The following is a 72,089-nucleotide window of genomic DNA, read 5'->3' as shown; positions in this document are numbered from 1 at the left end:
GACTCACTCACCTATTTCATGCTATGTTGTTTTTCTCTGATCTCTCGTACATCCGGTCCTTTCGTCCTTTTGCCCTCACACCTCCTTCAGTACTTCAGCAAAGGGCTTGCCATTGGTGGTCAGGGGAAAACTAGTCAAGTGGAGAGGGGTTCACTACAAGAACAAAGTTTGCATGAACAAAAGCAAACCCGACACTCACAAAGTACATGCCCTCGGCAGCCAACGACACAAACATACACAAACCATCTCATCTATACGGGCTGCGTGCTCAGCACAGGAGGATCTCAGCAAACTTGAAATTGTGCGCTTAAAGAAAAGTATGCTGACTAAGGAGTCAAGGCATGGTTGCTCACACAGCCTAGCCATCATCGAGCTTGAGAAGCTCTAAGCATCATAGGCGAGCAGCAAGGTACCAAGGAGTGCCATTTGAGGGAGATTTGAGCTCTCAGCATCGTAAAAGCAGAGAGTTCTTTGCTGATAATTCGGAGCAAGTCAAGACAAGCGACCTCCTTGCACATGCCATCTTTTGCATCTTCAACACTAGCAGTGTGTGCGAGAGAGAGAGAGAGAGAGAGAGAGAGAGAGAGAGAGAGAGCATCAATGAGCAAAGAGCTCTAAGTTTAGTGGCTGGCTGCCAGTGTGAGGAGGAGAAGAGGCCAAAAAAAATTGAGTGGTAAAAAAAGAAAGGGGGGCGCCTATTCTTAGGGTTTTTTGAGTTCATTGAGAGAGAGAGAGAGAGAGAGAGAGAGAGAGAGAGAGATGAGTTCAATGGTTGGTTGCCTGCGTGAGGAGAAGAGGCCAACAAAAAATTGAGAGGTAAAAAAAAGAAAGGGGGGCGCGCTTTCTTCAATCTTTTCACACTTTGCTATTTTTAAAACCCAATTCACACCTTTCAATGCCTTTTCACGCCTTTTTTTTCCTTACCCTAAAGGTTTATACCTTCCACACTTTTCCAAACCCTCAGGGTTTTAACCTTTCCACTCTCTACACACCCTTCTATTATTGTTTGGACCACCCATACTCCTTGGACCATTGCTTTTGGGCATTTTTAGACTTTTTTTTAGTATTGTGAGAGTGGTTCACACACCTTATGTTTTCTTGGGGATGTTCACACATGGTGTGAGATCTTGGTGCATTGTGAGCTTTGTTTGCACGCCTTGAGCATTGGGGTTGTGTACACACGCGACCATGGGTTATTTGTATTATTTCTACCCTTCATTTGATCGCCATGGTGCAAGCTCTTGTCGTCATCGACATCACTTGGATACCATCTTAGATTCTAATCGTAGGAGATCCACTCATGCATTATCATCATGGCTATGTGCTTGCTACATCAACCTTCGATCAGATCATAGGTACAACCTAGACCCTATCCCATCTCTTGGATCTAGCTTGCCATCCTACCTTTGGTCTAATTGATATTCTTGGTTCATTACTCACACACCCAACTAAAGTAATGAAAAAAGTTCACACATGTACTCCACGGCATACATATCTTTTTTCAAAAATTGGCATTGAACTTAAAACTTTTATACATCAAAACGTACTAAAAAACATACATATTGAAATCATACTGAAACTTTGGCGTACCATCTAGCTATCAGATTAAACTATGTTACATATATTCAAAATATCTCCTCGCACCGCCAGTTGTCTCTTACTTGTGAGAATCATGAAGATACATGCACATGAAGAATTATATATATTTTTTGGTGTAAGGATTTTTTAAGAGATGTGAGACGCATGCTGTTAGTCGGACATGAGGCCATTGTGTATGACGCTCCCAAGTGGGACTCTCTAGGTGATAGGTGTAGATGTCATTACCATACTTTGGAAAGACGTATTTTATTGTATATAGGGAGTGGGGATCCTCACAGTTGGTATTCTAGGTTATTTTTCATGAGAGTAGAGTATAGATTTTGTCAGTATGATTGTTCTTAGTTGGCCAGATTAGAAAAAGGAATGAAAACTTACACAATTTCTTCTTTTTTCAGATGGCTCAATTGTGATGCATGCTGTTCATATTACTAGAGTTTCATAGATCATCGAGGAGTTGGATCGTATTGCTGACTCTCTTGAGCGCCTACTCTCCAGAGATCTTGAGTCGCCACCTATTTTGATCCGACATTGCACTGACCGGTTCTTCTCAACTCCGGAGGACCGATACTACTTACGGTATTATGGCGAGCGAGGGCGAGTCCACGTCCATTGCAGCTATGGATGGGGTCTAGGCTGTGGCTATGGATCTGGTCGAAGTAAGAAATGGATACACCACTAGAAAGCGGGTGGATCCGAATAAGCGGGTGCTTTCCAAACGGAACAAAAAAGAAAGTTTGAAAAACTTAGAAAAATAGGTAAACCAAAAAATTAGACTCTAGGAGACGATGGAGTCAGTCCAAAGGGATAGAGGCTGTCCGCTTCATGATTGAGGAGTAACAAGTTGGTGTGAGCTGTATGTAGCCACCAATTGTCTGAGGTCTCTTACTTGTGAATCATAAAGACACATGCACATGAGGAATTATATATATTTCTTGGTGCAAGGATTCTTCGATAGATGCGAGACGTGCTGTTAGTTAACTGGACATGAGGCCATTGCATATGATGCCTCCAATTGGGACTCTCTAGGTGATACGTGTAGACATCATTACCATACTTTGGAAATACGTATTTCATTGTATATATGAAAGTAGCAATCCTCACAGCTGTATCAGAGTCTAGGTTATTTTTCGAGAGATTAGAGTGCGGAGTAGAGCATAGATTTTGGTCTTTAGCTGGCCAGATTAGAAAAAGAAATGAAAACTTAAATGTTTCTTCTTTTTTAGATGGCTCAGTGGTGATGTGCTTGCCGTTCAAATTACTAGAGGATCCTAGATCATCGAGGAGTTGGATCGTATTGCGACTCTCTTGAGCACCTACTCTCTAGAGGTCTAGAGTCATGACGTACCTTAGCTGCAGGTCCACTTTGGAAAGTAGGCGAGGGGCGGTGGCCTCGGTCAGGGATGACGGAGCGGTTACATGGAGTCCTGTATGGGAAAAGGCCAGAGGAGCTGAACCTCGCCCCGAAAAAACAAAAGCCTGAGCGCTGGAACCTGTAGGAATAAAACAGCGAGTGGATGAGGAGGTGGGAGGAGGAAGCAGAAGGGTGGGCAGAAGACAGAACAAAAGGGGATGTAGAGGTTCTTGCGGGGATAGGCGATGGCTGGAAGGCAGGGGCTAAAGTGGGCTATGGGGGAAGGCAATGGGTTTGTGCAGGGGGGAAGCTCCAGCTTTCTAAATGATCAACAAAACCCAAAAAAAAACCCGCCCTATATAATTTATTCTTGTCTGGAACAGGACTTGCATTTGTAGTGTGCTATTGTTTGATATTTGATTGTAGTTCAAAGGATAGATGAGCTTTTGAGTTTCTATTTGTCTGTGTATACATTTGTGCAAAATACAAATCAATGTATCCTTGGGAGAGTTAAATCTCTCTGGTTCTGTGCAGCTCTATGTTGGTTTCTTATTTGTATTGCTTTGGACTGCAGATCTATCAAGAACGTGGTGTGAAAGACAAAGAGAGGTATAAAAGAGAGATGGATGAATATCGAGAGGGGCTCAAGTCACAAGCTTGTTGTGATGGCAGTGGAGAAGCTTATTGTGATGGCAGCGGAAGTGCTAGAGGAGATGTCATGCTACCTGTGAAGGATATTGTTGGAAGACCTGATAATGCCACGTCTAGTCTGTCTGAAGCAGAGTCGTACCTGATGGTTGAAAAAGAGAAGTTTAAAGGTGATGTAGTGGATGAGAAAGAGACAGTTGTTAATCTCAAAGTTGAGAAGCAGGTAGCTGCTGATGCATGATTAGGTTGCCAGTGGTGTTAGTATTGTGCTTAGCTCAGCAGTGACCCTCCTAAGCTTTTGTTGTTGAATGAAGCTACTGGGGAGAATGCTCCCCTGGTCTTTTCGAATGGTAATATCTCTAGGTTGCCAATGATACATTTTAGCCTCCACAAATTTGAATCCAAGTGTATATCATTTGCTTTCTTTTTGAACGGCACATGGTACTATTTGAATAGCTTTATCTGATTTTACAGAGATCCAGAAAGGCTCCACTGCCACTGCATGCTACTCCACCTAAAGCCTTTTTTTTCGTGGGGGAGGGGGGAGGGGGGGGGGGGGTCATTGAAAAGGCTTTTACAAGTGGAAGTTGTCTTTGGCTGATAATTATTACTCATTTTGTACCAGACTTCAATTTTGCCGTCCAAGGGATGTGGGTACTACAGTCACCTTGACTCCAAAGATTGCAGTCTCTTACAATGCATGCTGGGATTGAAGGTTTTTCTTGTTAAAGAGACACATGGTTATGCAGTGTAGGATATCAAATTTTTATAATTTGATCTGGAAGAGAGAACGGTGTACAAGGTCTTCTGGTTCTCTCATGCAAAAGCATTCAATAGGTCAAGGTTCAGATAAGAGATCACATGAGGTTAAAGAAAGAAGGGCCAAGTCAATCTTGGGGCAAAAAAGGAAGTAAGATACTAGTGGGTCCAGTTGGACCTTCATGTATAGCATTGTAGTAATGTAATTCAAATAAACAAGGGTGTCCACATTAAATTAACATGTCAGAGCATAGCATAAGAACGACATTAAATAATCTTGTTCTCATATGCATATAAAATAGCCTTGTGTACATACGCACATAAAATTTAACCATTGTTTAATTCACCATCCGTACGACACCTCAATCGATATTCTCATATAGTGACACTTCAATTGGTATTCTTGTGTATCTCGTCATCTATACTCTTAGACATAGTTTATGTTCGTTAAACAATCAATCCCAACGCTACGAGAAATAGATAACCATAATATCAGGTCACATGTACTTTCATTGGCAGGGTATATATGGGCGTTTTCCAAATAAAACAAGAAATAAAATTCTTAATTTATAACATTTTTATGCTTGTGATTATCTCTTGGATACTTAAGTCTTGAATTTCTTGGGTAAATTATGTAATTTTTTTTTTCATAAATTGGGCTTGGGAGGGGTCAGCAAATGGTGGTGACTAATTGTCCTTTGGAATCCAAAAAATAAATTTTTTTGGTGTGAGTTGAGTTTTTTTCACGGTCGTGATTTTCTTTTAGTTCACGCATTAGTTTCTTGTGAAAATCATGTCAAAAAAATTTCACATTTTTTAGTTTAGTGAAGACGACTATATTTTGGGTTGGTTGTTAGGTTTCGTTGGTAAAGAAATTGCACTCAAATCTAGATTTTTTTTGGAATAAAAAACTAAGTTTTTCATGGCCATCACGAGTTTCATGTACGACTCTAATTTATGCCGTATAAAAAGTAGCTTTATTTGTTGGTATGTATCTTTGAAACTGTGAGGCCAATGAATGTGTTCAAGGTCTTTCTGAGCTCTTTAAATCTTTCCTTGAGTGGACGAAGTTGATTTTTATCCTTTTGGTCTCTGACCTCTGACTAAGCGTCTCAGAAGTTGACACAAAAATCGAGACATGAAAAACTAAGTTTTTCATGGTTGTGACTATTTTGAGTTTCACGGGTAACTCTTATTCATGCGGTATAAAACGTAGCCTTGTTCGCGTGATTGTTATTCACGCTGTATAAAAAGTAGTCTTGTTCGTTGGCATGTAACTTCCAAACTTTGAGGCTAGTGAATGTGTTCTAGTGCTCATCTTCAAGGTCTTTTTGAGCTCTTTAAATCTTTTCTTCAATGGATGAAGCCATTTTGCATTCTTTTTGTCTCCGACCTTTAACGAAGCATCTCAAAAAATGACACAAAAATCATGACAAAAAAATGTGCTAAAATTAGCAGAAGTACGCTTATTGACCACTTTTGGATTATTGTTTGAGCTATTAGATGCAAGAATTTTGATAGGGCTAGGGGAGCGAAAATTATAGTACCCAAAAAAAAAAACTATAACCCTCTCTTAGAACTTGTTTCTATATCCTTTTTATATAGCACATCCAAAAAGGTCCTTTGGTTATTCAAAAGTAAAGGTATGGAAGTTAGTTAATTAGTGGCTTAAGGTCCTTTGGCAAGTTAAAAGTAAAGGTAGTGGTGTCCATAAAAAGAGTGTGAGTGAGGCAATTTTTCATTATGATGTCATCCAATAAAGGTATTATGTACATCATTGATAGATAAGGTAATCCCCCTCCATGGTAAGGAGAAAGAAGTAAGGGCGAAGGGAAATCCTTCTTGGATCACTTTTCTAAGTTAAAAAAGTCATTGAGTGCTTTGCTTTTGTATGAAGTTTGTGGTAAGAATCAATTCCACCACTCTAATCCTAAAATATCATTTGGCCTTAAGGTTTTAGAAATTGCATTTACAGATTATGATGTTTAAATGTTTTCAATAGAACCTACTCGTATAGAGAAGAGACCTAAGATGATTTCGAAAGTGCTTGTACACAAATTGAGTTGCTACTTTGAGAGTGACGACATGAACGTGGCACAATCTATCATGAACAAAGGACTTCAAGTCATAACAACCTTAGATGGAGGTGTTGGTGTCAACATCATCGCTAAGAAACACTAGGAGAAATGCGAAATCCACTAGATGAAACAAGTTAAGAGAAAGGGGGAAAGCCACTGGATGAAACAGGTTAAGAGAAAAGGGGAACACTACCCATGGATAAAACAAGCTTAGTAGTTAAGCTAGTTGATAGTTCAAATGCAAAACCTATGGGTCTTTTGTGAAACATAAGAATAAAGACATTCACCACCATGAGTTTTCATCACACTTTTGTTGTGATGAATTTCACTCAGCAGATTCGACCTCTTATGATATCATCCTAGGGTGCCTCTGCATCGCGAGATGAATTGGTCAATGATTGAGACATGGACAACATTTACATCCCAAAAAAGATTGAACCCAGCTCGTGGAGTGGAGAAATCCATTGGCAAGAGTCATGATTGCATCACCATAGTCAATTTGTGCCACACACTTTGAATTTGTACCAGTTCCAAAGCCAAAATACTTTGAGAATTAAATGCATATTTTAAGCACAATAGACATTCTTCCAAAGACTGGCATAAGATTTATCATGGGTTGATGTTAAGGAAAGACCTTCCATTAACATACTAAGTGTAAAACCATGGTGGAAGTGTCCATGAGTGATGAAGAGTCTTCTGATAAGAAAGGATTGAGGAGAAGTCTTCCTAAGCCATGGTGGAAATACCCATAAGCAACGAAGACTCTTTCGACGATAAGGAAGGATTTAGGAGAAAGCTTCCTAAGCCACAGGAGGAAGAACCTCTTTTAGATGGGTATAGCACTAGGTTTGATACATTGAGGCCAAAGACGCACACATCAACTTTTGTTGATCATGGAATGAGTTTGTAAAGATCCCTACTTTAGTTAGATTCATGGCCATTAACGGCGGGGAAGAACCACTAGGAACGTGAAGCTCACATGCTTTGCAAACTGTGCACTAAACAAAGCTATGCCAAAGCCAAGTGAGAAGCCAATTGCAGAGAGCATTAGGAGAAATATGGACTCTCCATTTTGCCCTTAAGGGGTTTCTCTCACTTCTCTCTCTCTAGAAAAAGATTCTAAAATAATGTTATAATATTAGCTCTTGTAGAATTAAGGAGATCTCTTTATATTGTTTTTAAAAGAGATTCACCTATTATTTTATTGTAGTATTGTCCCATGTCCAAAGTTAGGACCAACTGCCCTCAAAATTCTTAAATTTGAAATAATAATATTCTATTTGATCTAAAAACGTGAAGCATCTAAGATGTGACACTCTTAAATACCCACATAACTTTTTAGCTTCTAAATCCTTCCAAATAGATTGCATTTACGTATTTCAAAATGGGAGAAGTTAAAAAATGGAATAACTTGATGTAGACATCACATTTTCGAATTTCTTTTTACCCACGCCTACCTCTATGCTCTAAGAGTGTGACTATTAATTTTCGTCATTTTTCATTAAGTATACAAGGGTTTATGAAATTTTTCTTCATTTAGAGACTTTTCTAAATTTTTTAGAATAAGAAAAGCAGGGTTTTCAGTTTAGGGGTGATTTTAGTTTGCTTTTATGAGATATTGCTTTAGGTTTTTCACTTTCCCTCCTTTGTACAGAGAAAATTCAAATCTATGTTTGTTTTCTTTAGTAGCTATGCTCAAAAGCTTTCTTTCTCTCCTAAACCACATTAATGAGTTTAGATCTTCTCAATCATGGGGTTTCTTCTCTTCTGTAAACAGAGAAATTGAAGGGTATGTTGATTATTTGGTGCCATTTAGTTTTGGAACCACATATTCATCTTCCCCTTCAATCATCTTTCTATTCATTAATCTCTGCAAAAGAATCAAAGAACAAGAGAGAAATGGAGGTATGTCCATCTTGTTATCTGTTATGTTGTTTTGTTATGGTTTAATATTGTTTGAGTTATTTTCTTTTCTATTCTAGTTTAACCATCTTATTGTTCTAAATGTGATTTAGTCATGTGTAAAATAGAAGATAATAGTTGAGTTTAAGGATACTATTTTTGTGTTATTTAGATTGTTTATTAGTGATTTTCTGAGTGAAACAAGTGTGTGAAATATAATTATTGATTAATAGTTATGATTTAGTTTTAGAATATATTGAAGTCTATATATTATATTCAATAATGTTATTTCTCATTTATGATGTTATTTCTGTGTTATTTGGTTGAAACAAGTGTGTTATTTTGATTACAAGTTATGAGTTAGTTCTATATTATATTGAAGTTATATCTGGTTAAAGTTGTGTTCAATAATGTTATTTTTGGTTAAATTTTTGAGTTGTACAAATGTATAAAAGCTACTTTTTTGTTAATAGTTATATTTTGTCAAGAGCTAATTTTTGGTTAATAGCTGTGTTTTGTCCAAATGCTAATTTTAGGATGTAGGTTGGAATAAGAAGAGAGACATTCACTTCCAATTGGAGGCAGAGTATGCACCGCTAGACAAGAGAATGACAACAAGTAAAAAGTAACCAGAGATAATGCGACAAGACAGAAATGCAGGGAAAAAATATATCGATCTATGGGTTGAGGGGTGTATTTATCCACCCGATCCAATTACCCAAAGACCTCCACAATTTAGTGGGCTTAAATCTTTCATTAAGTATGTGTGTGAAGGTAATGTAGGGTTATTGGGATACACTAGGAGGCTAGCAATGCAAACTCATAGTGTTTACACATCTGTTCAGCGCACCATGATGGGCATCTCACAAAATCACTAAGTGAAAAGAAGAGAGAATATCAGAGTTTGCAAGATGTGATGCATGTTATGGAAAATGCGGTGTATGTTATGGAAAATGTGGTGCATGTTGTCGAGGTAGACAATGTAGAACTGCATTGCAAAATGCAGGGTTTGGAGAAGGACAACAAAAAGATGGCAGCAATGCTTGCAAAGATTGTTGTTGCTGGACCTTCAACGAAAACCAAACAAGCATGTGAGCGTGTGAGGTTGCTGAAACCACTTTATGAGTTGACCAGAGGGAGTGGGAAATATAATCGGCGGGTCTATGCATAATGTGCAAACATGAAGAATATGTTTTCCAACCCAAGTGAAGAGGTTGATGATGCAATTGCAAAGGTCTTAAGCAAAGGTATGGTGAAGTATGCATTGGAAAACCCCAAATTCAAAACCATTGGTGTGATGATGTTGCAAGAGTACGCTTGAAGGAGGTAAGCAATACCTTCACAGCTACAGATGCTCAAGGCATATGTGACAAGTTAGGGATTAGCTCCGAATCCTATGCTATGATTTATAAGCAATTGGATTTAGGGTTTAAGACTATTCTTAACAAGAGACAGGTGGTGCCCATCCCTAAACCGTTCCATGTAAAGCAGGCACGAAAAGATCTTAATGCAAAAGTCTTAGACACAATTGGTGAGCCAATGTATTTGGAACATACACAGATGCTTAAGAAGGAAGTGCCCTTCAAATTGCATGTAGACAATAACTTTGTATATTGAATGTATGCAAGCTACAAGCAGCAATGGTAAATTTCTACAACATGTCTGTCAAACGTAGGTGGAAATACGAAAAGACGGTGAACCTGCTCATACCGAAGCTCTCCTTCCAATGTGTGGTGCGAGAGATCATGTAGGATCTGCAAGACCGTCATGATAGGAGGTTCTGGGTTCACACAGCATCAAGCCCACTACCTACGTGGTGGACATGCAAAGATTTGGAGGCACTCCAGGAGGCTGCGGAGGTGTACCTAGTTGACATTTTTGGTGACACGGTGTTTGCATCTGTCCATGCAAAGAGGGTCACCATCAGTGAAAAGGACATGCAGTTGGTGCGACGCTGGAGAGATCCTCCGGGCCATGATCTTTAGTTTTATTTTTCTATATCCGTATGAATGGAAATTTGAGTTTATATAATTTGTTGATTTATATTCGTCTTCGAATGGATACAATTTCTATTTGAGTTACATGTGTAATTTGAATTCATTTACTTGAGTCAACTAATAAAGCAATGAAGTACTTATGAATAAAAACCATCAACAATCAACAGAAGTGCAATCTTACCTAAAGGTAACATCTGATATAGTAATTTTGCAGTCAATGATATCATCGTTTGGTGAGTTCTCTTGAGATGCCATGACTCACCCAGTAAATAACTGAGTCGTCCAATCCTCAGATAGGCACTTGCATTGATAAGTAATCTTAGTTTTCTTAACTACTTCACAGGATCCAAACAAATGTGCAAACAAATCAAATGGTACAAACCAACTTAGATGCACATCTCTAGAGCCTGTGGATGGTTTCATGGCAGCATGAACATCAATTTTTATCGTTACCCTACATGCTTTCTGACATGTCTAAGCTAGGATTATACCATTCTTGGGCTAGACAACGGTGGTAGTGGAATATACTCCAAACTATGTCTCTCCACATCATACTCCAAACTATGTCTCTCCACATCATACACTGAATCATAAAAGTAAACATTTTGAGATGCCAATTCGCTTGCACTCTTGTTGTCATAGATCAAGGCACCTATCTGTGCATGTAAAACATTTAGCTTTCCACTAAAACATTCTACATTCTGTCATTCATGCGCGCGCAGAGTGGATGGATATAAAGTTGCAAGCAACAAAATGCTTGTATCTATTAAAACTCTATCTAATAACCATGGACTCAAAGCACAAGAACATAAAGTACGGAGATATAAACTTACTGTTAGGCTTATATCTTTCACTGAAGTTATCATGATGCACTTGAATCTCTTTGTGCATATAAATATGTTGAATGAAAGCCTCTGTTATTGTACTCATACCATTTGTGCATCTCCTGAACTCTATGATTCTACCTTTCCATTGCTTGTTGGGGTATGTGACATCTTTGAGCTTGACCTTGAAATTGCCACAAGTACTTGGTCGCATTAAAATCCAATTTAACTTACTGTATTGATCAGGGATCCAGTTACCTTCATCATCTCTCTTGTTAAACACCTCCACTGTGTGAATATTACTGATATTCCTCCTCCTTGAAGACATCTAAATTAATAAAGCTAGACTGCATGATTAATAAATATATATGTTAGATTGTAAGCAATAAATAAAGATTAAAATGACAAGAAATAAATAGCAACTTACTGCTTTGATTTACACAACCTTGTTGCTTCTATGAAAATAAACATAAACACATCAAGACAAAACATTAACAAATCCTAAACCTATGATCATTACTCACATCAAGACAAACCCTAAACCTATGATCATTATTACTGTTGTATTTTATGCCACTTGAAATCATTACTGTGTGCAAAGAAGATTGTAATCAACAAATAAAGATTAAAACAACAAGAAATAAACAACAACTTACTGCTCACAACCTTGTTGCCCCTGTGAAAATAAACAGTAACACATTAAGACAAAACATAAACAAATCCTAAACCTATGATCATTACTGTGGTATTTTATGCCACTTCAAATCATTACTGTGCAAAGAAGATTGTAAGCAATAAATAAAGATTAAAGCAACAAGAAATAAACAGTAGCTTATTGCTTTGATTTACACAACCTTGCTCCTGTGAAAATAAACAGCAACACATCAAGACCAAACATAAACAAATCCTAAACCTATGATAATTACTCAAATCAAGACAAAACATAGACCAACCCTAAACATATGATAATTACTCATAAGAATTTGATGCCACTTCACATCAAGATAGCTATCTCTGGTGCAGAGAAGAGAAAGTTCATGTGAGAAAACAGGCATAACTCATAGACCTTTTGTCCAAATGAGATGAAATTTTAGGAGGAGAGAGCTATGGTGGAGAACAACATACTTGTAAATTTTTATAAAGAAATAACAAGAGTTGCAGAAGATATGGCGAAATTGAATTCTGCCAAAAAGGGGGAAAATGAAAAGGTAGTGAAATGCAAAAGGAGGGAAAGTAAAAAGTTAAACATAAAAAAATGGAAAAAAATGAAATTGGATTTTCAAACTTACATGTGCCTACCACAAGGTACATCTCACATGAAAGAATAGTTTATGACATGAAATCTAACATTTCTCTATTTTTTAACGATATGGGCTCTATTATTTTATTGTCTTAAGAGATTTGGGCAAAGATATGACAAAAAGATCCATGTTACATGGATCTAGAATCCCAGCTCTCTCATTGGTCAGGCTAATCTTTTTTTATTCATCCCTTAAGAGGCAAAATGGAGAGTCCATATTTCTCCTAATGTGTCCACAAGATAAGTCCCCAAACATTAAGGGAGAATAGGGGAAACTTCTTTTTGTACGAGTTTAAAAAATTAAATGAAGCCGTGATGGACAACAAGGAACATTGTTGTATGATTGGCCAACAAAAGTTTGATTTAGCACAAGATTTAAAACCAATAATCATTGTTAAGGACCTCACAAGGAGAACAATCTCATTACTTTGCTAAGAAAGTTCCAAGATTTCTTTGTGTAGATATAGACAAACATGCAGGGTGTACCCAAAGTGGTCAATCACACCATCCCTAGGGAGCAAAGGTTATGAATTATGGGATATGGTCAAAGTAGAGATAATCTCATAGATACATTGTTTGTCTATGAAATTGAGCATATATAATGGGTTTTACCCATAGTAATAGTCCCTAAAAAGAATAGGAAGAATGACATTGAGGTTTGGCATTGGATTCAGGGATAAAGTTGGGGTAGTTGGTAGGACGAGTTATGGTGCTAGAGTCCACTCTACTAGGTTTTCTTGGTACCAACAATGGGTTGTATTACGGTTCCCCGTGGTCCTAGCAATGAGCATAATATTGTTGTTGTTTAGGCTTAGCAAATGGACGCTTTGTGCTTGTATGGTTTGAGCGGCTATAAATTACACACCAAAGCATATCTCTTGCTGGAAATAATTATGGGTGTCCAACTCGAGGAATTGGTTGTGGCTAGCCTTATGGTTACCCTTGGGATTGTTGCATCCACAACTCATTGATGCTCATGCCTTTGACTAGATCTCTTTTTGGTGCTGGTTGGAATCCCTTAGTCATAGATAATTTGGATGATATATCCCCTATCTCTTCGTTTGGGTGGATCACTTCTACATCCCTATCTTGCAGATTGTTTACTAGGTCCATTACCTACCTTGTGGCAATGCTCATCAAAGATGTAGTGTCTAGAAATGTAGAGCTATTTGTGAAGCCACTTGCTCTTAAAACGAGGTAGGTGTACCAGCCTTTCAAAGGGACTACATCTCATATAGAGATATTTGGCTCTAGCAATATATTTCCACATGTTGTCTCTCCTTCCTCTTGCTTGAGTTTGTTTAAACTACATCTCTTTTATCCTCTTTATCTCTTCGACCTGGTCTCTCACTTACATATATACCTATACTCATCTATAGTGCTGTAACAATTTCAAACTTATTATTGTTTATGAACCTATTGCTCAAATTTTACCTTCTTCAATTTTTACTTTATGGAGGTTAGTCGTAAGTTGAATATTGTTGTCTTATGATTGTCATGTAAGTTTATTTTGTTTGTAGGCTTAAATATGTATACTTGTTTATCATCATAAACAAAAAGCAACATGCTAGATTAATTTTATAATTTTAAATATAAAGAATTGATTACAAAGTAGATCTCCCTCTCACACACACCCTACGTGCACACATGTGTGTACATACACATATCACATGAAAAAGATACAAGAGATGCATCTGAATATCATAGGATAAAAAATAGATACTTATCATCAACATAGGTTATCACAATGCCATATTACTAATAAAAGTAATAACAGGGACTTATTGTCAAGATAGGTTATCACAATGCCATATTACTAAAAATAGATCCTTATCGTCAAGATAGGTCATCACAATGCCATATTACTAAAAAATTATATATAAAAGTAATGACAGGGACTTAGTGACTATATCTATATGTATTCCATCCTCATCCTCATCCTCATCCTCATCCTTATTCGCATAATCATAAGACTCTGAGGAATGTTTAGACTTAATTTCAACCTCATATTATGTGGTTGTTCTTTTTATAATATTATGATTTGTAAACATAATATATAATAAGACATACTTATCTTTATATATAATAAGTCATACTTATTTTGTATATATAAGAGGCTCGAGTCTAGACATTGTTGACAAACAACTTTGTAAACGACGTCAATCTATGAACAATGGCCTCTCTAATCAAGTCTCTTATTTGGTTTTTGATGGAAAAATACACAAGTTAATGGCAATTGATAGGGGATTCAAAAGAGCATTATAATTACAAGATTATTCTACTTGAAAATCAAGCAATAGCCCAACCCTCCTTTCCCAAGGTGGTTGAGAAGCCCTCTCCTCATCCATGCAACCATAACCATCTTTTGATGTCCATGTCTTCTCTCCCTGCAATTCATCTATAAACTCATACCATGATCCACAGGTAGTAATAGCTACTAGCGGTGGTGGGGATGAATAACCTTTCAAATCCTTGAGATTTTCTTGCTTCATAACTAATGGATAGTTTGTTAGATTTACAACAAGTACAATTACTTAAAAATATCCAGCATTAAAAAATAAACCATCAAGATGGCAATGCTCAAACAATTCTTGCATTCAAATCAATATCAAGCATTAATTCAAAGATCTATACTCCTTGTTGTTACAATGTGTATAGTGTGTGTGTGTGTGTGTGTGTGTGTGTGTGAGAGAGAGAGAGAGAGAGAGAGAGAGAGAGAGAGAGAGAGAGAGAGAGAGAGTTTATTTACCAGCTAAATTGAAAATATAGCTTGATGACTGCAATTTGTTTGTGCACATGTCTCATCTACCTACTTTTCCCACAACACTATCATCTTCCAAATCCCATCATGGAGATTCATCACCTATGGCCTCCTCACCTGACTTAAAATGAACGGGGTATATTTTGAAAAAACAAGACATGGTGGTGTAGAGAATATTGTATTTATGCACAATACAAGAGCTTTAGAGGCTTAAGTGAGGGTGCTCCTATAGACCACACACTTTGATATGATCACATGGTATACATTTATTTTACTTATCTCACATTGATTTTCTTATTTAGTTCATAATTTTTATATTATACAAAGGTCACAACCCTTAGTTGACCACATGTACTACTTAGTACCAGTAGCTCCAAATCCCCTCACAATGATGAAAGACACCTTTAGTCAAAAGACATGTCACACGCCACTTGCATGCCATTCAAGAGATACATAACTGAGGTAATGTCTCAAGAGGGATGGCATATGATAGCTACGGTGACATGTTATAGAGATGGCTAGAGACTACATACGCTACCAACTCACTTAGCGGTGCTGGTGCAATTTTATGAGCATTAGGAGGAGTATCTTTCATTTAATTAGGAGGAGTTCAGGGGATGAATCTATGCTTCCACTATCAGGGATGCAAGTCATGGCCTTTAAATTTCTCAAAACATACATGTTCCTCAACGACACATAGTCACTATCAAGACCTCGCAATAGTGTCTATCTATGAAGTTGGGTCGACACATAGTCACTCTCAAGGCCTCGCAATAGTGTTGATCTATGAAGTCGGGTCTAGCTTGGGAACAAATTTTGAGTAGTAGGATGCACTACTTGATTAGGTGTATGCACCAACTCTCACAGTGCTTGCATAAATCCCTTCAAATGACTTTTGAAATTTTGATGGCTTGAAAATCAAGGTGCATGCACTACTTAATCTCAGGTGTATGCACCAACTCTCTGAGTGCTTTAGAGAGCGTCCCCAAGTTAAGTCCCCAAATATTAGGGGTACAACATGGGCGACCCCTTTTTTATACAATTCCAAAAAACTAAATGAAGCCTTGATGGTGGACAACAAGGAACATTGTTGTATGATTAGCTAATAAAATTTTGTTTTACCATAAGATTTAAAACCAATATTTAGTGTTAAGGACCCTCGGGGGGGTCACTTAGCAAAATTGCCTATATCACGTGCGTTCATGGCCTATTTTATAAATCCCTATGTAACCTACACTGGCCATTTTTTTTAACCCTTTCTGTAACTTTTGATAAAATATATAATTCCCTTTCTGTCAATAAAATTTTTTTAATAGAATAATTTTAAAATCCCTTGTGTAAGAGATATGTAATTCATTTTAAGTCACTCTAGAAGTATTGGGGGGTTTTGAAAGTGACAAATGCAACTGTTTTGAACTATGAAAGTCGCTACATTGTAAGCTCTTCATTTGTGATATTTTGAACAAGCTACTAAGAGTATAAGTCATAGCTCTAATGTCCACGAATGAGAGTACAACCCACAGTATCTAGCTCCATGATACCAAATTGCATAGCAAGAGAGTAGCTCTATGCATATCAATAGATCAACTAACCATGAGTTGTTTAGAACCACAAGTCAAATCCCATGACCTGTCTTGCATAAACTCTCAATGCATATTCTCAATCAACTAGCTCAATCTAGAGCTCTCCCAGTGGATCCAAAAGTATCCACCAAGTACTTTCCCAATGTCCAAAACAAAAGCTCAAGCAAGCTCTAGGCAAAACAAATGCTAAGAGTAAACAATGCATAAGCATAAACTACTATTACTCTTATGCATTGTTTATGCTTGGCAAACAAAAGTATCCACCAAGTACTTTCCCAATGTCCAAAACAAAAGCTCAAGCAAGCTCTAGGCAAAACAAATGCTAAGAGTAAACAATGCATAAGCATAAACTACTATTACTCTTATGCATTGTTTATGCTTGGCAAACAATGCCAAGCATAAACAATGCATAAGCTCAAGACAAAAACTTTTGACTATAGCTCCAATTGAAGTCTCAAAACTCCAAAAGATTACTCAATCCATGGAGCATACCATAACATACATGACCAACACGATCCTCAAAGCATTTGAATCCAAAATGTTACATGCAGATGACCAAAGAAGTATCACTCCTAATCAATAAGCACAGCTTGCCAAACATTTAGGAGTCATCAAGGGCCATAAGCATTTACAATACATAGCCCCAATGTCCACTACTCAATGAGACCATGCAAGTCCCATATAAGATGCAACCAAAAATACATTCACAATGCTCCAACACTCAGCATCAACACCTGCTCAAACACTAAGTATCAACACTGCTCAAACACTGGTCCAAGACAACAATGACTTGAGATTTCCAAGCTGAGATTATACCAATCTCCCACTCCAACATCAACCATTTACTAATAACAAATCACAGTGATTACAGAGCACATTGCGTCAACATGCATCAAACATAAATTGTGGACAACAAATTGGTTGAGAAACCATGATGTTCATGACCTGTAAATGGCTGAAAATTATCAAATGTACACTTTCATTCCAACTTCTCAAGACCAACACTAATGGCCACATCAAAATGACCCCAGCCCATGTCCAAATGCAGCCCAAAAGTGGCTTGAATGGCAACCACAAGCTAGAGATGAAATGACCCAGCTGTTGCCTTCGTAAAATGTGTCAGAAAGTGTGGGGCTGATTTGCTGCTCATTGCTGGCTGCAATGTCCCACATCAAGGCATGAAAATCCTTGGCCAGAAAGTGTGGGGCTGATTTGTTGCTCATTGGCTGGCTGCAATGTCCCACATCAAGGCATGAAAATCCTTGGCCACTAAAAAGCCCTTGTGCAAACTCAAAGCCTCTGATCAAGTATAGGGAGAGATCTCGAGACAAACAACTCATAAGCTTTCGAGATGCAAACAAAAGTGACTCCGTTAGCCTCATGCTAAATCCATTGAAACAACCACAATACTTTCTTAAATATTATCTGAAACATCCACTTGCAGCATGGTTATAACAAAATTACCATTTCTTGTCCTCTTTACCTTTTGGTCTCATGTGTAAGCGTTCACATAATTCTTGGGCACTTTGCAATCCTTTTTGCAAGGTAGCAATGACCTTCTCATCAGTTGAAACACAATCATAGTCACCTAAATTGGCTTCTTGCAAGTCCTCGTTAAGATTTAACTCTCTCCATATATGTTCCTGCTTCTTGTGAGCTCTTATGAATGCCACACCATCCTCCTTGCATTCAAAATGGGCAAGCCTATTCAAAATGCCTATGCTGTGAAGCATGTCCATCAAGTCATAAGTACGCTCTTGCCCAACCATACTTCCGACTTTGCTAAAGAAGATTTCAGCCGCATTTGTGCCGGTGAGATATAGAGGGCACTTCAAGCTTGGGTGAAAGTCTCTGAAATACTTTATTAGCAACACCACAAAATGGCAAGAGATTTGCACATCCAAGAATGTCTCCTTGCTAATGAAGTTTGCTGATAGTGTATATGTTGGATGTTGTAATATCCAAGATCTCCAAATCTGAAAGAAAAAGGTCACTTTGGCTGCTAAATGAATTCTCCCTGCCAAGCTCAAGTGTGGAGACAAGAAAATGTCAATATAGTCTCCACAAATTTCAAGGTAGGCTTGCGTCCCTACCATACTCTGCTCTTTTTTGTGCTGCCCATTGTTTGCCAACTCTCCCAAACACCATTGCACTTGTCTGCTACGTATCCTTTGAGTTGCTGCCCAATTTTGATGATCATCTCGCCTCATATCGCCTTCCCTGAGCATATGCTTGTCAACAACAAAGGAATCATATACAATGGTAACATGGTTCAAGGTAACCCATACATCACCAAGAGCCAACTGACGCTTTGGTTTATCAAGAACATTGACGAGCTTCTTTCCATTGTGTACAAAGTCCTGATCATGCATACCTAAAACATCTCCGTTTGACAATTTGGCGGAAAGAGGCCATCCATCCCATCCAATCTTGAATCTAGTAGCATGTTTATCAACATAATCAGCCAGCATCAACATTCTTTGGCGACTATCTCCATCTGAGGCGTGTCCAATAATCGGACCTACTTTAGACTTGAGCTTCTCATCCCATAAGCTCAAAATCTCAGCCCATTGTCTTCGAACAAAACATGCATCAAATCGATTACAAGTGCAATGAGCAACCAAGACTAAGCGTGGAAGTGCTTCATGAAGTGGGTTTGCCACAAAAACTCTTGCATAACCACCAATCACATGATTCTCAAATGCTTTAACAATTATGTCATAGCCTGTTTTTCCCGCTCCAACTTTGATTAAGCTTGACGTTCCACACTCATGGCTCTCCACCTTGTATCCATCAAATCCAACAAGCGTGTCATCTTTTGGGTTCCACCTACAATATTAAGATTGAAAACATAAAATATGTAAGAGCCACTACGATTCAACATGTCTCATCAGAACTACTTTTGCATTATACTATGTTTACCTTATCCGTTTCTTTATGGCGGTCTCATCCTCCACCAAGATGAAAGGAATTTGTGATTTGATTCCATGTTTTTCTTTCTCGTTTTGATATATTTCAGCAATGGCATCAAAGATATAGCCATGTATGCCCGGTAAAAATTGTGTGGCAAGTCTTTGGCCTCTTTTTGTCGTTGAGAGTGAAGGGCCATTGAGGTTGGCAGCAAGAAAATCATGCAACCTTGGTCCACCCCACATCCTTGCAACCTCAAACAAAGCCTTAGTATTTGCACTATATCTCTTGCCTGCCTTTGGCCTCGACATGTTTGTAGCCACATCCTGTAAGAAGTCCCATAGAGCAGGTTTTCCACCAAACTTACCTAGTCTATGGGCTTCTACTATATTGTTACAAAACCTCTTTACATCCTTGCGGTTTAGGGACTCCATGCTTGCTTCCCTTAAAGTTCGTAGTCGCACCGAAAGGACAGCAATATGAGCCTTTGCTGACCATAGTTTGAGGGTGAGATCTCTTGCATGCTTCTTAGCAATGAAAGTTGTTTGCCGAAGCTCTTGTTTAGTGAGAAAGTCTAATCTTCTTCCGCAATCCGTTCCTCTAGTGCCTCTCTTCTTCTCCGCCGTCTTCTCCCTATATAATCTCATCCTAAAATCATGAAGCTTAGGTATACCCTTGCAATTGTTGCATGAGAAAGCTTCAAATGGCTGCCCATTATTGGAAACACGTGGACAACTAATATGACGAAAGCAACCATCTATGTGAAAGGTTGAAGTTCCATCATTTATCGCCTTTGTGAAAGGCTCTGCAAACCAAAGCTTCCCACCACACTGATCATCTAGCAAAGGTTTCACACTAATATTCTTGTTGTTCACTTTGATTTCGTGAATCCATAAACCCCAACATAAAAAATTCAAACCTATTGAAAATTTCCCACTTTCTTCATTGTTATAGAGTGAAGGAGAATCACCATGAGCTGATCTTTCGAACTTTGTAGAAACCACAAACTTGCTGAGAGATGTTTGCATTGGATCATGCTCCTTCCCCTTTCGAGGACGTCCACGTAAGCCACTTAGAACTGGCTTGGATGTTTGCAACTCCTCCTTCATGACTGCCTTTGTGTGCAAGATTGACTTTGAGTGCTCTGTGAGAATGGTACACAGATCTGACCTTGGAGGACACAAACGCAGCCATGTGTCATCATACTTACACCTCACGCGAACAAAGCTTTTGTCTTTAAAATCATGTAGTGTGGCTGCAACGACTTCAAAGTCCCAACCTACATGCAAATACAACACATAACAAAGTCAAACAAGTTACAAAATCGACTTTCCAAAACCATTCTATCTTTCAAACATTTAAGTAACTTTATGAAGGTTGAACAATACCTTCATTGGTCTCCATCAAAAAGCGTAGAGTCTCTATTGAAGCCTCTATTTCTTTCCTATCATCTTGTTCTTCATCAGCCTGCACACGTTGCATCGACTCCTTTCCAAGCCCCCGAAATGCCATATAATTTTTTTCATGTCTTTTGCTCTCCAAGATGTGGGTTCTCATAAAGTTAGCAAGACAATTATATGCAGCATACTTCCCTTCTATTGAACCTACGCCATACAAAGAGTTGCACTCATGACACCATATTCGAACTAGAGCTTTCCCATTGACATCTTCACTATGTAATTCAAACCTATCATCCCTTTCAACCTTCATCTGTTTCAGCTTTAGTTTTGTTCTAATACATTCTTGTTCCCATTGCTCAAGAACACTTGCACTTAACAATTTGCTTGTAAGCTTGGAAGTGGAGCCACTCAAAGTGTCACCTTTCTTGTTATCAATCTGATTTGAGCATTGTCGCTTACTTGGAGAAGGAAGTTCATGCATGCTATTGGCACTCCTCTTAATGCGTACTTGAACCTTATTGTTGAGTGTCCATCGCTCTTCTTGTCGTTTCTTTATAATATAATTTTCCTCTATGAAGACGAAGGATCCAATCACAAGCTCATCGCCCTCTATCTGCTCACGAACCAAAGCAAAGGTGGGCTCGTCTTTATCATTCTTTAGCCTCACAAGGCCTAAATCATCCTCATTATCATCATTGATCACTTGAATCTTATAAAAAGATCTCATCTAGCCTGCGACACAAAGTATGTTTTTAAGCTATGATTGTGGCATGCAACATCAACCTCACATAAAAAATAGATTGTGGCATGCAATATCAACAAAGTATATCAGCAATACATTTTCAAAAAATAGAAAACATGAGCAGGGTTTTGATCTAAAGGTTGATGGCCCTGGAGCACATCTGTTAGGTGTTGTCCACAAATCAGGTACTGTGTGGGCAAATCGCGAGCAGCATCTATGCCAGGCAGCAACAAATTGACCAGCCACAATAAGGTCAGTGTTGGCAGATGCGGTGAGTAGTGTGTCCCTATTGTGCTGCCACGAAGTCCAAGCATCAGTTGCCGTCAACGCAGGAAAGCTGCCAAGTGTTGGAAGATTGATGCGCAGGGTCTCAATAGGCGATCAGCAGGGCAGAAGCATAGGGACTTGTGTTGCCGTGTGTGGGTCTGATTCGCCACCCTGCATAAGCGTCAAAAATTTCAGTGTCCTGTGTGTGTACAGGGTAGAGTCGCGAGGTGTGTTGAAAGCAGGCAAAAGATGTTGCAGGGCCTGAGGCGATTGGACCGGTTTGATATCTTCAGCCTTGGCAAGACACGTAGGGAGGTCAATGCAGTATTGGGCAAGAGCCATGTGGGCATTGTTGTTGGCAGGCAGGCAGAGCACTGTTAGGTGCAGTTTTTTGGCTGTGACAAAGTATGGGCAGGTCAACAGTTGCTGAATAGGCTGGGCAAAGCCAGCAACCTAGGACCTTTGTGTGTGTATGGCAAGATTCAAGCAATAGCTTCTTTGCAACGTGTGCAGGTGTGACCGGGATCTGTAACTAGTGAAAGGTGCTTGCACTTTGTATGCTGTGAGCTTCGACATCTTGTACAAAAGGTGTGAATCAAGCCAGTGACCATAAGGTCTTGTGTATAAGGTAGGTCATTTGCAAAATATGATGCTGGTTTTGCATCATTGAATGCCCTCTTGATAGAGGTGTTTGATCCTCATCTGATGCCCTTGTTTGGATACCTGCTTGGATGCCCGGTTTATGCTCATTGTAGAGGTACTTGATCCTCTTGTACGCCCTTGTCAGATAATCGTATGCCCAGTGTATGCCAGTTGTTGAAGCCTCATATAGCTCTTGTTGCGTGAGCTACGTTTACGAGTTGCTCGAAAAGGTCTCTGGGTACCGAGTGTGCCTCGGTGTGGACATCCACATGTGCTTGTGAGATGTCATTGATGCCCGTGCTTGGATGCCGGTTTTGAGACCTTGTACCGATTCGTTTATGCTCCTCGTGTACGTCGAGTGTGAGCGGCAGTTGATGCCTCATGTATGCACTTTGGAGCTGATTTGAGTCCATAAGTTTACGCCCGTTTGAAGCATTGTGTGTGCTTGTGTGAGCACTTGTATGCTTCTTGGAGATGCCATATTGATTAGCTGGATGCTCAGTTAATCTTTGGTTAGTGGTTGAGAGATTCCGGTCGAGAGTTCTCCCGGATTCTACCACTTGTATGCATGTTGGTGTGGATGATGGTTTGAGAGGTGTGCGATCCTCTTGTTGATATCCACACTTGTATGCCCGTTTTGGATGCGTGTTGTACGCCCAGTGGATGACATGATAGGTTTGTTGATGCACTTTTGTATCCTCATTTGAGGCAAGTTTGTGACGTGGTTAGCTCGTGCTTGAGCTTGGTCACTGTGTGAGCATTGGTCGGATGCCGTGTACGCCTCTTGCATATGTAAACAAAGTGTGACATCCTGTACATGTAAACAAAGTGATATCTTTGTTTGGTAGCCATTTGAGGCTTGTTAGATGCGTGTTTGCATCTTGTTCGTCGTGTAGACGATTTGGGGTTTCTTCTACATACAGGGGAGACTCTGCCAGATTTTTGGCAAAATCCGTGCTTGTGTGTTTGATGCTTAGTTGCTAGCGTGTAACTGAGCATCTTGCAGTGTTGGATTGCGTATTATGCATCCAGTTTCTCTCAGACTTGGACGATCTTGTTCGAGTGGGAGAATTTTTGACAGCCACACTCCTCTCAGATAGGAGAGTGTTTTGTACTGTACCTTCGAGCAGTGTTGCAGTTTGCCATTGCTACAGTGCCTTGAGGATTTGGCACTTGGTTTTTAGCTTGTCGGATCATCTTGTGGACAGTCATGGCTTCGGAGAGTGCCCACCATGATGCAGTCAGTGTAGATGGTATAGCTGAGAGTAGAGGTACATGTATGGCTGTTGTTGAGACACATCGTGTGAGAGGTAGTCGGACTCGATCTCGTAGAGACATGGTCTGTTGGCATTGTGGCAGACGTGGCCACATCAGACAGGGATGCTTCCGTCATATGAGACAGCAGAAGAAGCGACAGCTTCTTGATTCACGGATGGCAGATGTTTCTAGCAGAGAGGTTGTACGGGATACCTCTTGTGCAGTCACTACAAGTCCTTGCATATTGTCTCAGAGATTTTTGTTGGATATGGATGCCTTGTGCCATGTTGTCCCACATAGGGATTGGTTTAGCACATATTCAGGTGGGAGACATGGGTGTGCTGAGATGGACATGCTGGATAGTGATGTTGCAGGTGTTGGAGATATACACCTCGTATTTGCCACTGGTGGTTGTTTGCTGCTGCGCGACGTGAGACATGTGCCGAGTATGACACAGTGCTTAGTGTCTGTGGCACAGTTACGAGACGAGGGGTATGCTTTTACGCATACAGAGCATGCCTGGAAGCTACATAGGGCTTCGCTTGTGATAGCGAGAGGTGCCATGTCAGGCACAAAGTTCCCTTTGTACTTCATGTACTCTCGTGATGGTAGAGTCTGTGTGACTCCCTTGCCTTGTGGACAGGTTGAGACGAGGAGAGTACACTTCCAGGATGCTGGAGCATGTGAGATGCATGCGAGAGGTCTGCGATTGTCAGATGCGCAGACAGAGCCTGAGGTGCATGGTTTGTCCAGCGTGGGACATGTTGAGAGCAGTGCTTGCTCTAGAGATGCACTACAGGGGCAGCAGTCACGAGATGTGACACAGGAGCCAGTGCATGAGATGTCTATTGATGGACATGTGGAGCATCTGTCCTCTATGGATGCACAGGGCGAGTCATCATGTGTGATGGCGGAGATGACTGGTTTAGATGCCGATGATGCTTCGGTAGTGCAGTCATTTCTTGACATGCTGATGTCAGACGAGATGCTACAGTCAGAGCATGACGATGCTTCTGACATGGTTCCAGGACACTTGGATTATACGGGGACACTGGCCAGTACCTCGGAGCTAGCACATTCATATGTGGCAGAGTCCAGTCATGATTCGTCAGCTATGGCTGACATGGTGAGGCTATGCGAGATAGCCAGAGTAGCATCAGCGTTCGGGAGTCTCATGTATGAGATACTCATGTCGAGACCCGAGCTTGCATTTGCCGTGGGCGCATTTGCAGTGGGAGTTGTGAGCCGTGCGGTGGCTGACTCCACGGACATTCAGCATGGGGGAGAGATGCAGGTCATTGCTACATACCTGCATGAGTGCATGAGCTCTCGCAGACAGGATGCAGAGATGGGTGATATCTCTACATGGCTTCCACCGTGCATTGGTCTGCTCGGAGAGCCGGATGCACTATGACACAGTGAGCCCGTAGGTGTGGGATGAGATCCGTCGTATCTCGTCCATCTTGTACATACTAGTTGTAGGCTAGTAGGTAGTGGGTTCTCACTTGAAGGCACATTGGCCTTTAAGTGGGAGGTTGTTGGGGTTAAAGGTCCTTGTGCCGTCCGGGCGGTCTTCCGTGTCCGGGTGCCCACATGTGTATACACTTATTCATTACATATAGTGAATAAGGGGAGGGCTCACAGTACCACTACTGGACTACTTTGGTACTCTCCCCACCATATAGTGTCTCTCTCTCTCTCTCTCTCTCTCTCTCTCTCTCTCCTATGTGCGTGCTTCGCCCCGGTCCCCTTCAACAATCACCCCGCATTTGCCATACATGCTCACAAGGGCAGTACAGACAAAGACGTTGGTAGTGAAGCCTTTCCTCCGGGCCTCATCATGCAACTTCTTACCCTCATCAAGGTCCGGTCTTGATGTATGGCAGGCCTAGATTTTAGAATTTATATTGTTCATTTCATTTATTTTCCAGACAGAGAATCAGATTCTATTGGGATGTAATCTTTTTGGTCTCACAGGTCATTTTGGCCTTCTAAAGACATTTAATACAACATTTCATCTCTCTCTCTCTCTCTCTCTCTCTCTCTCTCTCTCTCTCTCTCTCTCTCTCATATTAGAAGAGCTTATCCAACCTGCTTGCTTCATTCAAAATGCAGTGCAAGATATCTTCCCCAGCTTCATAAGGTTGGAATGCCAAGTTGGATTTGGCAAGCATCAATGCGTGGTTCTGCAAAGGCACCTTGGAAAGGTCAAAACACCTCGGAAGATTGGCAGAAATAGCAATGCCAGTCCATACTGCTAGTCCAGGGTTAGTTATGCAAGTCCCGCACATGAAGCAGTGCCAATCTGTATTGTGAGTCACCCTCTGGAATGATGACAGGTGTTATGGGCATTGATATGTAGTTGCATGTAGAATTGCATAGAGCGTGGGGGCAAGGGTTACCCATGCTGCCCCACACTTGGGCTACCTAGGGCAGCCCATGGGCCATGACATTGGCCCACAAGAAGCTCTAAGCATTGTGGCCATCCCTTAGAGGGCATAGGCCTTGATGGCCAGCCTCAGGCAAGGGCCCAGTCGGCCAGCCCCTAGTAGGCATGGACTGGCGGTCGGACTGGGCGGCCAGTTGGCCAGCCGATGAGGCCCTCACAGCCAGTTAGCCAGGCCATGGAGGGCCAGCACATAGGCGGCCAGCATATTGGAAAAGGCGCCTATAAAAGCGTCGAGAAAAACAGGTCGTGGAGGATAAATAAACAAGCTGACAGGGTTATATGAGCAAACCAACCAGCCCTTTTGTGCCTATAAAAGCATAGATTGGCAAAAGGCCTGACTCATCTCATATTTCACATCGTGCTGAGATCCAAGGGCCAGGACAGCCAGAGGGAAAACTCCAGTCAAGGGAACTTGAAGGTCAGAACCAGATCATCTTCAGGCTAGGCTGCATGTTTATAGCCAAGAAAGATCATCAAGAAGTCGGTCTTTTTCTCATCATTCAATAAAGCAAATACACCAATCCTTGGTGGGGGCCATTTAGGGGGTATTTGGGACCCCATCGGGTGTATCTTGTCTTTATTGTTCTTCTCTCTCTCTCTCTCTCTCTCTCTCTCTCTCTCTCTCTCTCTCTCTCTCTCTCTCTCTCTCGCACTCTTATCTCCGCTACATTGTGCAATCGTCAGGAACTAAGGCACTGAATATTCATTATCAAAGTATAATCCTGTTTGTAAGCTTCCGCCTGTTACATTTAACGTCTACTTGAGGCCAAAATGACTCATGAGACCAAGAAACTACAATGTTGCACAATTTATAGTAGGAGATGCATTGAGTTCTTCCCAAGAGGTATAACACCAAAGAAATAGAAGGTGAACTGGGAAGTTGCAATAAGGCATATGTCTGATTGATACATAGCTAGGCTATGTGCCAAGAGAGAGAGAGAGAGAGAGAGAGAGAGAGAGAGAGAGAGAGAGAGAGAGAGAGAGAGCATAAGCCGTACAGACCTGCTGCTCCTCGCTGGCTCCTCAGCTAGTGTGTAGTTTTGCGATGCCTGCCAACGGCCGCCTTCTTTGGCCTGTTGTGACCCCGTCGGTAGCTCCTAATCAACCACGCAACAGCCTCAAGCACCTCACCCGACCATCAAACTGCGCGGTGCTCATGGTGGGCCGCATCACCTACGTGCCTGGCCATTTTTTTTAAGAAAAAGAGAAGGTTTGATCGTTAAAATCAAACCTGAGTTTACTTGTGCTTGAGAGAGAGAGAGAGAGAGAGAGAGAGAGAGCGCTACGTACCTGAGTTTTCTTGTGCTTGAGAGAGAGAGAAGAGAGAGAGAGAGAGAGCTGTGTACCTGAGTTTGGGACCCGTCTGCCAACACTACCCGCCTGTTTTGAATGCGCACCTATAAATCGTGTGTAGTAAAAGCAAATTCAAATATTATTAAATGTCTTTTTATTTCAGAATCATCACGTTGCAACCCAAATAAAAATCAAATTTTATATCCAGGAAAAAATCTTCCCAAGATTTGAACCTGGATCCATTGTGTGGAAAATTATGCTCTTGCAGCTTAAACCACTACACCTATACCTTTCTTATCTTTACAACCTTTGGTCAAATTTATCAATAAAAAAGTACCTTCTGTAAATACATACATATGCTCTGAAATAAATCCTTCTGTGAATAAATATCTGTAAGTCAATTTTTTTTTAAAATTCCTTCTGTTGAACGCACGTGATATTCATTTTTTATACTAAGTGACCCCCCCGAGTAAGGACCTCACCCCCTAGTAGGAGAACAATCTCATTACTTTGCTAAGAAAGTTGATTTAGCACAAGATTTGAAACTAGTATTTGTTAAGGACCTCACCCCTTAGGAGGAGAACAATCCCATTACTTTGCTAAGAAAGTTCCAAGATTTCTTTGTGTGCCCCTCAAAGTAGTTAATCACACCATCCCTATTATGGAGGGAGCAAAGCTTATGAAGCTTATTATGGAGGAAGAAAAGCTTATGAAGTAAAGACCATATCCCATAAAATGAAAGTACTCAAAAAACGGTCAAAGAAGAGATCAATAAGCTCATAGATACATGGTTCATCTATGAAATTGAGCATACATAATGGGTTCTATGTGTAGTAATAGTCCCCAAGAAGAATAAGAAGAATGACAATGAGGTTCAACATTCAATTCAGGGATGGAGTTGGGGTACACTTGGTGCAATGGGTTGTGGTGCCAGAGTTCACCCTACTGGGTTTCCCAATGGTGCTGGCAATGGTTAGCCAATGATCACAATAGTGTTGTTATCTAGGCTTAGTAAACCAACACTTTGTGCTTGTATGGTTTTAACAACCACAAATTACACACCAAACCCTATCTCTTCGTGGAAATAATTATGGGTGTTCAGCTTGAGGAACTAATTAAGGCTAGCCTTAAAGTTACCCTTGGGATTGCTAGCCTAACAGATTGAAAGAATTTTTGTCCACAACTCATCCATGCTTCTTCCTTTGACTCGATCTCTTTTTGGTGATGGGTTTGGATCCCTTAACCATAGAGGATTTGGATACATCCCCTATCTCTTGGGGTGGTGGATGACTTCTACATCCCTATCTTGCATATTGTCTACTAGGTCCATTACCTACCTCGGTGGTGACAACGCTTCATTAAAGACATAGTGTCTAGACATGTAGAGATGGTCATGAAGCCTCTTGATCTTAAAACTGCATAGGCCATCAAGCCTTTCACAGGGATTGCATCTCATATAGAGATACTTGGTTCTAGCAATATAGCTCCACACATTGTCTCACCTTCCTCTTGCTCGAGGTTATTTAAGCTACATCTCTTTTATCCTCTTTGTCCTTGAACTGATCTCAAAATTACTATTGCTATAAACTTTTATGATAAGATTTTTCCTTTTTTGCCTTCATCTTTATGGAGGTTAGTCGTTATGAATATTTTATCTTATGATTTGTCATTTAAGTTCATTTTGTTTACATGCTTTAATTTGTATACTTGTTTATTTTCATGAACAAAAAGTAACACGTTAGATTATTTGTTAATCTAAAATACAAAAAGTAACACGTTAGATTAATTGTTAATCTCAAATACAAAGGATCTATCACAAAATCTCTCTCTCTCTCTCATACACACCCCATGTGCACACACCCATGTACACACACATATCACACAAAATAGATACAAGAGATGTATTTGAAAATCAAGGGATAAAAAGTAGATCTAAATTGTCTAGATAGGTCATACACACATGCATATGAACATCATAGGATAAAAAGTAGATCTAAATTGTCAAGATAGGTCATCACAATTCCATATTACTAAAAAATTCTATATAAAAGTAATGACAGGGACTTAATCACTATATCTATCTCTATCTCTATCATTGTCTATGTCAAATTTGTCATTATTGTCTCCTGAGTGGGATAAAGTTCCATTCTCATCCTCATCCTTTTCCTTATTATCATGAGACTCTAAGGAATGTGTAGACTTAGTTTCAACCTCCTAGAGTGTGGTTGTTATCTTTATAATATTATGATTTGTCATTATTATCTCTCGAGTTGCATAAATTTCTATCCTTATCCTCATCATCATGAGACTCTGAGGAATATGCAGACTTAGTTTCAACCTCCTATAGTGTGGTTGTTCTCTTTATAATATTATGATTTGTAAACATAATATATAATAAAGACATACTTATTTTTATATATAATAAGTTATACTTACTTGTATATATAATAAGTCATACTTGTTTGTATATATAAGGTGCTCAAGTCTAGATGTCTTTAATATAAAAAAATTCCAACAATGTCTATCTATGAACAATGGCCTCTCTAATCATAGTCTCTTATTTGGTTTTTAATGGAAAAATACACAAGTTTAGGCAAAATTGATAGGGGATTCAAAAGAATACCATAATCATAAGATCATTTTACTTGATGCCTTCACTTCATCTATAAACTTATACCATGAGTCACAGGTAATAGCTAGTGGTGTGCGGTGAAGATGAGTAACCTTTCAAATCCTTGAGCTTTTCTTACTTCATATCTAATGGATAGTTTGTTAAATTTACAACAAGAACAACTACTAAAAAATATCCAACATTAAAAAATAAACCATCAATATGGCAACTCCCAAATCATTCTTGCATTTAAATCAATGTCAAGCATTCATTCCAAAATCTATGCTCCTGGTTTACAATGTCTATAGTGTGTGTGTGTGTGTGTGTGTGTGTGAGAGAGAGAGAGAGAGAGAGAGAGAGAGAGAGAGAGAGAGAGAGAGAGAGAGAGAGAGAGAGAGGTCTTCCCAAGCCATAGTGGAAATGCCCATAAGTGATGAAGATTCTTTAGACAATAATGAAGGATTGAGGAGAAAACTTCCTAAGCCAAAGGAGGAAGAACCTCTTTTAGATGGGAACAACATTGGGTTTGATACATTGAGGCCAAAGATGCACACATTAACTTTTGTTGATCATGATAGAATGACCTTGTAGAGATCCCTACTTTTGTCAAATACGTGGCCATTAAAGCAGAAGAAACACTAGGAACATTGAGCTCATTCTAAGCCAAGTGAGAAGCTAATTGTAGAGGGTGTCCCCAAGATAAGTCCCCAATCATTAAAGAAGAACAACCTGGGTGACCCCTTTTTGTATAATTCCAAAAAACTAAATGAAGCCCCGTGATTGACAACAAGGAACATTGTTATGTGACATTGCTGTATGATTGGCCAACAAAAGTTTGATTTAGCACAAGATCTAAAACCAATATTTATTGTTAAGGCCCTCACCCCATAGGAGGATAAAAATCTCATCACTTTGCTAAGAAAGTTCGAAGATGTCTTTTTGTGGATATACATAAGCATGAAGGGTGTACCCCCCAAATTAGTCAATCACACCATCCCTCTTATGGAGGGAGAAAAGCTTATAAAGTAATATCTCATAAAACCAAAGCACTCACAAACAGTCAAATAAGAGATAAGCTCATAGATACATGGTTTGTCTATGAAAGTGAGCATACATAATGGGTTTTACCTGTATAATAGTCCCCAAAAAGAATAGGAAGAATGAAATTAAGGTACAACATTGGATTCATGGATGGAGTTAGGGTACTTGGTATACAATAGGTTGTGGTGTTAAATTCCACCCCTACTAGGTTTCCTTTATACCAACAATGGGTTGTATTATGGTTCTTCTCAGTGGTGCTAGCAACAATGAGCATAATTTTGTTATTGTCCGGCTTAGCACACTTTGTGCTTGTGTTGTTTTAGTGACAAATTACATACCGAACCATATCTCTCCATGAAAATAATTGTGGGTGTCCAGCTTGAGGAACTAGTTAGGGCCTTGAGGTTGCCCTCCTTGGGATTGTTGGCCTAATCGGTTGAACAAATTACAACTCATCCATGCTCATGAATTTGACTAGATCTCTTTCTGGTGTTGGTGTTTGGGATCCCTTAGTCATAGAAGATTTGGATGATACATCCCCTATCTCTTCATTTGGGTGGATATCTTCTACATCCCTATCTTGCATATTTTCTACTAAGTCCTTTACCTACCTCGTACAACACTCATCTCAAAGATGTAATGTCTAAAAATGTAGAGATCGTTTTGTGAAGTCTCTTGCTCTTACAACTAGATAGGTTATTTAGTCGTTCACAGGGATTGCATCTCATATAGAGATACTCGGTTCTAGCAAAATAGTTCCACATGTTGTCTCTCCCTTCTCTTGCTTGAGGTTGTCTAATCTACATCTCTTTTATCCTCTTTATCTTCGAGCTGAGTGTTATAAAAATATTAAACTTACTATTGTTTATGAACCTATTGATCCATTTTTTTATTCTTTGGCTTTATCTTTATGGAGGTTAGTCATTATGATAATTCTTGTCTTATGGTTTGTCATTTAAGTTTGTTTTGTTTTCAGGATTTATTTTGTATTCTTGTTTTATCACATGAACAAAAAGTAGCATGCTAGATTAATTTTTAATCTCCAATATAAAGGATCGATTACAAAATAAATCTCTCTCTCTCTCACACACCACATATGCACACACGTGTGTACAAACACATATCACATAAAGAAGATACAAGAGATGCATATCCGAACGTCATATGATAGAAAGATGCTTATCATCAAGATAGGTCATCATAATGCCATATTAATAAAAAAATATATACAAAAGTAATGGTAGGGACTTAATGAAAAATTTATCATTTTTCTCTCAACGAGTTGTATAAAGTTTCATCCTCATCCTCATCCTCATCCTCATGAAACTGAGAAATGTGCAAACTTAGTTTTAACCTCCTACAATGTGGTTGTTCTCTTTATAATAGTATGATTTGTAAACATAATATATAATGAGACATACTTATTTGTGTATATAATAAGTCATACTTATTTATATATATGAGGTGCTCAAGTCTAGACATCTTTGATAAAAAAATTCCAACAATGTCTATCTATGAACAATGACCTCTCTAATCATAGTCTCTTATTTGGTTTATGATGGAAAAATACACAAGTTAATGCAAATTGATAGGGGATTCAAAAGAGTACTATAATCATGAGATCGTTTTAGTTAAAAATCAAGCAAAAGTCAAACCCTCCTTCCTCAAGCTAGTTGAAAAGCCCTCTCCTCATCCATGCAACCATTGCCACCTTTTGAATGTCCATGCCTTCTTTACCTTAACTTTATCTATAACCTTATACCATGAGTCATGGTGGGTAATAGCTCGTTGGAAGATGAACAAAATTTCAAATCCTTGAGCTTTTCTTGCTTTATAACTAATGGATAGTTTGTTAGATTTACAGCAAGTAAAACTACTTAAAAATATCCAACATTAAAAAATTTGGACTATTAGAGAGTCTTCAAAAAAAGAGGCAAATAGGGAAGCTAACAGATGAGGAGACAACCTGGTATTTCAAGTGTCAAGATGGTTTGAAGAGTGAAGATGAGAAATGCATTAGGAAAGAGGATAACAGATACAAATGGAAAACCTTTAATAATAAGAGGAAGCATGATAGATATCTTTTTAAAATGACTGAGGGGAAGAGCTACAAGGAAGTCATGGTTGGGTAGGGTTCTGGATGAAAATGGGAAAGGGATAGAGGGAATTAGTTTGATTGCCAAAAAATGGGTAGAATTTTTGGGTTCAACTCTCAATCTTAAAGAGAATTACTCATGCAGAAGATTTCAGGCTGGGAGAAAACTGCTAGAACTAGTTAATAATAGAGTGGATCCTGACAAGGCCAAGTGGGTGGAGAGAGATATTGAGGTTGATGAATACTAGGATGCCCTTCAAAAGTTGGGAAGAGAGGAATCACCTCGGTGGGATGGATTGTTTGTAGAGTTCTTCATTTCTTTTTCGCCACCATCACCAAATAAATTAATATGGAAAATCTGCAGAGAGGCCTTCACCTCAGGTAACTCACCTCGGTGGGATGGATTGTTTGTAGAGTTCTTCATTTCTTTTTCGCCACCATCACCAAATAAATTAATATGGAAAATCTGCAGAGAGGCCTTCACCTCAGGTAACTTGGATAAGGATATGAAGGAGGGGCTAGTGAAACTCATCCCTGAACAAGCAGCCTATGAAAGATTCAACAATTGGAGACCCATTACCCTGTTGACTGTTATATATAAAATTTTGGCCAAAATCCTTGCCATCAGGATCACCCTTGTTCTTCAGGAAGTCATCTCTAAGAGACAACCATGGCTTTATTAAAGGTATGTCAATATATAACAACATTTATGGTGCCATGCTAGGGAGAGACCTGGCTCTAAGGACAAATAAGAAGTGTATTCTATTATAACTTGATCTGGAGAAGGCTTATGACAAGGCACACTGGTCCTTTGTGGCTATGGTAATGGAAAAGTTGGAGTTTGGAGTTAGGATCACTACCTGCATATATACCCTTACTTTGGGTGGACACTCCAAGCTATTGCTGAATGGGAGGGTGGTAGGGGGATTTGATGTGAACAGGTCAGTAAGATAGGGTTTCCCTCTTGCTCTTTTATTATTTGCTACTATTGCCTCTCATCCCTTGATAGTGGCATTGGAACACGCTTTTGCTGAAGGGAGGGTAATTGGTCTAAAGTTGATTAATGGGGAGCAGTTGGTTATTCAATGTTTTGTAGATGATTCTTGACTCTTCCTGAGAGCTGATATTGATAATGTAAGACTGGATCTATGCATTATTCAAGATTTTGCTAATGCTTTTGAATCCAAATGTAATATACATAAATCTAAAATAGTAAGTCTATCTGAGGATAATGATTTTGACCTAGAAAGATGGGTTGTGAGGTCATCAAGAGGGGACAAATCGTCAGTCATCTAGGGATTTATTTTGGATTTGAAGTAACTAATAAGCAGTTAACTAACCTAGACAGGTTTTATTTGAAGCCTAAAAGATGGGAAGGCATCAAAGTCCCTTTCCATGACATGGTGGCTATATGTAACACAATGTTGAATGCCTACATTATGTTTTTATGCCTTGTGTTGGAATTTGGAAAGGGTCACTCTGGCAGAAAATTATGAGGCCCATAAGAGACTTTCTATGGAGAAATAGAAGCTCTAGTAAAAAGGTCTTAGCCTAGCTTGCATGGGATAGATTAAGCCAACCTAAGAGTGAGGGAGGTATTAGTATTCTGCATCTTTCCTCTCACACAGTTGCAAGGATGGCACTACTCCTCCCCAAGTGTCCTCAATAGAAGGAGATTTGGACTAGGATACCGAAAGAGCTTGTGGAAGATTCATATATTTATTTTGAGGGTAGATGGCAAGGCCTAGGATGGAAGGATAAATTATTCTCTCATGCCTCTCTTAAGATTACAGGTTCTCCCTTTTGTAGAATGCTCTGCAATAAATGGAAAGAGACTCTTTTATTCTTGAGGATTTGGTGGACTCATAAGTTTAACCCTTCTTTAGCTCTTCAAGATCCTAGAATAGCTAAAAACCTAAATGACAAAAGGAATAAGGAGGCTATCTAATTGTTGGGATGGGACCTCAATGGGGTGGAAGGAACCTGAATAGCTAGAAGAGGAATTTGGATTGACTTACAGGGAAGGGCAGCTAGTTAGTGCTGGAGGAGGTACATAAGGGATGGACTTCCACAGCTTTTGATGATTCATGCTGGATAAAGGATTGGGTCTGGTACAATGGGACTAAACTGGACAAAGGGTCAACTAAGGATGTGTATAAGGTATTGAGAAAGAGTGAGGTAAATATAATCTATTGCAAAAATAAGATCTGGATAGTAAGCTGGAGCTCTAATAGTTGGAGAAAGAGATGGAAGGCAATATGGGAGACTGCTATTCCTATGAAATAAGATCTGGATAGTAAGCTGGAGCTCTAATAGTTGGAGAAAGAGATGGAAGGCAATATGGGAGACTGATATTCCTATGAAATCCCAAGTTTTTCTTTGGAGAGTATGCATGAGAGCCTTGCCTATTGGATCTAAGTTAGTATAGAGAAACTTCACCAGCGAGACGAGCTATTGTCCTAGGTATAGAACTGCTCTTGAGGATGGAAAACATGCCTTTTGGGACTACCCCACTATCAGAGGTACTTGGACGAGCTGTTGTCCTAGGTATAGAACTGCTCTTGAGGATGGAAAACATGCCTTTTGGGACTACCCCACTATCAGAGGTACTTGGACTAGAATTGGGAAATGGGTTTACTAGGATACAAGGTCAATGAGGGGATTGGTTACTAGGGAGATGGGTTTACTAGGATACAAGGTCAATGAGGGGACTGGTTACTAGGGAGATGGGCAACTAATCATGGACATGCTGATTTGATCTTCAATATAATTAGATTCTGTTGTCTTTTGGAGATATGGAACACCAGGAATTGTATAGTATTTCAAAAAGTATGTGAGCAGGGATAGATGTGATAGGATTGATGCATAAATATGTGTGTGTGTGTGTGTGTGTGTGTGTGTGTGTGCTCTGGTCCATACATTTGGTAAATAAGTTGAATAAGGATGAGATGATACAGATGATTCAAGTCTTCTAGACAGCGATCACTTGACTCCTATTCTTGGGAGGGAGACCTTCATTCATACTCGGCTAAGCCTAACAAGTTGTTTTATATGCTTTTACGGAATCACATGACTGGATCTAAAGACAAAGCCAGTTAAGTTTGGACCAAAGACTAGAAGATGGTATAGGAAAGTGAAGCAAATGGATTACACATTTGTAGCTCTTATTGAAAACCCAGTTGGAACCAGACCTGTAGTCAAAATCTGGTCTAAGAAGGGGGATGTTTCTAGAAAAATAATCACCTAAAGAATGCACCATTGAAGCCATGATTGAAGCCTGCATTCATCTTGGATATGAGATCTCATGGGAAAAGTCTTCTTTTTGTATTGGAGGATGATAGATGGTCTCTGATTTGCAGTTTACTAAACGAATGATGATAAAGCTGATGTAAAGTTGCTTTTTGGTAACTAAATATATATCTATTAGTCCCAAAAAAAGGCGCCCTATGCTCATACATATCTACCCTCCAACATACATATTTTTTCAACATATCTACGCCAATTTCCCTTTCATACCTACGCTCATACATATCTACCATCCAACGTACATATTTATTCAACATTGTTTAATCATTTCTAGTAATTTACGCTCATCAACAATAAATAATATGTACTTGTATGTATTGTTGCTTTTTGGTATTTTTTTCAAACAAAATGCATATTATATTAAGAAATTAGAGAAAGTTACTTTTGCTTGTTAAGTCTCTCTATATGTTGCTTTCTGGGTTTTTAAAAAAAAAAGAGAAACTGTAATTATATTAACATAACAGGATAACAAATACAAAGTCAGACCCAAGGGTCTAGTTAGGGAGGCTTTGAAGAAGCTTAATTCTAACTTAAGCTAACATATTCCTTATCTCAGTAAGGTTGCGAATGTAATTCTGCAAATCTGAATCTTTAATCAAGAGCTCGACTTCTTCATCATCAGCCACTAAACCATCTTGAAATTTCCTTTCATGCTGGATTTCCTTGATTTTCTCTTGGAAGTCCTCTTTAGCCTTGGTCATGTGCAGGGTCTCTTTTGTTGCATTTTTTGTGTATTGCGATTCACACGCCTTCATGCTCGCTCTATGCAACGTCTTCATGTGCACATACAATTCAGATCTCAGTCCGTGCATCAAATTGCTATGTGCATTCTTAAACAGACAGTTATTCCTATGAATCCAAATAGCCTAGAGATATTCAGCATGAATGACATTCCAAAAAGAAGCAAAGCATTTAATTTGTTGTCCCATAAGGATTTCTTACCGTGACAGTTGCCAGTTATGTATAGGGCTTACACATTGGTTCAGAAATTTAATAGCTTCTATGATATGGGCACACCCTAAAAACACATGCTCTATTGTTTCCAATGCAGCATGACATCTTGGGCATGCTCCACTTCCATACCCAAAATTTTGGGCTCTAGAGTTCATCCATAGGGCTTGATGGGCAACTACCCAAAGTAGGCATGATTTTTTTGGCAGGATGAAGGAAGACCACATGTTTTTTAATTTGAAACCCCATTGTTTCCTATCCCAGAGGATGTTCCATCTTCTATTTAGCTTACAATGTAAAGGCGGTCCACGGTGGGGAAGAGACGGGATTGGCAAAGGCTTTGTGGGTAAAAGGCCCCTTGAGTTGGATAAGAGCCTTTCTATCATCCAGCCACAATTGCATTCTACTCTAAATCAAGAGAGTGTCTTCATGTGAAACTCTGAAGAGAGATTTTAGCTCTTGCTCTGTTAGCCATATGCACTCAGATCTGTTCCATATATCTTCCCATATTTGTATGTCTTTTTTACGGAGCTTAAATGCACATCATGTATGCTTTCTCACATTTCCTTAATGCATGACGTGCTTGTGTGTGAGAGATGAGTGGAAACATTTCAAGAGAAGAGACATGTTTGCTTGCCATTCAGCATAGAAATGCCCTCCATCCTTCCTTCTTCTATTGCATTTTGAGTCAACTACCCGAGAGCATCAGCTGCTTACAACAGTGGGGCAAGAGGGCAGCCCTGTCTAATGGATCTGCATAACTCAAATGAATCTGTTAAAGTACCATTCACTGTAACCCTGGCCCTTACGTTACCAAACAAATCATGCACCATTTTGATGAAGGTAGGCTCAGCCCCATGTCTTTGAGGGATTGTAGAACAAAATCCCATTCCAATCTATCATAGGCTTTGTCAAAATCAATTTTGAAAAAGATAAATGCTTGTTGCGTTTGTTGGGCATATTCAACTCCCTCCCAGAGAGCTATAATGGCATCCAAAATGAATCTGCCTTTGATAAACCCTTTCTGTTCAGGTCTTATCCATTCTTGTAGATGGACTGATAAGCGTTTGGCTAGAGCTTTGGCAAATATTTTATAAGCTGTAGAGAGCATGGTGATAGGTTGCCAATTAGCTATATATTCTTTAGCCCCTCTCTTGTGGATAAGTTTAATGACCCCTTCGTTTATGGAGATTGGGAGAGCTCCAAACTTGATGAATTCCTTCCAGACCTTAGGGAGGGGAGAAGTAAGGAAGTGTTTAAAAGTTTTGAAGAACTTTGTGGGCAGGCCATCAAGCCCAGGACTTTTACCATTTTTCATAGCCATGATGGCTTCTTCAACCTCTCCTCTTGAGAGGTCACACTCCAAGGTTCCAACCACGCTCTTAGAGATTATTTTTTTCCTTCATTTTTAGATAGTTTGCATGGCTTTAAATCGGTCTTCTGAGGGGGCTTTTCTGATAGAAAAAACCTCAGAGAAGTGATCTCTGATTATTTCTAGGTTTTCAGCTCTATCGATTCTGCATAGTTACCATTGTTATTTCTAAGCATTGGGATATGGTCTACTCCTGCCTTCCTTTTGAAGATATTGAACATCTCTTTAGAGGGTCTGTCTAGTTTCCCTACCCACCATTCTCTAAAGAACAATTTTAGTTGTTGGCACTGTATCTCATCCTCTTTTTTAAGCTCATCTCTAACTGAAATTAGTTGGTTTTGGAGGAAGAGTTGACCTTGGTTTATTCTCTGTTCTAGAGATTGGAGCTCTGGAATTTCTAATGTCTTCTATTTGCCCTTATTCTGGTAACTTCCTTTTTAATATCAATAAGCAATTTTTGGGAATCTCTCACCGCCTGGCTCTAGGCATGAGAGGGAGAGGCATTGGAGCTAAAGTGTTTTGTCCAGATTAACTCCAGATTGTTCCTAACAGTTGGGAGTTGGAACAACTTCGGGTCTGTACGGAACCATCCTGACCTGACTTTTTGGGAGCCTTGTGAGAAAGAACAGAGGATCGAATAGTGGTCTGAGAGGGCTATGCTATATTGAAGTTTCACTTTGGTGGTCAGGAAGCTATTGCATAAGGCTGTTGAGGAGTAGCACTGATCTAACCGAGCCTTTCTCAATTGATTCACGAGCCTCCCATTTCTCCAAGTGAAGTCATGGTCGCATGCCATGTCATGAAGGGAGTGCATGCCTTTCAGATCAAGCCAGCTTGTCCTTTCTGCACCTCTTATAGTTTTCCCTAAGTTCGATAACCTATCTTGTGGAGATTCCACCATTTTGAAGTCCCCTACAAGAATGATCGGGTCCACAAAGTGCATAAGAGACTCCTAGAGCTCATCTTTGGTGCTTGTCGAACCTGTGGCATATACTGAAATCACTCTGTCAACTTACGGTCCTGTAGTTGCATATTAATAGCTACCCATCTATTGAGGGAATCTATCTCATTACTCATATAGAAAGGCATCCATGAGTGTGAATCCCTATAGAAGTACCACCTCCCCCCTGGGTATGATTAGAGCTAAACCAGTTATGTTGTTTGGAAACTAACTCTAGGTTCTTTTTCAGCAATTGGCATGTAGCTTTGACTTCTTGGAAATAGATTATGATAGCTTGAAGGTTAATCTGGGTCAACCAACTCTTAATTACCCTAGCTCTATTGCCATCAATTAATCCTTTAGTATTGTAGGATAAAATATTGAATTCAGTCATAACTTCTTTTTTTTTGGGGAGGGGGGGGGTTTGAAGACTCTTGAGGTCTCTTCTCTGAAGGGATTGGAGAAGCCATTCCTCCTACCTGAGATTGCCTTCTTTTCAAGGCTATTTAGTCAACCTTGGACTTCCCGTTTTTTCTCATGACCTGTTTTACTACTGACAAGGAGGGGGACTTCCTATTCTCTAAAGGGAGAGATTAGTCTTCTGCCTGAGAAGGGCCTGGGTCTAGATTGACTTTGAATGCATCTTGGAAGTCCATGTCTTCTACTTCCTTTTCTAGATCACTGTCCTGAAGCTGTGTGCTTGGGACTTCTTCATCCTCGTCTTCACTTGATGAGTCCTTTCTATCTTGGGAGGGGTTTGTTAGATCTACTAGAAGAGGAGAGAATCTATTGGGGTTTAATCTTCTAGGGGGGTTCCTAGGGGGCTGATTACGATTTACTACGTTTCCCCTTCTACCTACCTATTGAAAGCCTTGGCTATCCTCTTTTGGAATCGAATGTTGAACGGAACATGGAGGTGGTGGGGGAAACTTGATGTGGCAGTTTCTAATGAAGTGTTCCTTTGAGCCACAATGGAAACAAGTGTTGGGAACATTCTTGAAAATCAATGGTTGTTCTAAGACAATGTCTGATCCTACATTTATAGATAGGGAGGACGAGAGTTCCTTGCTTAAATCAATCTCAATTAGAGCTTGAGGGTGCCACCTGGGGTTAAGCTTTGAGTTTGCCCTTACACCCAAAAGCCTTCCTATTGGTTCTAGTAGCAACTTAATGAGAGGATGTAGATGCAATGGAAGATTGGGAAGTTCTATCCAAACAAGACACGGGGAGGGTTTGGGGCCTATCAGAGAGAAATCGGGTGTCCACGAAAAGAGAGACAGGGGGGAGTTTCGGAGGACCCATTGTCTTGCACCCAAAGCATGAAGTGCCATCCCTTCTTCTCTAAATACAAAGCAAAAATAATTATTAGATTAATATTGGGTATGTTCGACTTCCAGGCCATGAGAGGACCAATTGTTCCTGATCCAAGCTTTTAGGGTTTCTGCCGGTGGCCTTGGTCCATAGCACAGACCAATTAGAGCTCTGGATTGGTAAGTTTCCAACCATTCCTGAACTAGATTAACAGGAGCATGACCGAAACCTTACTGTTTCCGTCTACTGCAGTTTCACCTCCACAAGGTTGATCACTTCCGGTTGGGTTATGTTGGGGTCGATGTCGGTGCTGGCTCCTCCTCGTTTCTTCGCTAGGGCGGCTTTCAGCTAGAGCATCTCCTTCTCCATCAAATTAAAAAACTGGCAGCTTTCCACGGTCTTCTTCTTTTTGCAACTCTGGTGGGGTTCTTCTGAATGCTCCATCTTTGAGCAGCTCCTCGGACGGAATAGGGGAGAGAAGGGGACCGGTAGCCGAGGTGGGTGAAGGCAAAAATGGACTGTTTTTCGTGAACTGCAAGTTGTGTTAGGTGGGTGAGTAGAATCAAGGTGCTACCAAAAAAAGGACCAGTTTGCAAGATGTCCCCATGGTTCACATGCAAGAAGAGGAATCCTGAGGACCCCCTCTCTCCTTCATGAGTGGCGGTAGGTGGGGAGGCAACGTATCCTGAGGGCAGCGTCTGGTTAGAGGCATCTCGTTCTGTTCTTGAGCCCTGTTGGCTGATGTGATGATTGTAGCAAGCTCCTTGTGTTGGTTCAATTCAATGTCGATCGGTTGAGAGCCTGGTTCAACTGGGGCCCTTTGGCCTACAGGATAGGGGAGAGGCCCTTGCTTCGACTCAGTCAGAGGGCCAACTGAATAGCACTTGGATGGACGTTGAGAGGGAGAACAAAAAACCCTAGTGAGGGATTGACGTACATTAACAAACCTTGTTATCCGTTCCGTTCCGCTTCCTGCTTTCTGGTATTTTAAACACTAGATTATCATGTCTCAATAAATGGTCTTTAATATATCAATTATTACATATGATTTATCCATAAGAAATTGCTTCCACTGACCCATTGTGAATCTATCATGCCTATTGATATATATAATATTTTATTTTTTCCGCAAAGAAACTTTAGATATCTATTATCATTAAGTTGAAAAAAAAACAAGATAGCAGTCTCTAAGTCATTAAATTTTCAAAAGCATGTTGATTTTTGTTAGAGGGCATGCGAATTTTGCACCAGTAGTAAATTCTAGTCAAATGTTGTATGTAGTGTCTTTGAATGCAGTGTGTTAATTATTTCATATGTGAAGAATCCTGGTCACGCACACTTTCTCAGTTATGATCCACATTTCGCACCAGTATTGGTATAACCAATAAAAAAAAAATCCTGAATGTGTGGTGAAGATTATACTTAATGGTGACTGGTGAAGGAAAGAGAATGTCCATCGTCTAAGTGTTCCCTACTCCCCTGCTTCTTATGCCAGCTTCGACTAAACCCTTGGAATTCCCGCCGCAGCTCTCGATGCTGCTATGATCAGTTGCAGCAGCAGCAGACGTCGTCTCACCGGATTTTAGCAAAAGTGGGGAGCTGCTTCTTGAATCCGTATTCTTTGTGGAACAGCAGCACGTGTTGGCCGCCTCGTTATTTATAATTATGTCAACAGCAGCCCCTCCTCCTCCTCGGCCAAGATCCAGCTGCTGGCTAAACTGTTGATGCTGAAGATCATATGACATGACGTCTTGTTGTTGTTGTTGTTGTTGGAGGTGTATCTGCTGCTGCTGGTAGAGCTGCCTAAACCTTTGAGCTTCTTTCTTGAGCGCATCATAGTGAGCTGCACCCACCCTCCCACTGGTTAGTTATAAGTAACACTGATCATATCATTCTTAGCTACAACTTGTCCTTTTCAGATACTACGCACAACAAAACAAAAAGAAGGCAAGGTATTGCACAACAAAACAAAAGCAAAACTTATTAAGCGGCAACAAGAAGCAAATTAGAATATGCTTGGACAGCTCTAGATGTGGTTTATCACGAGTTGATAAATTTTTTATGAATCCAGGAAAGCTTGTTGCACAAAATTATGTTGCTAACCGTAATCAGAGGTAAGAGACCTGTGAAACAAAAGAAGAGCACGACGTGCCAATCTATCAAAAAAGAAGGCTATGTCCCTTGAGTTATATGAGAACATCTAGCTGAGATGATCATATGAGTGTGCGCTACTGACAGCTCATGCAGCGCTAGCTAGCCCAATCAACCAACGGAACATGTCATGATGTCCCACAAAAAAAAAGTATGTGTACTACTACTAATTTATCAACAAACGAAAGATCTCTTGAAAGATGACCAGAGATGAGGAGCACATCTGTCCGAACGTCCATGAATAATGAGAACCTTGTAAGGTCTCGAATCACAAGGAGTAACCCCAACAGGATAGATAGCACAAGAATCCGAGCTCTTGTGAAGGCATTAGCATCTCCCCCCACATCCTTCAGAGGGCCTAAGGCTGCGATTCTCCTTGATATTCAGCATGACTCTTATCTTCCTTCAATCCACTCTCAAGCACTTAGCAACCATGTAGTTCCATCATCTCTCATTTTTGCGTACACGTAAGTGACTTTATATAATCATGTCTTAATCTATGGTGGTGGGTCTCCATGCTCCTACAATGTAATGTCTACGACTCATTCATATGGACTTGGATCCATATGTTGTGTGTCTTATTTGGTTCACCCCTAATTACACATTCTTTCCACTCTATAATTGCCAGGAATATGCCTTCATGTCTTATTTGATTAACAAACATCCTACTATAATTAGGGACTACAAGATTAAAAAAACTATTCGAATTTGATCTTAGAAGACTTTGGCTTTGGGAAATTGTACTAGTAAGCGATCAAAGGATACTTGTTCTTAATAGTTTGCTTATTTAAGCAGGGAAGAGGTCGAAGCCTGCTTTCGAAGGCTGGGCCTCTCTCTCTCTCTCATTCGACTGAGAATGCATTTGACGAGGGGGCGCGAGGTCCAACCAACGGAGAGATTATAAGAGCTTCCGCCGAGCCACCCCATAACCGCCACCTCGAATTACTCCATGTATTCGAGACAAACCTTACTAATGCTAAAAATGTTATCTAAGTTCCCCTCCATTAATTAATTGAATATCTTTTTTCACTCATTGTATGCCCCTATTAGGTTCCTTTTTTTTTCAAATAGTACAAGTGCACCCTAAGAAGATATATGAATCCCTTGCTTTCCTCTTTTTCATTGTAGTCTTGGAACAACATCTACACTCGACGTGTTGATCTCAATAGTGGTCTCTTAGATCCTGATCCTTGTAATGGATTGCTATGTTACTTCTCCATAGAAAGCCTCTCCAATGCTAGTTGATTGGTAGTCTCACACTAGTTCCTTAGAACCAGCCACGCTTTTAAGGAAGAATTCGGAATCAATGGTAGCGGTGAGGACAATGGTATACAGTATCTATATTCCTTCTCCTCCACTCCAACACGAGTTGCATTTAGCAAAATTGTTTGAGTTAAAAGATCATGCCTTCCTTCTATCAAACTTAATAGCGGACTTCAATAACTCATAACACGATAGAATTGACCTCAACTTAAATTTCCAGAGTGTATAGTTTTGAACTTCCAAAGCGTATAGTTGGTTCCATCTAACTTTCTTTCATGGAACTAGCCTTTTGGAGTTGCATTAATTATAAGTTGAGCCAATTGTTCGAATCCCCTATCACAAAAGCAGGTGCTTTAGAAAATATAACTTGTGCATTTACACAAACAAGGTCTTCCACACATGCACGAACTCCTAGATTGAATGGTTCTTATCAGGTGATGGCATTTATGATTTATCCAAGTCTCGTTTCAATATGGTGGGAAGTTTGTTACACCTTGTACGAAAGTATATTCTGTATATGTGTAGATTGATCATTGGCTTTTGGTTGTGCTGTTTATTAGTAGAATCATCGCTGCCAAGTTGTATTGTATTTGGAGTGGAGGATCATTTTGTAGAGCTTATTGTCCTTGTGATCTCCAAGCAACGATGTTAACCAGCCTTTTGCAAAAAGACCTAAGAGAAAGCAACATGTCTACCATTCCAGAGAGAACGAAAGTCTCTTCCAGGCTATTCAGATAAATATTACATGCATATCAACTAATCCAGACAATAAGAGCACGAGTATCGACCTCTAAAAGGAAGATGGACTTCTCAATAAAAAAGTTTACTTACATCTATCCCAAAGTAAGAGCATTTGTACCAATCTATCCACAAAAAAAAAAAAGGGTTACATATTCTATCCCAAAGTAAAGAGTATATATAAGTACCAAGGAAGAGTACGTCCCTTGCAGAAAGTGATTTCTGATCTCTAGAGATGAGTACGTTAACACGATCAATTGAAAACAAAAAGTCGTGAATGCCAAACTAGAGAATATGTACATCAATCAATATGCCAACACAGGACTGAGAAGAGTACGCATATCGAGACGTGTACGTATGCTGGTACATATCTGTAGCGTAATTCGTACTATATACTTTAATGTACGAGAAAAATGTGTATTTGTCTCAAAATCTAAGAGAAAAAGGATAATATGTGATCTGATCTCAACCCAACCCCAGCTTCAAACATCATGTGAGCTTCCTACAAAAGCACTTCCTGCAGAGGACCGTCATTGGCTATATATATATATGCATATTTGATCCCTCTAGTACAACCATCCACTGAGAATGCTGTACTCTGAAGCAATATTGGCCTTGCACGAACTTGCTCCAAGTTTCCTCGAAGTCCGATCCTCTAGACACACATGCATGCATGTGGCCACATACATGCGCGCCTATCATTTCAGACATGAACGTGTGCTCACTATGGCTACTCTCCACCATCCACACCCCGCGGGTGTGGCCTTAGACTGAGCACGTCAGCAACCACATTCTTTAAATTACCCCGGATGAAAAGGACTGGGAAGAGGGTGCCACCATCAAACTTGATGTGGACATTGATCTTGTTTGCGACTAAGTGTCCGGATCCTACTTCTGTTACTGCTACTGTTGATCCAAGTCATACCACTCGGCCACACTATTCTTCTTTTGCCATTTAGACTCATCTCTTCTTTAAACGCATTCCAAGATGTGATGATGTAGTTGTTGGCACTTAAGTGCCACCACCAGCATGTGTGTGCATAACCCTCAAGATCTAATGTTGCAAAACACAACACACCATGGCTCTTTGGATGCGAGGATCATTTGTGTTTTCCTCTCCTTGATGCCTTTAAACTTATCTTTGTCATCATTGGTAGAAGAGTTTCTCCCTCTTTGCATGTTAGTACCAAACCGATCCCAAGCATTGGCATTGGGTTCAATGTACACACCCTTGCCTTTATCCCATTGTTGGTTAGCAAAGATGAGAGGAAAGTTCTCCTTATTATCAAATCCTTCATGCATTGTCAATTAGTTGGGTTGCTTAAATGCCACACTAGTAGTGCGATCAACCTTTCTTGGCTCATCATGAGCAAGCAAGGCATCACTATGCATAGGAGGGGATGTCACAACTACACTTTGCTCCTATGAGTTGGTCCAATAAGTCATCAATGCGAGGGAGCGGGAACTTGTCCTGCTTGTTCAACACTCGGTAGTCCTGGTAGTCCACACACAAATGCATTACTTGATCCTTCTTGACCAAAAGGATTGGGACTCCAAACGGTGAGAAGCTCGAACAGAAAGACAAATATGTTATCCAACATTTCCTCCAAGTTCTGCTAGTTAAGCTCTACCAACTCTGGGCGGCTCATTCGTTACGGAGGCCTTTGTACCTACAATAATTACCTCAACATGAGTGACTCCTCAAGCCAAGATGGTGGAAGTAACTCATCTGGTAATGAAGAGATGCCTGTACTCCTAGCTACCTACAAATTCTCCAACTCATCCAACTTCATAGCAACAAAGATACATGCTCGACCATCTTTACTTATCACCCTCTTTGTTTACCTCAGCAATGGGTTCTGTGTGAGACAACAAGGATTCCCGACAATCTCCAAGTGTCAACTGAAACTATCCTAGATATTAACCTTGTGGTAGATCACACCCGCATAACCATACAACATCCAAAAAAAACTCTTCAAAAACCTCTTCCAATTTCTTTGATATTCAAAATTCATCAGAGTTCTTCTGCTTGCCGCTCATAACGATGGCCAAGACCACTTGACAGGTGTACACCATTGTACACAATTGCGACCACTCAACCTAACGATCATAATGATATACTCTAAGGCTCCTCCATCGAAAGTATGGACACCAGCGGATGTGCATGAATCGCCCGCCCCTCAGCGCATCACCTTGTCATGTCGATCCAGGATAATTGAGATCCTGCTACACTGGGTCGGTCAAATGAAGACCGACGATGGTACTAGTCGGAGGCGGAGGGAGGGAGTGATGTCAATGTAGTCGTAACTGTTATGGTAGAAGAATCGGCCTTCTCCTTTCGGAGAGTCCTTTCCAGTATGCTTGGTGGATTCACTAGAAACCCTATCCAGTAGCTTTCTTAGCACGAAATTCGTCACCGGTGAGGCGAAGCCCTGGCGATACTTTGGGTTGTCCTTACCATGCTTGGGTTGCTAACCCTTATATTTGCATTTTCGAAACTCCCCTACGTCTTGAGGGTAGTAGCCATACATACAGGGTTAGAAAGATCAAGGGGAAAGGAATATACACACATCCGCATGCAAGGATAGTTTCAAATGCTCAATGCAAGATGTGACCGTCAAAAGGTCCTCCGGAGCATGAACAAGAATTTAAGAAACACGTGAGATGGTTAATTGTCAAACATAAAGCACTCCCAGTGCTTCTTCGGATCTTGCTGAGTCCACGGGCACAAACTACTTCAAGCCCACCTTGCAACAATAATTTCAATAACTAACTAACATGGCCTTTCCCCCATAGGAGAGCTGCCTTGTCAATGTCGTGCAAACAAAGTGAACCTGAAAAACATCCACACCACCCGCTATAACAGCTATAACAAGAGTGGCAACCATCTCCCAAACCCAATTGGTGACAACCTCACCATCCATCTTCCGGTTGAACTTGGAGCTCTCCCCCCCTCCCAAACCCAATTGGTGACAACCTCACCATCCATCTTCCAGTTGAACTTGGAGCTCTCCCCCCCTCCCCCCCTCTTTTCCGAAAGAAGAAGAAGAAAAGAGACTTTTATTAAGTATGAAATAATATACAAAAGGGAGGTTTCAAACCAAACAAGGGAGAAATCTCAACAAATCCCATACCTTGTGTTGCCAACAAGGTTCCATATGAGTGGGAGTGAAAAAGATGCCAACAAGGTTCCATATGAGTGGGAGTGAAAAAGATGCCATAATCCCACTCTCATAAATTGGTCGCACTTTCTCTCTACACTCCTAGAAGGTCCGTAAATTCTGGCCCACGTGGCAATGAGAGAGTGGATGATATCGCTCCAAATCCTGTAAATGCACTATGACTCATAAACCAAAGTACTACCCTCAATGGCCTTAATGCATCTAGCCTTTCAAACGTGCCAGGCTGCAACACTAGCGATAATCTCCCATGAACTGTCCAATCTTTGAGTTGGTGAGAAGTATTTTGACTCTGAATTGTCGTGAAGACAATACCGCCTAGCAACTCCTTGACTGATCATAATGACTAGATCCCTGACATTCCTCTCATACCTGAGTTGTGGGCTTGACTATGTCAGCCAAATGATAGCACCAAAAGAAATGTTATATGCATCCTTACAAGGAGATGAGCTATCACAGTCCAAATTCTCTATGCTTCCTTGCACTCCCATAAGCAATGGTAGACCATCATTGAAGCTCCTGCACATATCAAGCATGTTGGACCACCAATCTCCATTGATTGGTGGCAAGGCTACCAAGTAGAGAAACCCAAATATAGCAAGATATTTGTGTCCACTCGTAAGAATGCTATAACCTCCTCCAGGATATGCTTCGTCCATAGTTCTCCAAGAGACCATCAAATGGGAGAAGTACATCCTGATGGTCAAGTTTGCTTATAACAGTGCTAAGCATGCGGCTACTAGTTATAGCCTGTTTATACTTATGTATGGATACCAACCTAGATCTCGAGTAATAGTTAGACTTAAGGCTATTTAGATTGATGCGGCTAGAGATTTCCTAGCAGATATGCAAGAAATGCTAGTTAGTGTACGAGGAGCTATCGGAAGTGCACAAGATCGTGCATTGTTTTATGCTAATAAGGAGAAGCTAAGGAGCGTTCACTAATAGAGTTCACCAAGGGAATGCTAGTTTATTTGAGAGCACCCAAGAGTTCAAAGACATTACGTACGGGGAAGGTTGGGAAGTTATCCCCTAGATATTGTGGACCTTAAAGGATCTTGAAAAAGATTGATGAGGTTTCTTATACGCTAGAGTTCCCTCAGAATATGAAAGTTCATCTTTTATGTCAGTCCATTGAAAGAGATATTGGGAACTCATGATAACTTTGTTAAGTAGAGGACTTTTCCTATGGTCCACATTAACCCGAGAGGGTGATTGATTTTAGGGAAAGACAACTTGATCCCTAATTTCTAAATATAAGATTAAGTGTTAATATAGAGCAAAGAAGGACTCAGCTTTGGAGTCGACAGCTCGTTTAAGTTAGCGCTTCTCTAATTTCATTTAGATATCCTCCGTGTCACATCTCTCCAAATATCAACCATCTTATATAAAGAAAAAGATTGGTGCATCATCCTCCCTCAGAGTGGAGATGCCTATAACCTATAGAGATACACTTGTTCCAGAGAAAACGCAAAACGAGTGATGAAGCCCTTCTAAGAAGGTTCCTTGAAATGGAAAATCACTAATGCAAGATTAGGTAAGCTAAGATATAAGATAAATCATCATGTAGATTAGCATGTAATTAGCAAGAATTACACATATATCACACATAATACCTAAGTGGTTTAATGTCCTACTGTGAGAATGAAAATAGCCTTCTATAAGCCAAAGTGTAGTAGCTCAAGGCTCCATGGTTCATTCAAATGTTAAATGATCAAAGAATACAAATCAGAGTCCACGTGCCCTTTTATACTTGAGCCCAATGGCCATAATCCTAATTCTAGCTAATGAAGTTACTACTTCATTACAAACCATCTCTTCCCAAAGATTTTGTCCTCAAAATCTATCATATATATAATTATGCATTAATGAGAATTCAAGGCTCCATCATGCCCATAAGACCATAAAAGTTAATGAAAGATCCCAAAAGTAGTCATGTCGATAGTATAGTCAATGTAAACTAGATTCTCTAAATATAAGAAAAGAAATATCCTTGATCTTCCGCATGATCCCTTGAATAAAGTCTCCAAGGAAATGATTGAATAAGCCTTCAATCAATCTTAGAAATCTTGAACCCATAAGCTTTGACTATCTGATGGAGAATAACCATCAACTTATATGTAGGAGACTATCTTCACATCCATGTCATAGTTGAAAGCCCTTGTAATTCCTCTATAAAAACATCTTGAAATGGGTTACAAATGAGTTATATATAATGTTAAAACATCCCTCATCATAATTCTCCATCACAATAGCCCTTGGAGTCCATTAAGATAGTAAAAAAAACTCCCAAAATTGTCTTTGCAAAATCTATCCAGAAAATTATAGAATGTATATCAGCCCATATAAGAAGCAAAAAGTCCATGAAATTATGCCACATGGTCAAGAACATCCTTCAAAAATAGACCTTATTGTTGCACATAACTAAGACTTAGTGGTTAGGTAAATGCTTCCATTTGATGAGGAACTCCTCTATGCTTCTATTCCTCAACTCTCTTATTCTTCTTTCTACAATCCTTTCTGCTTCATAAATGATCTCATCCTCTTCATCCATAGGTGGAAGCTCTTCCACTTCATGAGATATAGAACCCACATACTTTTTGAGATTAGATACATGAAACACATTGTGGATTCTCGTAGAAGAGGCAAGGTCAAGCTTGTAGGCCAAATCACCAACTCTTTTTAAGTACTAGGAATGGACCATAGTACCTACCATTTCAAGGTGTTTTCATGGAGGAATTGCAAGGACTTTCAACTATGACATAGATGCTGAGATAGTCTTCTACATATGAGTTGATGGTTATTCTCCATCGAATAGTCAAAGCTTTTGGACTAAAGTCTTCTAAGATTAATTGAAGGCTTGTCCAATCATTTTCTTGGAGACTTTATTCATGGGACCATGAGAAAGATCAAGGACATTTCTTTTCTTATATTTACATGATCTAGTTCTACACCAACCATGCTAAAAACATGGCTACTGTTGGGATCTTCCATTTACTTTTAGTCTTATGGGTATAATGGAACCTTCACTTCTCATTGATGCATAATTGTACATATGATAGCTTTTAAGAACAAAATGTTTGGGAAGGGATGGTTTGTAATTAAGTAGTAACTTCATTAGTTAGAATTAGGATTATAATAGCCATTGGACTCAAGTATGAATAGAATACATAGATTCTCATTTATATCCTTTGACCATTTGACATTTGAGTGAACCATGGAGCCTTCACTTCAGCTACCATACTTTGGCTTATGGAAGGCTATTTCCATTCTTGCAGCGAGAGATTAAATCACTTAAGCATTATGTGTGATATGTGTGTGATTCTTGCTAATTGCACGCTAATCTACATCATGATTTATCTGATATCTTAGCTTACTTAATCTTGTGTTAATCTTATATTAGTGATTCTCCATTTTAGTTGGAGAATCACTAATGCAAGATTAAGATAAGATTAAGCATTCTTGTTCATTGCACCTCATATTGCTTTGGAAAATCTCGTATTGTGAAAATGTTGCAAAGAGCACTAGTTTCTGACCTTTTTGGGTTTAGTTGATTCACAACAACCGAAGACCATCTTGATGGTCCCAACTGAGCTTCATGATGAAGAATTTTTTTATAGACAAGACACTCTGGGAGATTGTTACAGAGCAAGCGTCTCGTATTGCAATATTAGTGACCACAACCTCTTCGATAACATCAACTACAACAGAAAGGGAGACCCAAATCTTGCTAGATTAGACCACTAATCCTAAAGATTAGTACGAGATACATAATAATCAACGAGGTCAAAACACCTTACCAGGATAATAGACCTTAAGGAATGGCTTCTAAATATTAACGAGATAGTTGATAGTAGAATATTGATCACTACTACTCTCAATTCCTTACGTGAGTCCTATCAAAGTTTTCACACTTCATCGAATCACTCTACGAGAGGAGAAGAAAATCCTAGTACCTTTGAGAAGTTGGTTGGATTACTCCTACATGAGGAGCAAACAAGAGATCCAAAGGTGATGCTGGTAGAGGGGACCAAGCCTTCTGCTCTAGTGGCAAAGATAAAGTGGACTCGTTCACAGGGTAACACCAAGAAAAAAAAAGAAAAGTGTCATTACTGCTACCACAAGCCAAGACACTACATCAAAAAGTGTCGAAAGAGATTTGCCAAGTTGAAAGCCAATGAAGATTCAACAAACTCTCCTACCTCTACCTCCAATGATGAGAAGCAACATAGCCAGAAGAAGAAGCAAACCTAGCCCATGATGAGTGGGCTTTCTACCCACATTATCACTATGGGAAGAATGTTAAATATTAATAATGACTAATGTAGAAATAAAGAGGTACTAGGTGGTTGTGTAAAGTGGCACTTAATAACTTAGTATTCAGTTTCTAGTGTGTGTGAATAACCGCTAGTATGTAGATTTATTTATGTGGAACCAACCCCTTGAAAAGATCTTTTTTAAGCAATGATGTGTAAAGGTGGCACATCCTAGTCGGGACACTTGGTATCATGCCTTGATATGTGGCATGTGTGGTGGTAGTATATGCACATCTTGTATAAGGGGGGCCTCTCCTATAAAAAGGACCATTATTATAATGCAAAGTATGGCTAATCTTTCCATCTAATCTCATTCCTTTGTTTAATCATCCTTTGATTAATTCCTAATCCTATCTTGTTAATCAAGTGTTGATCCCTCCATCTAGGCTGCACATAGATGCCAAATCAAGCTTCCTACTACTCCAATGCTAAAGTTTGCTTTTAATCCTCATGAACACAGGCACAAACTGTTGTGTTGGGGAGATGTCAATGCCAACCTGGCAACTAAGGTATCTGGTAGTGCAGGCTCTCTCAATCCGAGAGAACCCTACATCCAAACCCCAATCTACTTGCAAAGAGTCACTGATCAAAACTTGTGCCAATTAATGGTGACTCCTGATGCCAAACACACAAAGAGCTGAGTTTGTTTCTCCACGAGGTTTGGAGAAAGAACTATGTAAGTCCCATTATGCCAAAGCCAGCAAAGGGGAGTGAGAACAGTCCAAAGACTCTGGTGGAGGGAACTCGATGAAGGAGACAGTCGACAACATGATTGACATCACTCCTATCGACTAGCAAAACACTTTTGAGTGATAGCTATTGGACCAAGAGTGATGTCTAATTGCTCAATGAGCCATGTGGGGATGCAGATGGCTCCGCCCCAAGGCAAGCTACTTGCTCAACCTATTCATTGTCGTGGGCCTACTATAAAGGATGAACCAAGGAAGATGCCAACTTTGGAGCAACCCATGCTCGGGACACCATGTCCATTCCATCATTGTAGGTGGACAAGGCTAAAAACTGCTCCTCCACGAGAGCCGCATGTGTCTGTGTACTTGCAAGTATTCTACATTCATGATCACATCTAGGAACAAGTGAATCTCAAAACACTTTCCCCAAACCCAACCTTGTGCACACCTAAATTCTAGGAGCTCTACCTATCTAAGCAATATATGCACAAGGTGCCAGAAAAAGAAAAAATTTGCACGTAACTTTCTTAGGCTAGCCATAAGCTGTCAAGCTAAATTGGCAATGGTGCCCAACTATAGAGTGTCCAGGCATCCAACCGATTGAGCACTGTGGACTCACCTGCATGCAAATCTAGCTAAAGCAAGGTCTAGGCACAAGAGAGATGCAACGGAATAGAAAACACAAGCACAGCACACGTGTGGCATAATTCCCATTATACATTAATGTACGAGATAATGTTTACAACTGAGTTTTCAGGTGCAAAAAAATGAGACTAAAAATCTGATCTCTGATCTCAACCCAATGCTGTGCTGTTGCAGACCTTCAGAGATTCGCTCCAAGTCTATATCCTCCAGAAAGTCTGAGACGATGAAATTAATCCTTCATCATTGTTTATACAGCAGGGTTATGTGCTAGTCAACCTGTTTTGATATTGTGGGCTTGCTCTACGACTTGCCATGTGTTGCTCGACTACACATGACCTACATAGCTACTGTTTTGACTGCAAAGGACTCCCTCTGCTGCTACCCAACTAGCCCACATGGCTGCTCAAGCCTAGGCGCCTATGTCTGGACCTACCTTTTGGCCCGAACAATGTATTAACCTTTCAAAGAAAGAATATGCATATCCTAGAAAGAAGGGTATATCTCATGAAAGCTATCCACCGGGTACATCTCTTCAAAGATGAGAATGTAATCCTCAATAGCTGAGTACGTGTCTATATGATCAAATAAAGGAATAAAGGTGAGTATACCTATTTAGAACTAAAGAGTGAGAACACGAATGTAGCATGCATCCAGTATGATCGTGTAACATGCAGAAAGGCCTTCTTTATACCTTTACATTTAGTCAGTTTAAACATAGGAGATAGAGCTATACAGATCAAGAGTCAACACCAGATTGAGTCCTAACTACCCATTTAAGGGCCCCTCCCTCAACCACGAGTATTTGCTTTACTACTTTGGAGAACTTCTTACACATCACATCAACTAGTTAGGCAAGCATATGGGCCATGCTTAATCACCCATGTGAGCCACAACCCCAGATCCCCAACATGAAGCTGTTCATGCCATCCACTAGGAGCCCCACCAGTGGCCCTCCGAACATTGCCACCGGAGGAGATTTAGTTTGCCACCGGAGGAGATTTAGTTCCCACTAGACTGAGTGTCAAGGAGTGGTCAAGTTCGTTCAAGATAAAAAAGACAAATTTTATATTGAATTTAACATGCAACAATTGGCTATTGGCTGAGACCTCGAAAAAGCTATCAAAAACCTGTGATGTCAGAAGATTTGAAGTAGAAAGCTAAGTGCTGGGGAGGTGGTAGATCTGACCAACCCTTTCTGGTGTTGGTTACATTTGCCAATGGAGGGCAGTTGAAATTTTCTATCTTTATGGTGTGAACTACATGGAGGGCAGCGAACTGCCCTTCAGCCTCCCACTAGCCCCCTGGCATGAACAGCTCCTGTGAAGGCTCCCCTTCTCCTCGTACCCACAAGCAAGCCTTAAATTTGAAGGGTGATCGCATTAACCTAGAATTTGAAGAGCGACCTCTTTATTTCATTGGAAATTTGGAAGGTTAGAATGTTGATCATGTGTCTTTTCTTTTAAACCTTTTCAAAATTAAGAATATGTTTTTGTAAGTGTAAAAAATTCCAGGGTTTAGGGTAAAATGCAGCAAGAAGGGCTCCTAAGGCTTCAAGGGCAACCTCTTTTTAGCATGCTATCTACAAGTAGACGTGGAAGACGTGGCCATTTCACCCAGCACCTTTCTCACAAGAAAAATTTCTAAAACTCCCAGGCAGGAGGTACCATAGAAAGAGGAACAGAGTGTTATTCGTCGTACCATCTTTGAAGAGCTTCTCTTGTGCCAAAGCCGCTATCCTCTGTTTTAGTGCACCGTTGTCCACATTAAGGACAACTCTCTGATGATCCAGGTATGTTACCTGCGGGGAGAGTGCTGACACCTCTGCCTGTGTAACGGAAAGGGGTTAATATCACGTGTGTTTGATTCATTGAAGAGGCGATTTGTGTTCCCTTTGCTCACCTGAAGTGCATTGACACTTCTTTCAAGTTCAGCAATGTATTGAAGCTTTCGCACTCTGGACCGTTGAGCGGACTGCCTGTTTGCAAGTATTCTGACATGCAGAAATGGACCGTTTACTATGATTTTCCGTAAAGAGAAAGGTATGAAATTATTATCGTGGCGTTACTCACCTTTTGGCTCGCTTAGGATCTAGCGTTGGGTCGATTGGGGTTGAGGATGTGAGCTCCCCTTGAATGCCATTGTTGAGTTTCTGGACACTTTGGACTTCTGGTTCACCTTGAATTAGGCTCACTGATCCCTTCTCTTCCAAAGAGTACTGTTCGATGACACTGTTGTGATCGGAGGGTGTCGAGGGACTTTGCTCTTCATGTAGGACAGGTGGCGCTTTAATGTGATCGGAAGTCCGCCCCACTTGGAGGGGGAAGGCCATGTCGGGACAACTAGAGCGTTGATGCTCCTGTTTTGAGGAGGTTTCTATGTCCGCAAACATTGACATGAGCTGCTCCTCGTCCAGTTTATCGAAATCCCTTGTAGGAACAGCTGGCGAAGGCGGTATGTCTGCTTGCACCTGCCCGGCAACATTGATCCTCCTGTTACTGGGCCCTGCAAGACTGAACTCCACATCCTGATCTTCGCCAATCTCATCGATCCTTGTGAAGGGCGTGACGGCAGCTGCAGTTGCATGATGATGGAAGGCCACCGAATCGCTCGAGGATCGCCTGTGCAGAGAGCTCTGCTTTTTGGCGGGGACTTGATCAGGAGGGTCGCTTAAGAGGTCATCGATCCAGGATGGCGGCGTCTGCGGAAGCAAGCTGGCAGCAGAAGGAGTGCGCTGATGTTGCTTCTGCCGTCCACTATTACGACCGCTATCACCGCTGTTACCCAGATTGTAGGGACTGCCGAAGTTGGGCCAGCAGCTAGAGAAGAGTTGGCCATTGTCTAGCACGCTTGCTGTCGAAGGGTCGCCCCCTCCAGCTATGAACAGTGCTGGGCTCTTGGGAGGAAGATGGTTTCCAGAGAACGACCAATCACCCTGCACTGGATTGGCCATCGATACTGGCCTACGAGTCACTCCTCTTGAACCCAAGCTGGAGACATTAATGCAAACCGTAAGACCTAAGTAGATTAGATAGATCTCTCCTCGATTGGGAACATTAAACCGTAAGATAGGTCTATCCTCGATTTGATACATTAGACCGTAAGTATTATAAGACTTAAGGGAGTTGAGAATAGGTGTGATTGTACTTACGCTCAAGATCGTAATTGCATCTAGTTACTAGCCGTCACATTGGGCTAGCTAGTTCGGCGGAAGAGAATACGCCTCGAACATATTGATGGATCCTGAAGAAGATCAGGATTTGTTAGTTTCAAGCAAAACGAGATGAAGTGGAAGCACGTGGAGCCAAGATGGTTAACTCCAGTCCAAGCTGCCAGAGATGTCGTAATTCACATCTAATCTTCTAGCATAATCAAGGACGCTCGCTTGAAACGGCTCTAAGCTAAGATGCAAAACCTCGAGCCTCTCGCAGTGACTATGCTAATGTCCAAAATGAACTATTCACTCTACTGGCGTTAAAAAGCAATTACAGCTAGATCTGAGCAAAAGATGAATAGCTTTGCATGTGTAGATGTTCAATTGTCTGGTAAACGAAAGTACCTGCTAACTATACGGTAAGCTGTACGTTGTCAAGGCAAGTAGAGATGAGATCCGGTCGTGTGAAGTAGTACTCAATTTTGGTTAGTGCTATACTCAGCGAGCTTCCATAGCTCATGAGACCAGAAAATGCAGAACTTTTTGTGGACGTTTATGAACTTTGGAGGAGGGAATGGCTAGAGAAGCGTGAGGCATAAGATAGTAGAGGGACAAGTAGATCGTTCGTGTGGAGACAGACAGATTCGTAGAGATCAAGCCAGAAATGTACGTAGAATGATACAACGGGGAGGAGTTCGACAAGCCCGCAATGTATGCAGAATCGACGCCAAGGGGTGGTTGAGTGACCTTGACGCTCCAATACAGAGAGGAAAGTGAATGCAAGTTACAGCGATGGAGGGAGCTCGGGAGGGGGCTGGTGAAATCAGATTTTTATCATCAGCTGAAATGGGTGGGAGAAACTCGTATGATTTGGGCCCAGGCGCACAATGTTTGCTGAGTGGGTGGGTGCGTTGTGGTTGTAGGCTGCCGGCACTCATGACTTAGGCTTACCCCAGCTCTTATAGGTGGTGAATCGTGATGTGATTGATTGATGAAAGGGGAGGAGACGATTATGATGAGGAAATGGGGTAGCTGGCGAAATCGAAGGAACGGGGTTCCAGCTGGTGTCTCAAAAGCTAGCAACGACCCTCGATTGGCATGAGAAGGCTGCGGCATCGCAGCAGAAACCGCCCAGAAAAGCGCAGCAGCAATCATCCGGTCTCGCTCGTTGCAAATGCCACCACCGGCTAGTCATGCACCTCACATCACACAAGAAATTTCTCCAGGAACAACAGAATTTCGAGCTCAAAGTGTCTCCATTCGATCAATGAATAACGAAATCAGCGGTGCGGTGTGCTGTATCCCTCAGTCGACGCCAAGCAAGGAATGTGCGGCCAATCGACGATATGAAGAAGACGTTTTCTAACCCTTGTTGGCCTTTTGAAACTTGCCACGTCCAAGCCAACATTCTGTTTTAAAACCGAACCCGACAGGACAGCTCCAGTTGGCAGCCACTCTTCCGCCGCCACGTACGACATCTCGCACATGTAAAAGACAATCGGGCACGTTCATACTGGAGCATAAAGCGCCGCGAACTTGTAAAGGTCCATTAAAATACTGTCAATAAAGGTTTTTTTTTTTTGGGAGAAGGGAATTTACTTACCAACCCTAGTAGTCGTGGCCCAACTGGCTCTGACTAGACTTTGTCACCGACTCCCTATTACCTCACCTTGAGGCTTTAACGAATATAACTACTTACCCACAGCGTTGGAATCTTTCTAAAATTTGTCGGAGTTGTCTACAACTCTCACACACCACAACACAACAAGGAGACCCTCGACACTTGTTGGGTACTCGACGCTTTATCCAACTGAGCTACTGCCGTATGTTGGCAGAAACTTGGAATTGTGTTCGCTGCAGTGTCATCTGGATTCAACCATAGGCCAGAGAGTGTTCCCAAAAAAACATTTTAATTTTGGAGGTTTTTGTTGGAAAATTTGCAGTTTTTTAAGCTACAAATATAACTAAAAGCTGAAAATTTTCAAAGTTGGGAAAATAAAATTTATAGGTGAATACGAGTGCATTGTATATTATAGTTCGTGGGCCACAACCTTTGTTTGGTATTTTCTTGAGATAAAGGAGATTAAATTACAAATTTGTTGATCTTGTCAACTACCCTTACATACACCTATCACAAAAGCATGTTAACTTTCTGCATCTCAATGAACAACTAACGGTCTTAGAAAAACCATCTCAGAATACATGCACATTGAATTCGGAATAGTTTTGTAGTCCCACTTGGGTGATCTTTGCACTTCACCAAATTTGATTTCCCAAAAGACAGTGAATTTTGCAAAGTCACTAGATCCACATGTGTCTAAGAATTTGGACCTCAAAAAATTGACCACATCAGTAGCACATTTCAAAACGACACCATCTGTCTTAAGTTGCTCATGTGTAAGTGCTCTCTTAATAAGTGCACTGCTCCAGCGTGTTCCCCCTTGCCATGTCCTAAAGCAAAGAAGTTCCAAGTCTTCTCTACTCCGATTTTATAGAATCTAGCCACAAAGTAGAAAGGCCGCTTTGCTTTAAACTGCGATGCAACACCATCTCCTAACCACACCCAATGACGATTGAATTTGACACCTTTCTTTTTTAGCCATGCATGATGTAAAAGGAAACAATGTTGTGCAAATAATGTATCATGTAGCTTATCATTTTATATGTAATAATGAGTGCTCTTCCTCACATCGCCTAACACAATAATGTATCATGTAGCTTATCATTTTATCATGTAGCTTATCATTTTATATGTAATAATGAGTGCTCTTCCTCACATCGCCTAACACAATGTGAAAATAGCTTATGTGGACCAGGATAGTCACCGAGCTAGAATACCAACGCATAGATTGTATTTCATTTTGCTCCTTGAAGGCATAATCTTCTGTAAAGTCAATCACAATGGCATCTGTTGGATACCATGAGAGACGTCCCTTGAACTGTTCTGCCTACCACTTGTAAATGAAGTTATGCTTGATGAAGAAGGTAATATGTTCTTTGAATAGGCTACGAAGATCCCTACAAAGCATCTTCTTGATAATCAAGTCTTTTCTTTTGTTCATCTTCCCATCCTCATTGACACCTATCTCTATATCCTCAAATACCTTAACAGAGATATACAAGCTATCCTCAACAATCTCTTGTGGCATTGCATTATTTTTTGCATATCACAATCACCACTGATCCCATCATAAGACACTTATATTTGTGAAACATGCATCCGTTGAGCTTTGGGCAAAGTACAGATTCACATGTGTCTGCCACACTCTTATAAGCATGCTGAGAGGATCTTCAAGAAGGTGAGACTACATTTCTAACACATAAAGAACAAGTGCATCTACATGATGTATCCATGTTGTGAAGGGCACATTTGATTTATTACTTCCTTCAAAAAAATCATCTGAGCAAGTGCAATATAACAGCATGTATACCGGTCTTTCGACTTATGAACAATATTATAAGTAAGGCTTGAGGCCTTCAAAGCTTTGTAGTGAGATTTTCTGCTTTGGATGCAACTGTTGGAATGTTTGAAATAGCTGGAGCTGCCATAAACATAACAAATTGTTGAAAAACACTCATTTTACTACAAAAGAAAGGTATAAGTAGCACGAGCATTTGAGAGACACTTTGAGGGACGCTCCTTCAAAGCTCAGCAGTAGCACTTGTGACACATAACTTTAAAGTTGTATGAGAGTCCCCAGGTGCTTTAAAGCAGTATCTCACAACTTTAAAACAATTGAGCATCACTGTAGAGCTTTAAAGTTGTATGAGAGTCCCCAAGAGGGCTTTAAAGTAGTATCACACAGCTTCAACAAAGCATTGTTATGACACTAGTGTGACACTGATTTAAAGCTCTTTGACAGTGATTTAAAGCATGTGACAATGATTCAAAGCTCTCGAGTAGTGTGGCGCACAGCTTTAAAGCTACATGAGAGTCCTCAGGTGCTTTAAAGTTGTGTGATACTGCTTTCAAGCACTGAGAGAAAGTGACACTGCTTCAAAGCTTTGCAGAAGTGTCACACATAGCTTTAAAGCTAGATGATAGTCCTCAAGTACTTCAAACCATTATCTCACAGCTTTAAATCAAATGAGCACCATTGAAGCTATTCCTTAAATACTTTAAAGGAATGTTTAACCCCAGTAGGGCTTTGAAGCAGTATCACACAGCTTTAAAGCTTCTAGGGCGAGACTAGTAGCATTGATGTGACAATGGGTATCCAACTTACATGCGACGAGACGATGATAGTTTCATCCAGGTAAAGGATCATAGGGTGGATGACTAGTCAATGGATTGTTCCATATAATCCTTTTCTCTCTTTGAGGTACAAAGCCCATATTAACATAGAAGTATGCTCTACCATTACATTTGTAAAATATTTGTATAAATATGTATACAAAGGACATGATAGAGCTACTATAGAGTTGCAAGACAGAAATGGGGTTATTGATGAGACTAGTCAATATCTGGATGCACGATACGTTTCTACGTCAAAGGCATGCTAGCGCATATATCAATATGATTTTCACGATGAAAAGCGTGATATACAAAGGTTACATGTTTATCTCCCGATGCACAACAATGTGCTTTTCAATGACCAGGATGACTTGCGTGATGTGATTAGTTGTGACAAAAACCAAAGAACATCTCTCACCGAATGGTTCAAAGCCTATCAATTGTATGCGGATGCAAATAGCTTACTATATGTTGATTTCCCTTGCAAGTGGGTGTGGAATTCGGCTCTTCGTTTATGGACTAAAAGGAAAACGAAAAATATGATCAGACATATGTATAATATTAGTCCGAGTGCAAGTGAGCAATATTACTTATACGTATGCTACTCACAATGTGCAAAGGGTGTAAATCTTTTGAGGATTTGCGAACAGTGAATGGACATTTGTATCCATGTTTTAAGGTTGCATGTGAAGCCAGAGTGAAGGGTTGCCTATTCCAGATAGATCAAGTGTTGCCACTGTCAACAATGGTTTGCTGATAGAAGAGATGATGTTTGATTCTGTTCAGCAAGTTGATTTGTTTGTTTCCATCAAAAGGAGTCTTAATAGTTGTCAATCAAGAGCATTTGATACTATCCTTAGAGTTGTTTCTTTGAACCAGGGTGGTGTTTTTTTCCTTGATGACCAGGTGGATGAGGCAAAATCTATCTTTACAATGCCTTGCTATCTCGATTGCATGGAGAGAAAAAAGTTGCCTCGGCATAGGAGCAGAAATCATTATAGGTACAAACATTGGAGACATAGTCTTTATTCCTAGGATAACATTTATGCCTACTATGCTTCAATTGCCTTTTGACATGAGAAGGAGACAATTTCCTGTCAGGTTAGCTTTTGGTATGTCAATAAATAAGTCCCAAGGATAAACATTGAGTGTATTGGGACTTTATCTAGTCGTCACACATGGACAATTGTATGTGACTATGTTACGTGTTAGATCATCCGATGCAGTGAAAGTGTGTATAAAACATATTGTGGAATATGAAAGCGGCACAAAAGGTTCAAATGAAGTCTTCACAACCAATGTTGTCTACAAGGAGGTTTTGCAAATGGCATGCCGAAGAATGTAAATGTAAATGGTAGCTTACAAATGTTAGACACTACATTTATACATATCTTTGTACAATGAAGTAAGCATTTGAATGAAGAATGTTTGCAAAGATGTGCCATGTGCAGTCTTTGTTTGCTTTTGGATTGCTTTTATATACAGTGCCATTAAAGTCAATATTAGGTAATTTGGGAAAAATCTTACATTTTGGGAATCAATTACTCCATATAGTTTTGGACATATCTTAAACATACTAACTCCAAATTTGTCGGAGATCATAGATTTAGATTCTACTCTTCAAGATCTTTCCGATGATATGTCACATGAGGGGGTTTTGACAAACTTTTGGACAAGTTCACCATGCTCCCATTTTTCAAATGGGAATGGGATTTTTCCCAAATTATCTAATATGGTGTTATTATATTATTCCTTGCTTGGCTCAAGCTACTGAGCGCACACACACACACCCATATATATATATATATATATATATATATATATATATATATAGAGAGAGAGAGAGAGAGAGAGAGAGAGAGAGAGAGAGAGATATTTGATATCAGGGGTATATTGCCTAGGATGGATGTGGCAAGGAGATCATTTTCATTCGTTTATGGTGATGGACAAGATATTGAAGGTAATTTTTTAAGACGTTTGCTAGATCTATTTAATATTTATAGCTGAATTGTAGACTTTCCATTTTGGGAAGGACAAGCAACATCTCTAATTATTGAACTATTAGAGAGCACTGGTGTTTTACGGTATATATAGAAACTTCCTTTTTGTGTTTTATTTGATTAATTTATATTTTTATTGAAACATTCTTTTTGTAATAGGAAATATCTTTATTTTTTAAAACCCAGCTTATTGTTAGGTTTGTATGGTCGAGACACTTACAAGCTTTGGACTCCTTGGAATTTACAATCTAAGATTGCGAAAGATAGCGGATCAACTTCATGTACGTGTAATGCCTGATAAGTTAAATTTTTGGTGCATAGGCAGTGGACAATATAGAATTTTTTTTTGGCTGTTTACAAGCCTGTTCAACGCCATTCGCCTCAAATATTGATCCACCAAATGAGTTTTGTAAGGTTTTATCATTATCCTTTTTTTTCGACGACGAGAATTATATCTTCAATGATAATGTTTTTATCTTGCATATATTTTGCTAGATGGAGGCGAGGGGTATAGGCTACCAAGGATAGATAATCCAGTTGTCCAAAGATTGTTTTAAAGCCGTGTTCAGGTGTGTTAAGATTGTCATCATTTTATTGGGTTGTAATGCTAGATGTATATTTATATGCCAAGTTTGGTACTTTAGGAGCTTCTATATGGATATATATGGCAATCATGATGTGTTTATATATAAGGTTGGCAAGTTGAGGACCATGAAGTCAACTCATAAATATATGTATACATACATGTATGAGTGTGAACAATATCTATGGATATTATGGGTGCGTGTGTATACACAGACACACATTTACATGTGTGTATATGACATGCACACATGCATTCATAGGCGCACACACACATACATATATCTTCCAGTTGTAGCATGTATGGTTTCAACGGATTACACGTACATATACACATACACATATGTACATACATACATACATCTTTATGTGTTTTTGTGTGTAACTCGATGTGCCTAGCTTCTATTTTCACTAGGCCCTTTTTCGAAAAAGGAAAGGAAGGGTGACTTTACACATATTTCTTTTGCCTGTAACTATATGCAAAATGCTTCCTTGAAAAATTTATCTTTTTTAATGGTGTGTCTAGCTCCTACCTGTTCGGAGACGAGTCACGATACTAGTGCAAGCCAAAAAATCGAAAGGGATCTCGTAATATTATTTATTCACTAGATATATATTATTATATATATTCAGTCTAGTGAAGAATATATTAATTAGTGCCCACAAGGCACTAATTAATATATGCTAAGGTTTTGAACCTTAGCAAACCCTATCCTCTCTCTCTCTAATCCTTTTTGTCACTTGCGGGCTTTTATGCCTCCCTCGTCTGAGCTCACACCTCCCTCCTCTCCCCCACCATGGCTCCCTCATCACGCCTCCCTCCTCTCCCCACACCTCACCCCACCAGTTCGGCTCACACCCATGAAGACCAGAGAAATCCAGCAAACCGGTGAACAAGGTTTATTTTCAGACCACAACACCTCTAGAGAAATCCAAAAACCTCCAGCCCACATGTGCCCTCCACGTGTCCAAAAAAGCAAACCTCCATTTGATATAAGGTTTATTTTCAAATGCTCTAAGGTAGCCTCTCCACACACTAGCAGAACTTGTGCAAGTTCTCATCATGCAGATTATTCTCATGTGGATCATGCTCTCATTTCTACTTTATGTAATGAGGAGGAACCTGTTTCCCTTGAGGAAGCACATGATGATTATCATTGGATGCATGCTAATACAGGATGAGTATAACTCTATACTCAAGAATGACACACTTGGTATTTGACAGATCTACCTCATGGCAAAAAGGCCATTAGTACTAAGTGGGTTTATAAGTTAAAACGCAAAGCAGATGGTAGCATTGATCGCTCTACAAGACCAGACTTGTTGCAAAGGGGTATGCCCAACAAAAAGGCATTGATTATGATAAGACCTTTGCACCCACATCTCGTATATGACTACCATTAGGTGTCTCATTGCTTTGGCAGCACATCATGGATAGAAAAATGTACATCAGTTGGACAGTAAGACAGCATTCTTGAATGGTGATTTACATGAGGGGTGTATGTATCGCAGCCTCCTGGTTTTGTTTTGTGAAAGGAAAAGAGTCTAAAGTATGTAGGTTGAAAAAGGCTCTTTATGGCCTTAAGCAGGCTCCTAGAGCATGGCATGAGAAGATTCATACATACTTGGTTGCAAATGATTTTTGCAACAGTCCAATAGAGAGTACCCTCTATGTGAAGTAGAGTAAGGACACATTTATGGTCATCATTCTATACATTGATGACATGCTGCTCACGGGACCTGATATAGATCAAATTTAGCCTTTAAGGCTGATTTGCAGTCATCGTTTAAGATGTCAGATTTGGGGCCCTTGCATGGGGATTTAGTTTATGCAGTGCAATGATGGCATTGTTATGCTGTAGTCTAAATATATACAGAAGCTATTGAAGATGTTTAATCTTGAAGACTCTAAACCTGTGGCTATACCTATGGAGACAGGTACTTGACTTAGTCTTCAATATGTAGGAGACTCTTTTGATGCTAGTTTGTATCAGCAGGCTGCCATCAGGTTTTTATAGAAGAAAGGGCTACAATTTTTTTCTATAAGGGAATGGATATCCATCACAACAAGAAGAGCGTAAGGTTTTGACAGATGAAAGGGATTCAATTTTCTTCTATATATGAGGATGGATATCCATCAATGTTTTCATCGAAGTTTGTGTTTTTCATCAAGGCTTTGTTTTGTAAATTCCGTACTAGTGTGTGCAAGGGGTGCCAAAGCCAAAGCCAAATGCAGCAAGTAGAGGGCGCACATAACAAACAAGCAAGGTAGCCTATTAGTGCTTCAAACGCAGCTAGACATGGGTGGAAGAAGGCGTGTTAAGGGGGTCCACCAGTGGTGGTGGTCACTTAAAGGCCAGATCTAGGAGAGCATAAGGATAGTTAAGTTCAACAAAAACCCAGCCTTATAAGATAACACACAATAGGCGACCATCCATCATAACATCAAAACACATCAGAAGGGCCCTCTAAGGGGGTGCTATAAGGCAGGCCTGTTTATGTTTACAAATTTGGATATATGCAAATTCTTCCCTGCCCGAGCTAATTCATTACACCCACCCTTCCTCCATTACACAAGGATGAAACCTTTGCCTATAGTCCTTGACCACAAAGGTGTGTATGTTTTTTCTTCCTGTACATTTGGTGTGGCACATACACGTGTGTAGAATGTAGAGTTTTGGCAAATGTCAAAGAGCTTTTTGGTTTCTTATTGTAGGGTCTACTAACATTAATCTCTATAAGATCAGAAGCATATATGATAAAGTGGGGTGAGCAGTTGGAGAGGCAAATTAGGCAGCTTTTATCGAGAGAGCAAGAAAGGCAACAACCATCCATACATGAAGCTCAACAAGAGGGAGTGTCCAAGGATGTTGAAAAGCTTTGAAGAGAAGAAGTGGTATATCTATGATAAAGTTCCCAAGTAAGTAGTATATTTAGGAGGATGAGCTTAAGGAGTAGACACTACTAGGCTTAGAGGTGATCTAGACAGATGGAGGATAACCCATCTCAAATTTCATTCCAATTTTCAAGGACAGGGAGTAGTCATCAAATCCATTAAAAGAGGAGGATGAGATGAACAATTTTGTTGTGGTATCTACCATGCTTACTCACAGAAAAAAGAGGCAAAGGGGCTAGTTCTAGTCATAGTTCCCAAGGAGGTAGTGGGGCAATGTGGCAGAGACATCATTGGAGCCCCATTGGAGAAAGCAAATTTAGTAGCAATTCTATTGGAATTTGGACCTATGTGTGGGGAGCAAAGAGCGAGTTCACTCTAGAAGATCGGTATATCATGATGTCACGTGCATGCTCTTTGAGTGTGATGTGGACATGCAGCTACCCATTATCTAGATCAAAGGTTGAGTACATGTCCCAATTCATGTGTTTATAAGGGCTATTGTGCCATATTATTGTAATATTGCCTAGGCATATTGAGAAGCTAAGTATGGACATAGTTATTGGGTTATTGTGTGAACACACTTGGTTGGAAATAATTATTAGGATTATTATTATTAGTGTTGGACATTACTATTAGAATTATTAGCCAACTCACACACTATACATAGGAGTGAATGCATGCATTATCCATATTCATTCATTGATCATTCGATCATCATTGAGTCATTGATGAGAACTCAAGAGAAGTGCTACCATTCAGTATCTCTATTTAATGTTGTATATACTTCATGTTGGTGATACATGGTAGATTAGATCATCTCTCTCTGTTGTGTGTATTGAGCATGAAGAAGAAACAATTTGTTGTGCATGGGTTTCTCTGATTAGGTACTGATTGTAATCAATCATGAATATGCTTTTGCAAGCACTCATGCTACATTGGTATTAAGCATTAGGTTTGATCAAAAGAATGTCTACAATTTTTGCTCTCATAATGGCATGGAGATCCATCACCTAAAACCCCATCATAGTCAACATTTTCACTTAGGTCTGTGTTATTTTTTATCAAGGCTCTACCTTTTGCTAATATTGTTCGCTAATATTGTTCAAGAGAGCTCTTATGTGTGTAAGGGGCACTTATGCAACAAGAGGGCTAAAAGAACCAAATAGAGGATGGACACCATAAGCAAGTAAGGCGGCCTATTGGTGCTTCTTCAAACACAGCCAGAAAAAGGTGGAAGAAGGTGCATCAAGGGGGTCTAGTCTTCAAAGGCTAGATCTTGGAAAGCATAAGGGGGTCTAGTGGTGGTGGCACTCAAAGGCCAAGTGGTCAAGTACGTAGCCAAATTCAGGGGGTCTAGTGGTGGTGGCGCTCAAAGGCCAAGCGAGCTCAAAGGTCAAGTACGGCTAAATTCATGTGTTTGTAAGGGCTATTGTGCCAAGCGAGCTCAAAGGCCAAGCGAGCTCAAAGGTCAAGTACGGCTAAATTCATGTGTTTGTAAGGGCTATTGTGCCATATCATTATCTAGGCAACCAATGATGAGATAAGTATGGACATAATTATTGGGCTATTATGTGAACACACTTGGTTGGACACTATTATTAGGGTTGGTAGATCTAACTCACACACTATAAATACAAGTCTAGGCATTAGCCATATTCATTCATTGATCAGTTGTTCATCATTGAGTCACTGAGAACTTAGGAGCAGTGCTACTGTTAAGTATCTCTATTTAGCATTGTATGTACTTCATGTTAGAAATACATGGTAAATTAGGTCATCTCTCTACATTGTGTGTATTGAGCATGAAGAAGAAGTAGTTCATTGTACATGGGTTTAAGTCTCTGATTAGGCATTAATCATAATCAATCAACCATAAACATGCTTTCGCAAGCACCCCTATTACATTGGTTTTAGAGCATTAGGTTTTGCTAGAAGAAAGGCTATAATTTCTCTCTCATATGAGCATGGCTATCCATCATCATGAACCCTATCATCTACAAACTATGGTCGGCTTATAGCACCCCCTTGGAAGGAGGCCCTTCTGATGTATTTTGTTTCTATGTATGGTTGCCTACTCTTTATTGTTTGGTAGCCTAAATATAAGGTTGCATTTTTGTTGGTAGCCTAAATATAAGGTTGCATTTTTGTTGAATCTAGCTACCCTTATGCTCTCCCAGATCTGGCCTTTAGGTGCCCACCACTAGGACCCCTTGATGTGCCTTCTTCCACCCCTCTTCGGTTGCATTTAAAGCACTAACATGCCGCCTTGCTTGCTTGATGTGTACGCTTTCCACTTGGTGCATTTGGCCTCTTGCTTACCCTTTTGCTGATTACTCCTTGCACACATAAGAGCTATCTTGTACCAAATTTTCAAAATGTAACCTTGATGAAAAAAACATAAACCTAAGTGAAATGCCCCTCCAAGGAGATCCTATAGGTCAGCCATTTTGTGGATGGAGGGGGCATATAGGGTAGCATATATAATTGGTACACCCATCCTTCATCACCTATAGGTGAAGGATGAAACCTTCACCTATAGTCCTTGGCCACAAAGGTTGTATGCTTTTTCTTCCTGTTGCAATAGGTACACGTGTGTAGAAAATGGAGTTTTGGTAGATGTTAGAGAGCTCATAAGCTTCTTGTTAGGAGAAAACATGGTACACAACATGTATACCTTTTCTTCCCATACATTTGCAGTAGGTACATGGTGTAGAAAATGCAGTTTTGGTAGATGTCAGACAGCTCTTTAGTTTCTTATAAAAGATGGTACACCAACATTAATATCTATAAGAGCATAGTGGAGCCATAAAGGAGAGAGAGGAGTAAGGAGATACCTAACAATTGGAGAGTGAGTTGGCAGCTTGCCGAGACAAGTGATATAAGCAACAAAGGTAACACATATGGTGATAGGCCCATCCATACATGAATATCAACAAGAGGGAGTGTTCAAGGATGCTGGAAAGCTTTCAAGAGAGGAAATGGTATGTTGATGACAGAGTTTCCAAGTAAGGAGTAGATTTTGGAGGATAAGCCCAGACCTGAGCAGGCTTGGAGGTGATCCAAACATATGGAGGACAACCATCCCAGAGATTATTCTACTTTCCAAGGATAAGGATGAGCCATCAAGTGAGTTTAAGAATTTTCCCTCCAAATCTATTCAGAGAGGAGGACGAGATGAGAGATTATGTAGTGGCATCTATCATGCTTGCTCAGTACCCAGAGGCAGAGGGGCTAGTTCCAATGCTCGCAAGACCTGAGGACACAATGGAGAGCAGTGGAGCATCATTTTCACCTGTGCTCCAAGTGAAGCAAGAGGGGATATCACATACACACTCTCTTGATGAGTGGGATGTGGACATGATTTTACTTATTGCCTAGCTCAGAGGTCGAGTATGTGGTCAAATTCATGTGTTTGTAAGGGCTATTATGCCAGCTCATTTTGTAATCTTATCTAGGGACCTAATAAGTAGCTAAGTTTACACATAGTTGGGTTATTGTGTGAGCACACTAGGTTGGAGATAATTATTACAGTTGGTAGAATTGGTAGCCAACTCACACACTGTAAATAGGAGTCTAGGCCTTATCCATATTGATTCATTGATCACTCAATTAAATCATTAATAGTGCTACCATTGAGTATCTTTATTCAACATTGTATATACTTCGTGTTAGTGATACATGGTATATTAGGTCATCTCTCTCTACTATGTGTTTTTAGCATGAAGAAGAAGCAATCTGTTAGCAATAATGGTAGATTAGGTCATCTTTCTCTACTATGTGTATTCAGCATGATGAAGAAGCCATTTAGTGTGCATCAGTTTAGGTCTCTGAGTAGGATCTAATCATAATCAATCAACTATAAACATGCTTTAACAAAAGCACCACTCTTACATTGGTATCAAAGAACCAAGTTTTAATGGAAGAAAAGTTGTAGTTTTTCTCTCATAAGGGCATGAATTTCCATCACCAAGAACCCTCATCATCATCAATCCTTCCACTTAAGTTTGTGTTTTTTTAATCAAGTTGTGATTATGTACTAAATAGCTCTTGTGTGTGCAAATTATGTACTAATAATAGCTATTGTGTCTGCAAGGAGCACTCATCCAAAGGGCAAACAAGAGGGCCACAAGTAGTGGGAAAACACAATAAGCAAGCAAGGCAACCTGTTGGTGCTTCGAACTAAGCACTCTTAAGTTCTAAATGACTCAATGATGAATTAATAAATCAATAAATGAATATGGCTCTCCTGTTTATAGTGTGTGAATTGGCTAACAAGTGTGTTCACACAATAACCCCCAATAACTATGTCCATACTTAGTTGTTGGGAACTTGTATAATATTACAATGAATTGGCAGCCCTTACAAACACATGAATCTAGCCATGACCTCAAATCTCACCAATGGGTAGAATCATGTCCATGGGCAAAGAATGCATCTTTCTTAACTTGGATCATTAGTGCAAATGATGCTCCCACCCCACTTCTTCGACCCGGTATGGATCTTGTGGCAGGCTCGCTCCCCACACACCAATCCAACTCCAATAGATGGCTACTAGACTTATTGTCTCTAATAATGGCTACTGGTGGACATGTTCTCTCTACTCTAGTGGATGGCTATACTTGACCTATTATCTTTAATGATGGCTACAGTGGATGGCTACTGGACATGTTCTCTCTACTCTAGTGGATGGCTATACTAGACCTATTATCTTTAATGATGGCTATTGGGACATGTCTCTACTCCCCCACATTGCCAACTATAATAGATGGCTATTGGACCTGTTATCTCCAATGATGTCTTTGCCATCTCCAATGATGTCTCTGCCATAGCCTCCTCAAGAACTGCAAGCACTAGAA

At 40.1% G+C, this 72,089-nt stretch overlaps 2 protein-coding genes across 6 annotated transcripts in view; one reads left to right on the top strand and one right to left on the bottom strand.

Moving 5' to 3' along the window:
- The window catches only part of LOC147635182 (high mobility group B protein 9-like), an 18,139-nt gene extending 13,543 nt beyond the window's left edge, over window positions 1–4,596 (top strand). For 4 of the 5 annotated variants that reach the window (XM_086802385.1, XM_086802383.1, XM_086802384.1 and 1 more), the window contains one exon: window positions 3,525–4,032. In XM_086802385.1, the coding sequence (XP_086658511.1) occupies window positions 3,525–3,839 (315 nt within the window). In that variant the 3' untranslated portion in view covers window positions 3,840–4,032. Of the gene's footprint in view, window positions 1–3,524; window positions 4,033–4,223 lie in introns of those variants that run through there. The other variant, XR_015266610.1, reaches the window with a different exon arrangement.
- A 37,994-nt stretch (window positions 4,597–42,590) lies between these two features.
- On the bottom strand, window positions 42,591–58,907 carry LOC147635181 (uncharacterized). The gene is made up of 6 exons (XM_086802134.1): window positions 57,927–58,907; window positions 57,519–57,610; window positions 56,440–57,357; window positions 56,270–56,360; window positions 56,069–56,195; window positions 42,591–43,232 (listed from the first exon to the last, which is right to left on the bottom strand). The coding sequence occupies exons 3-6, from the start codon at window positions 57,318–57,320 to the stop codon at window positions 42,850–42,852; spliced, it is 1,482 nt and encodes a 493-aa protein (XP_086658260.1). The 5' UTR covers window positions 57,321–57,357; window positions 57,519–57,610; window positions 57,927–58,907; the 3' UTR covers window positions 42,591–42,849.
- Window positions 58,908–72,089: the final 13,182 nt, after the last annotated feature.

The sequence above is a fragment of the Cibotium barometz genome, chromosome 9 (assembly GCF_041138505.1).
Source record: "Cibotium barometz isolate CiBa-2024 chromosome 9, ASM4113850v1, whole genome shotgun sequence".
NCBI lineage: Eukaryota > Viridiplantae > Streptophyta > Polypodiopsida > Cyatheales > Cibotiaceae > Cibotium > Cibotium barometz.
This window is presented reverse-complemented; position numbering and strand designations above follow the sequence as displayed.

Excerpts from the sequence above, each read along its gene's own strand:
- LOC147635181 (XM_086802134.1), bottom strand. The coding sequence starts at position 57,320 with ATGGCCAATCCAGTGCAGGGTGATTGGTCGTTCTCTGGAAACCATCTT. Across the intron at positions 56,361-56,439 it reads GATCCTAAGCGAGCCAAAAG|AATACTTGCAAACAGGCAGT; the intron begins GTGAGTAACGCC and ends TCTGCATGTCAG. Across the intron at positions 43,233-56,068 it reads AGAGAAGCTCTTCAAAGATG|CTCACTATGATGCGCTCAAG; the intron begins GTACGACGAATA and ends GGGTGGGTGCAG.